Raw genomic sequence first — 52,487 nt, 5'->3', positions numbered from 1 at the left:
TTTGGCCCACTCTGCAGACCCAAGGTCAAAGGTCACTGGCCTCCACAGCCCTTGATGGAGCACCTCGACAACCCCAGAGCAGTGCTGAGATAGCCTGGGGGGGTGAGATATGGCTGGAGGGATGAAGAGATGCAGAATCAATATGAGAGTGAAATACAGATGACTGTTTATATTTCCCCATGTAGTGTAGCCACATGTACAGTACATGTTATACAGCATAATACACACACATACCCAGACACATTGAATGGCCTAGCTGTTTGTTGGCCTATCGGTTGCTGTGCTCTTTGCAGACGTTCAGCAGAGCAGCCACATCCTGTGAGTCATGTCCTGTGGAAATGTCACTGGGTGGTGAATTCGAAGGGGGACACTGAAGTCGACCAACCTGATTCTAGAAACACCACTGGACCAAATACTCACAGTAGTTTCAAACCAATGGACACAGGAGCCTTTGGTACTACATTTCACTCTTCAGTCTTCACTTTTTTCCCTGTTTAAAGGTGGTGGAATTGCACTTCATGTAACTCTGTGTTATGTGTCGAACTGCTTTGCTTTATCTTGGCCAGGTCGCAGTTGTAAATGAGAACTTGTTCTCAACTAGCCTACCTGGTTAAATAAAGGTTAAATCTTTTTTATTTGTTAGGTTCAACAAATAGAGAATGAAAACCAGGTTAGTGTAGTATGATTATAACTGAATAACTGATTGATAGTATTTTTCTTAAAAATCTGAATCCACTGGACCATTTGATATCCTCTATGACACGAATGACAATTGACCCATTATTTTCTTATTTTAATTGTATGTTTGTGTGTTAGAGAGAGCATGTTTGTGTGGGATGTTCCTCCCATCATCATCACGCATCATCATCACCCTCAGAACAATGAAAATATCCTCTCACTATGGCTTAATTGCTGGTGACCTGTATCATTATAGTAAAAAAAAAAAAAGCCTTTGCCTCATCTCATTTCGATCTCAGTATAATGGCTTGTGAGCAATCAAGTTCTCTGCAGGATTGTTGCTTGAGGTTGTGTCTCCTCCCTCTAAGAAGCACACAGACACCTTACCCATTCATCCCTCTATTTTAGCACCTAGCAATTTGACTGGATGGGCACGAGGGATTGGAATTTGGGGTTTAGGAAGGAATGGGGGGGTGGTATTCAGAGAGTAAGATCGATGTAGATTGCAGTGGCCTCCAGACCAAATAAAGCTTGATTGGAGGCTCGGGTTCTGAGGATCTTTTTAGCATAATACCAACCATTTAAATAAAATTGGAACTCACTTAGATTGGATGTCTTCTGCTCATCAGTCTCTCTCGACCCAGAGAAGTTCCCCGGAACAGAGTGGTCTTTATTTAGAAAGGCTGAAATATGACAAACAACAAACTAAAATAAAATAAATGATAAATTATTGTAGTTATGCATAGATGGGAATATTCATGCAGCTGTCCAATCAGTTATTTCAGCCTACTTTGTGTTGTCAATGCTATATGAAGCCCAGGGCACGCAGCAGTACATTACAAAAAAGTTATTGAATTTGGCTCTAATCAGAATAATCTTTTCCATTTTGTAAACTGTCTGTTGGTGGTATTTCAAGGTGGCTACACAATAGTTCAATTAGAAGGATATAATATGGAGTCCTTAAATCACTATATTTACACTGGTTTTCATAACAGCTATTATCAACTGCCTCAATTGGTTAATTTAGTTGTTAGATGGGTATTCAATTAATAACATCTGTGGCTCATTGTTGAATTAATCAATGCAGATCATGCATCATCTTTGTGAAGCGAAATAATATTTTGTTCATGCTTTAACCCATGTCACAGCTCTCCTCAGAAAGCAATGCATTTTGAACTATCACTTTGTTTATGTATCACTCTGTGACAAATTAGTGATTCATACAAAAACAATTACGCTTCAGCCAATCATTGTTTACTATGGTTGGTTGATTTCAATTCCCTGCACTTTTATGTTGCGTCAAGCAGTCTTTGAATTTTAGCTAGCTAGTGTTCGATGAATCGTATTGGCTGTTGCAGTAAACACCTTACATTGGGAAGTAAAGTAATCCTCTGTAAGATTATGCAGCATTTAGCCTACACCTAATTGGCATCACTACGGTCAGACCCTTTATGTATGAATATTTTATTATTTGCTTGAACACACCAACACGTGCTGTCAACAAGTAGAATGAAACGCCATGCACTTGTTTATTCAGACATGAATAAGAAGCAAACAGAAATTAATTAAAAAATATGGTGATGTAGAAGCATAATAAAAAAGCAAATGTGACTCCACTGCCAACTATTTTGATGTGCATATCTTTAGTATTATCAAACATCTCATACAAACAATTCTAAAATACATTTGATGCTGTGTTTGATGTACATAGAGTACAACCGTCATACTTTCCATCAAAAGAGCCGCTGAAGATAATAGAACTGAATACAATCTAAGCAGAAATATTAGATTAAACTGTGTTACCTTGAGAGAGGACCAGAACTGGCAGAAGTATTGCCGTCCTGAACAGTTCCATCTCCCAGAAAACAGTCAGGCCGGGGTCCTTTGAGCATACTCCTCAACAGAAACAACTTTGTTCTTTTAATATTAATAACAATCAAATGAGAAATAATGCACGTTACTGATCTTATCATGAATCAAGCAGTGTGCTATATGTCAGAACTTGTGTACTCACTCTATTTCTGTTTGCACTGCTGCAACTTGTGGTTTCCATGAGCATCGTCTTTGACACAATATCAAATAGGCTTCTGTCTGTAGAGCACACTACTTTCTCAGACACATAGACTGGCTGTGAGATACACCCACTGTGTTAAACACAACTACAAGATGTTCAATTGTTGGCTAACACCCTCAACAACTAATTTTAACCTCCCAACACAACACTCAAAAAAGGTTGAATAAACAAACAAACCCAAATTCATATGCAATTTAAAAGAGGCTTACCCAAATTACTATTATCTCCTTATGTTGATAAAGAGGTGCATGTAAAATGAATCGGACCCAAATAACTCTGTTTTAGGATTCATGAGAACACAATAATACATGGCGTCAGACCGAGGCTCTGCATCTGTCCTCGTGCTCCTAGACCTTAGTGCTGCTTTTGATACCATTGATCACCACATTCTTTTGGAGAGATTGGAAACCCAAATTGGTCTACGCGGACAAGTTCTGGCCTGGTTTAGATCTTATCTGTCGGAAAGATATCAGTTTGTCTCTGTGGATGGTTTGTCTTATGACAAATCAACTGTAAATTTCGGTGTTCCTCAAGGTTCCGTTTTAGGACCACTATTGTTTTCACTATATATTTTACCTCTTGGTGATGTCATTCGGAAACATAATGTTAACTTTCACTGCTATGCGGACGATACACAGCTGTACATTTCAATGAAACATGGTGAGGCGCCAAAATTGCACTCCCTGGAAGCCTGAGTTTCAGACATAAGGAAATGGATGGCGGCAAATATTTTACTTTTAAACTCGGACAAAACAGAGACGCTAGTTCTAGGTCCCAAGAAACAAAGAGATCTTCTGTTGGATCTGACAATTAATCTTGATGGTTGTACAGTCATCTCAAATAAAACTGTTAAGGACCTCGGCGTTACTCTGGACCCTGATCTCTCTTTTGACGAACATATCAAGAATATTTCAAGGACAGCTTTTTTCCATCTTCGTAACATTGCAAAAATCTGAAACTTTCTGTCCAAAAATGATGCAGAAAAATGTATCCATGCTTTTGTCACTTCTAGATTAGACTACTGCAATGCTCTACTTTCCGGCTACCCAGATAAAGCACTAAATAAACTATAGTTAGTGCTAAACACGGCTGCTAGAATCTTGACTAGAACCAAAACATTTGATCATAGTACTCCAGTGCTAGCCATTGGCTTCCCGTTAAGGCTAGGGCTGATTTCAAGCTTTTACTGCTAATCTACAAAGCATTACATGGACCTGCTCCTACCTATCTTTCTGATTTGGTTCTGCCATACATACCTACACGTACGCTACTGTCACAAGACGCAGGCCTCCTTATTGACCCTAGAATTTCTAAGCAAACAGCTGGAGGCAGGGCTTTCTCCTATTGAGCTCCATTTTTATGGAATGGTCTGCCTATCCATGTGAGAGATGCAGATTTGGTCTCGACCTTTTAGTCTTTACTGAAGACTGCTCTCTTCAGTAGGTCCTATGATTAAGTGTAGTCTGGCCCAGGGGTGTGAAGGTGAACGGAAAGGCACTGGAGCGACGAACCACCCTTGCTGTCTCTGCCTGGCCAGTTCCCCTCTCTCCACTGGGATTCTCTGCCTCTAACGCTATTATGGGGGCTGAGTCACTGGCTTACTGGTGCTCTTCCATGCCGTCCCTAGGAGAGGTGCGTCACTTGAGTGGGTTGAGTCACTGACGTGATCTTCCTGTCCGGGTTGGCGCCCCCCTCGGGTTCGTGCCGTGGGGGTGGTCTTCGTGGGCTATACTCGGCCTTGTCTCAGGGTAGTAGGTTGGTGGTTGAAGATATCCCTCTAGTGGTGTGGGGGCTGTGCTTTGGCAAAGTGGGTGGGTTATATCCTGCCTGTTTGGCCCTGTCCGGGTGTATCGTCGGACAGGGCCACAGCGTCTCCCGACCCCTCCTGTCTCAGCCTCCAGTATTTATGCTGCAATAGTTTAAGTGTCAGGGGGCTAGGGTCAGTCTGTTATATCTGGAGTATTTCTCCTGTCTCATCCGGTGTCCTGTGTGAATTTAAGTATGCTCCCTCTAATTCTCTCTCATTTTCTCTCTTTCTCACTCTCTTTCTTTCTCTCTCTCTTCTCTAGGAGGACCTGAGCCCTAGGACCATGCCTCAGGACTACCTGGCCTGATGACTCCTTGCTGTTCCCAGTCCACCTGGTCATGCTGCTGCTCCAGATTCAACTGTTCTGCCTGCGGCTATGGAACTCTGACCTGTTAACTGGACGTGCTACCTTGTCCCGGACCTGCTGCTTTGGACTCTCTCTCTACCGCACCTGCTGTCTCTAACTCTGAATGATCGGCTATGAAAAGCCAACTGACATTTACTCCTGAGGTGCTGACCTGTTGCATCCTCTACAACCACTGTGATTATTATTATCTGTCCCTGCTGATCATCTATGAACATTTGAACATCTTGGCCATGTTCTGTTATAATCTCCACAAGGGCACAGCCAGAAGAGGACTGGTCACCCCTCAGAGCCTGGATCCTCTCTAGGTTTCTTCCTAGGTTCTGGCCTTTCTAGGGAGTTTTTCCTAGCCACCATGCTTTTAAATCTGCATTGCTTGCTGTTTGGGGTTTCAGGCTGGGTTTCTGTACAGCACTTTGTGACATCGGCTGATGTAAAAAGGGCTATATAAATACATTTGATTGATTGACTTGAAAAGCTTTATATGCCAGAACATTTTTGAGAGAAGCTGTAGCCGCTGGCAATACTAAAACTGCATTATTACTGTCTAAATGAAACATTGATCGAAGCGAAGAGATTTTCATCAGTGTTTTACATGGGCTGGAGAAGAATTTAAACACTGTTTGTGTGATTGTGAACAAAGACGAACTCCAATACCATTCAGCTGGTAAATTATAGGCCCAGAGTGGGGGAAGGCATGGAAGGTCTGCCTAGCTGCCTCGACAGTCTGAGCAAATAAAGGAGTTGAGTAGAAGCTGTCCCCATACACAGTAATGGAATCTATTTAAGGCTATTTTATGATAGCACTTCACAAACATCTTGAACTTCAGTAAGCGAGGCCACCATTGTTACCAATAAAGACTACCTCAAACAAGTAAAAGTTTCCCTTTATGTGAGGCAACTGAACTTAACTTAAATGGAAAAGGCCTTGGCTGTACCATAACCTTGAATATAATTGAGTACCCATATACCAAAGGTCATCAAGGTCATTTCATTTGAAATGATTTCTCCTGTCCTTGAAGACACCTCACAAACCTGAGGGCCAGGCAGGAAGTTACTGTGGAACCTTCCTCATCCACACAGCCCAGGCCTATTCCAGTGAATCTAATTAACACTATTGAATCTGCCAGTGCAGGCCTGGCTCTATGGTTGCAGCCTGGAGGCAGGTTTAGGGACGTAAATACAAACTGCCTTTAGCCACCACAGCAGAGCTCCCAAGAGTCACCCTAGTCAACCTCCCTATTCATTTAACTCTTTAGAGAAAGTGAATCACGCTTCACACACCTTGACCCTGTTTCACCCTGACACCCTTTAGAATTGTGTTTCTATTCAGTTGGCTTCTCATTTAATTTGATTCATCATATAGCGCCACAGAAGACCGTGGGCTTCTTAATGCTCTCCATTGAGTCTGAAAGTTTGTTGGAAAACGTACACTACTCAATGAGAGGTGACTTCGCTTTCCTTTCCTGGGGATTGACTGAATACAATAACTTCCTACTATATCAACCATAACAAATACAGTAAACATACAGATGTGGCATCTTAATTTGATCACCCTGTTGCAGGAGAACCTTCCTGCATTGCAGGAAATGTAAAACGTGTAGTGTATTTGAGGTTTAAAAAGGCAGAAGTTTGTAATTTCCACTTTGAAATTTGAGACTTGATTTTCCCCTAGGAAAAATGTATCAACCCCTATACATTTTTTAATGAGTTATAATCCACATAATAATTCTAATTTCCTGTTGCTGCAGGATTATTTTCAATGATGACCCTCACTTCTGTCATCTTCTTTCTTTCATCTCCTCTCTGACCCCCACATCTCATTCCTTTGTATCTTTTGGGGCAGCTTTTATTTAGCTTAATACATGACTGACAACATCTAAACCGCCGATGGCAAAGTAAATAAAGGATTGTCAGGATGTGACAGATGGGTGACTTGCCCAGAGTTCTTCTGGGGGCGGAGTAGACTTTTTAAGTCATGTGTCAATCACGTCTCTCCTAAATGACAGCTCTGCAGACATGCCTGTGAAATGATGGGAACAAATATATAATCAACTGAGTATCCTAATGACTGATACAACAACCGTATAGCGTTGTTTTAGTTAGGTAAGCTGAGGACAATGAAAATCCTTAGTGTTTCATAGCGTTAATTATTACTTGAGTTAAACTTATATCTTCAATTTGTATTACAGTACCTTTTATTGTTATCCCTGCAGAATATTTCCAAATGATGCCATGAAGGTCAGTTCCCATGACTAAATGCCTCTTCCTTTTTATATGATAATACAATTCCTACCTACCTTTCCAGTCTGGTGACTTGATCGCCTCCCACCGCCCTCAGGGCCTTGCATAAAGCAATGCCGACCCGTCATTAGCATAATGTGGTCACAATCAGACAATGGGCAATGGAGATTTACCTGTCACAGAGTTGGGCTTGAGCTGTTCTCATCTTATTAAAATGATCACTGTTCGTCCCAATGAAATTGGTACTATGGTCACTTTGTCGCTTTTATTACAATTATTATTACTGTTCCTGCCATTCCTATTGATTAATGAAAGAAACAGTGTTTCAGCTTCAGAGTGATCATTTAGACGAACTCATATTAATCAAAATTAACAAAACCCCAAACAGGTTGAATATTGCATTCTGCATTCAAAATAGTACAGCATTATGAAATCAAATGTTTTGACAAGTTAATTATTTATGTTCCAATTACAATTAGCCTCTCACCCCCCATTTAATCTGACTTTTGGTGTCCCTTTGTAAACTTAGGAACCCTATTCAATCACATCATTGTATTAATAAAAACAACTCTTGCACTGGCAGAATTGTTTTGTTCCCAAAACTAAACAATGTTTTCAAGAAACTCAAATGCATAAAGGTTAGAACTCTTTGGTTGTCTATTCTGTTGTGCTACAGGACAGCTATCTGCTAGGAAGTAAAGGAATCGTGTGTAGCTGTGATGTCTACCTTCTCCCGTTTTTGATGGGGAAACAATTTCTGAGTGAATATCTGGGAAAAGTATGCTTCACAAAATGCCAGTAACCCAGCAGGCAGATACACGGAGATGCCATTAATATAAATCCTCAACTCTTTCATCTGACAGAGGCACATCTCGATTGAAATTAAATTGATCATTTTGGACACAGACTGAATACCAAGCATGTTGGTTTGGTAGTGCAGCAAATATGTTGCCAAGTAATACGAGAATGTGAACAAAATAATTATCAACGAGATTCAGCAAAATTGAATACATTAAATAGAATCGAAAAAACAAATGAAAGGAGTTGATTACACTCTCAGAGAAAAAGTCAGTAACTCTCTCTTCCATTCATTCATGTTTTGATTTGTTTTGTAAAGAATTAGTTTCACAGAGAACTTGTGATTTTTGGTAACTTGTCTTTTTGACTCAATCTTTATTTTTTGAAGTTTTACATAGATTATATGCTTTATTTAAGTAATGTCTTTCACAACTCAAACATTAATTTTACAGACATATCTCACTTTTTGAACTAGCCCCAGCATTTGCAGAGGGGTAGTACTTATCAGAAAACAGTAGAGATTGGAGCCAACGTCATGCTTGAATAACCAACAAAAGTTTTAGAGAAATGTCCAAGCTCTGTCTACACTCTGAATACGTCTAGATCATTTACCAGACTTTCAAACTGAGGTCAAAATGTATTTTCAGTTTGATCTTAATTCTTCCCTTTTTCGGACATATGCAGTCTGTTTTGTGAGGACTGTGTTTTGCAAACTAGAAATCTGGGTTAAAGGATAGGAAGAAAGAGAGCAAGGTAATAAGATGGTCAAGATACTCTGGAGATGGTGTAGAGCATCCTAACCATCAACATGACAGTCTGATACAGCAACTTGAATGTGAGGAGTAAAAACAAGCTGGCCACAATTGTCAGCCAGCTAAATCATCGGTCAACCAAAAGGAAGGCACGGACTGTTGTTAGTGACCCATCCCACCCTCTATACACCCTCAGTTCAAGAGGCTTCCCTCTCACATTCTGATGTTATATTGTACTGCAGAGAGCAGATACGTCTGTCTTTCCCCTCAGCTTTGGGGAGCACCAGTCAAAACTCTGACATCTCCCCCCCCATCCCGGCCCTGAAACTATTTCCCCCTGGCATCACTATGTGATGTTGCAGTACTGCTTAAGTAGTTTTTTAGGATTTCTGTACTTTACCTTACTATTTATATATTTTTTTACTTCACTACATTCCTAAGGAAAATATGTACTTTTTACTACTATACATTTTCTCTGACACCCAAAAGTACTCGTTACATTTCGAATGCTCAGGCAAGACAGCAATATGGTGCACCTATCAATATAACGGGTTGTCATCCCTACTGCCTCTGATCTGGCGGGCTCACTAAACACAAATAATGCATTTGTAAATTATGTCTGAGTGTTCGCCTGGCTGTCCATAGAATATAAATAAAATAAAAATCTTAATATAAGGAATTTGATGTATAGCATTTACTTTATACTTTTCTCAAGTATGAAAATATAGTACTTTTTCCACCACTGTACTTAAGTACATTTAAAACCAGATACTTTTAGACTTTTACTTAAGTAGTATTTTACTGGGTGACTTTCACTTTTAATTGAGTAATTTTCTATTAAGGTATTGTATCTTTACTCAAGTATGACAATTGAGTACTTTTCCCACCACAGTCTGTAAAGACAGTTTATTGGATGTTGCTGTGAATTGATGGGGATAGTAATTGACAGTGGCAGTTTGAATTGATGGTGGAGATGAATTGAAGACTTAACTGAAATGATAGTAGTGGTGGGTGTATGGGAGAAGGTAAAGACAGATATAAGAGTGGTATTTATGTTGACACATCTTCTGTTCCCGTTCATCCCGTCATTTCTCAGGCTGTGTGGAACTATGTCCTAGGCCTGTTTCCTGTGTGTGGGTGGGTGGGTGTCTTGGAGAGTAAGTGCCCACAGTCATTAGGATTGAAGAGACAGTAGACATGTTTCCTTTTATTTAAACAATTCTGTGAAAAAGCTACGCTTTCAGGATTTCATTCATAAAAAGATAAAATATTTGATATTTGTAAAAAATTTACTTCTAAAGAAAAGTAGAAGCACTAAGCCTATAAATATTGATATTTTCAGAATGGAAGACTCCAGGGGAAATAAATCAAAAGTATAGCATTTAACTGCAGCACCAGTTCCACCAAACCCATCTTCATTTGTGTACGGTTTTGTTGAAAAACTTTGGATAGTGCTAAAACAATGCCATCTTTATGCACGTTCGCTATTAGTCTTTTGGGGTGGGGTTTTAAACCACGCTATAAAGTGCCCGGTTAAAGTGCTTAAAAGTGACTCAAATGACTAAGACAAGAATGAACTGAGATTATAATTGTATTTTTCATTGGCCTGGGCGGCCCCTCACAGGAGCCAGGGATGGAGCTGGATCTGCTCCATGGTTGGTCGGTCCGCTGCCTTAGTGCTCAGGCACCAGCGAATCAGCTGACGGCACTCTGGTGGAGAGGAAGTAACAACAGGTATATGATTAGACAGAGGATAACTCCATAATCATCTATTGTAGTATGAGGTTACATCATCTACCCCTTTATGGAAACCTCTTCCCCTACTTCATCCAACCCTCCTTCCCTCATCCCTCTATCTCTGACCGGGGGACAGTCCCTTGGTGAAGCGCACGCGGCCCTTGATGGTCTCTCGGATGGTGCTGAAGGGCAGGAAGCCACATATCAGGTTGTAGAGGGTGATGCCCACCGACCAGACAGTAGCTGGACCTGCCAGGTACTGTCTATGTAGGAACCACTCTGGAGGAGTGTACTCCAGGGTGCCTGAGAGGGGGCGGACAGACACAGGAAATGTATTATTCAGTAGCCTTTTTGAAAGCATACTGAGAGCGTAGGCTGCATGCTGAAATCAACAATAGGGCTAAGTGGAGTTTCCGTCATATTGCTTCCACTCTCACTGAGCAATTCTTAGTGATCTGCTCTCTCAACCACCACATTCCCTCCCTTACACTCTCTAAGGTCTCTAACCTGCAAAGTCCTTGTAGGCTGTATTCTTCAGCAGGTCTCCACAGCCAAAGTCGAACAGCTTGATGTGCTGCGAGTCAGTCTGGATCAGCAGGTTCTCTGGCTTGATGTCCCGGTGCAGGACCCCTCGCTCGCTGCAGTGGTTCAGCGCCCTCAACAGCTGCACCATCACCTGGCGCGCTAAGCCCTCGCTCATGGTGCCTCCCCGGTCCTGGCAGAAGGCGATAAGGTCCTGGCAGGGCTCGGGGCGCTCCAGCACCATGATGTAGCGCGATGGCTGGTCAAACCACTCCAGCAGCTGCATGATGTAGGGACACTGTGGCGCCACGTTCACCTGCTTCATCAACGCCACCTCCAGGGGTAGGGGCCCTTCTTGCCCAGGCTGTGTGTGCGTGTGTGTGTGCGTGTGCACGCGTGCAAAGGAGGAAGGGGAGAGTGAACTCCTGTTAGCAATTGCAGTTAGGCTAGCATTAGTAGAGATAACTGATATAACCCCTACAGTAAAATCAACCAGTAGGCTAACACTCACAATGTCCAGCTCCTCCTCAGCTTGGGCCTTGGACACATACTTGATGGCTACCTGTGGGACATGAATAGCAACAACAGTCTAAGTACAGCTGTTACATGTAAAACATTTGTTGTTATAACATTCTCAGTGCTTTCATGAGAATAATACAAAATGAACTCCTACAGGAGACAGCTGAGGTTGGTCAGGTATGATGAAGGGCTTACAGAAGTAAATGACAAGGTGAAGATATATGAAAGTTATTAAAGGAAAAGCAGTTACACCATCATAAAAAGCCATTATGAAGGAATGTTGTCAGGCTGCTTAGCTGCACTGTGCAATTAAAGCAGACATGAGTTATTTTCCCTTATAAACTGGGTGGTTCCAGCCCTGAATGCTGATTGGTTGACAGCTGTGGTATATGAGACCGTATACCATGGCTATGACAAAAAAAGTATTTCTACTGCTCTAATTACTTTAGAAACAAATTTATAATAGCAATAAGGCACCTCGGGGGTTTGTGGTATATGACCAATATACCACGGCTAATGGCTGTATCCATGCACGACGCATCGCGGAGTGCCTAAGAACAACCCTTAGCTGTGGTATATTGGCCATGTACCACACCCCCTCGTGCCTTATTGCTTAATTTTTTGCTTAAATCCATCCACCTGACAGGTGTGACATATCAAGAAGCTGATTAAAGAGCATGATCATTACACAGATGGTTCTTGTACGGGGCACAATAAAACGGCACTCTTAAATGTGCAGTTTTGACACACAACACAATGCCACAGATCTCAAAAGTTAGAGGGAGCGCTCAATTTGCAGGAATGTCCACCAGTGCTGTTTTCAGATAATTGAATGTTAATTTCTCTAACATACGCTGCCTCCAACGCTGCCTGGGAAGGCATAGGCCCACCCACTTGGGAGCCAGGCCCACCCACGGCTGCGCCCCTGCCCAGTTATGTGAAATACATAGATTAGAGCCTAATGAATGTACTTCAATTGACTGATTTCTTCATATGAACTGTAACTCATTGAGATACTTGCCTGTTGCATTTATATATTTGTTCAGTATAATTACAGGCTTGTTTAATGACTGGGTCATTCTTCCTAATTGGCAAGGGAGCAGCGCAAGATCTCACTAAATGAAAAGAAAGTTGAGATTTTCTATTGAAAAGGAAAGTTTAGTGAGGTTGGGTAACTCATTTCCTACACTGCCACTTTTAGGAAAGGAGAGAGGCTAAATCTGGAGGATAGATGGAGCGAAAGACAGAGAGGGGGGTGAGCAATTATATTGACTGACAGCCCACAGGGAAATAAAATGTACTGTAACAGGAGGACCTAGGTGAGAATAGGCCTGTCAATTCAATGGCCCAAGGCATGTATTACCGCAGAGCAGTCTCAAATGGTGAGTCACAGCTCAGTCCAATTTGGGTTATAGCTTAACACTGGGCCCTGGGTTTGTTCCTGTTTCAGGTCACATTGACTTTGGGTGGCCATGTCACAGTACAGCAGAGAACCACTGCTCCAGAGGAATATTTAGTCTCCATTCTCTCACCAAGAAAATATCTCAGACTACCATTGCAACTGTATGAGAAGACCAGCCTCAGTTGAATCTTGCCCCCTGGTGGGCCAGGGAAGGTGAGTGTGTGCTTGATCCATGACACTGGACAAGAGTTATGGGAGTTTAGGTGTAAGATGGAATCGAAAGCAGCCTCTTTGTTTTAAATACCCTTGGCTGCTTAAATAAGCTACAGTAGCTTCATGCAAAAGCACTGCTTGATTTGGACTGAAATATGTGCCGGTACTCATTTTGGGTGCCGTTACTGTTTACATTTAGGTGCCGGAGCAACACAATACATTTGAGCTAATATTCTATAAAAGGAAAAGGAGTTTAAGCAGTAGAAAATGTGAGGAGCCAGTACTCAGCTCCAATGAGCTCCTGCCCAAGTCAAGCACTGTGCAAAAGGAACACAAATCAGTCCACTGCCATAGAGAGCCGACAATCAAAAGCTATAGCATCGATGAGACAGAATGTCTCAAACGATAAGAATATAAGAATTTGCAAGGGAGTGAGGCTGTCTATGATGATTAGATCCCTTGAGTGCGTGAGTAGGAGGACTCTGCGAGTGTGTGAGATTGAGAATGTGAGAGTAGAAACATATATAAGACTACCAGTCTGTTTCTGCTTTCAACAATTTATCAGTTCTTTGTTGCTTTGCCAAACAAGCAGGACAACAACAAGTTGGCTGAGGCAGAAACAGACTGGGTAAGCAGACTGGCTTAAGATTTTGTATGACACTAAAACAATATTAAGTGTCACACAGACAACATGTGTTTTCACAGGAAAGGGAAGAGTTGTGTGTTGTCTCACCGGCATGCCGTCTGATTTGCGGGTCCCTGCATAGACAGAGCCATAGCCCCCTTTCCCCAGCAACGGCCCCTTTACATACAGCTTTTCCAGCCGGGCTGAAACGAAACAAAGCTGTGAAAATGAATTCCCTCCTGATGGAACCGGAAATGATTTCTGAATCTGTTTGGTGGTCACTTTTACCTTTGCGGTGGCGTTTAGTGGCTTTAGGGCGGGAAGTGGAGGGGCAGTCATCCTTTGCCCCCACCAGGCACAGTGGCCAGGGGCCTTGAGTCTGGTTCAGGGCTGGACCATGGCCTACAGGCTCCATCCAACCCCCCCTGCCTGGGGCCCAGGCCCTGGAGGTCACAGCGTTGCATCTCTGGCTAACATTCCCTGTACGCCGGCACAGGACCTTGGGTGCATGGGGAGCCGGCACAGCAAATATCTCCTGGAAAGCCTTTGGCTCCTTGGACCCGCTACATTCTAAGTCGGGGGAAGCAGTTTTGGCGTTGTGGAACCCAGACCTTTTCCTCTTCCGCCTGCCGCCTCCATTCAGACCCCAACCCTGGTCAGAGCTGTTGGGGACTATAGGGAGAACATAATAATAATAATAAACTGATAATAACAACAAGGTCAATGTAGTTTGATTATAACATTTCTTCTGTCATTTCCATCCCTTCTCCTTCCATATACCCATTTACAATATAGCCTAAATGTATTTATCTAGCCTACTTTACAAGACTAGGCACCCAGGCTACTTTTTATTTTCGTTTACCTGGAGAGAGAACTTCCTGGGAGCTACGAGTCATCATGGTTGAATTCTATCCTCTTAAATCAGCCATGATTTTAGGTAGGCTGAAACGGATATCAAACCAGATATTTGCGTCTGACAGATTGTCACATGGCCTTAAAAAACACTATTGCTCTGACGTAATGTACAGAGACAATTATGACGTGCCATGATGTAAAACAAAGAGTCGTGCGCGCCAGGTGGCCCACACCTATTGCAAGCAATGACCGCCTGTTTTACGAGTTCAATTGTGCCTGTACATGAAAATCCAAAAGAGGGCGCTGTTAGATCTTTCAAAATCGCCTTAAATTGTTGCTTTTACCCAAGATTTCTGAGATGACCCATTCCTCCATTCCATGGGTTAGAAACGAAGAGAAAGGTTCAAAGCCAAGATAAAAGCAGCCCGACCTTGCATTTTGTGACGCCATATGCTAACAATATCACATATATTTTTTTATAAATGTAGAAATCTTCACACCCCTACAACTGTTTTTGAAATCTTGGTCCATGGAGAGAGACCCACATACTGTGCAGGCTTTTGTTTTAACCCATACCAACTGATGAAACTATAGCTGATCAACAACAAAACCTTGACAAATTTAATCAGCTACAAAAAGCCTAATATGACCTAACACTATACAGTCAAACTTTTCATCATCATTAGGCCTACTTGATCTCACATTTTGGTAAAAAAATAATATAATTTGTAAATTCAGTGTTTTTGAGGAAAAATGCCCCTAAGCTCTCTGAATCCACAACAAATAAGTTAGGTATGGATTTTGTTGTCAATATCCATACCTTTTAAGCTCTGCATAAACACCCAATGTGAAAACATTTTAGAAAATTGGTCAAATATCAATTTGCACTTTGTTGGCGATGACCCTCAGACAAGATTGAAAGAAAGCAGTGGAGAGAGATTAAAAACAGCTCTGTGTGTGTTTGTGTGTGTGTTTATGGACAAAGGCACCTGTGATTTGCTCTCTCCAAACACAGTTCAAACCGTTTCCACCCTCCAAGAATCTAAATATAAAGTGAGGAGGTAAAACTGCTATGTTGTTCTTAGTAATAAGTGGTTATCATACACTATATATACAAAAGTATGTGGAAACCCCTTCAAATTAGTGGATTTGGCTATTTCAGCCACACCCGTTGCTGACAGGTGTATAAAATCGAGCACACAGCCATGCAATCACCATAGACAAACATTGGCAGTAGAATGGCCTTACTAAAGAGCTCAGTGATAATCAACGGATGCCACCTTTCCAACAAGTCAGTTCGTCAAATTTCTGCCCTGCTAGAGCTGCTCCGGTCAACTGTAAGTGCTGTTATTGTGAAGTGGGAACGACTAGGAGCAATAACGGCTCAGCCGCGAAGTGGTAGGCCACACAAGCTCACAGAACGGGACTGCCGAGTGCTGAAGTGGGTACAAATTGTCTGTCCTCGGTTGTAACACTCACTACCAACTTCCAAACTGCATCTGGAAGCAACGTCAGCACAATAACTGTTAGTTGGGAGCTTCATGAAATGGGTTTCCATGGCCGAGCAGCCGCACCCAATGCATAGTGCCAACTGTAAAGTTTGGTGGATGAGGAATAATGTCTGGGGCTGTGTTTCATGGTTTGGGCTAGGCCTTTTAGTTCCAGTAAAGGGAAATGTTAAAGCTACAGCATACAATAGCATTCTACACAATTCTGTGCTTCCAACTTTGTGGCAACAGTTTGGGGAAGGCCCTTTCCTGTTTCAGCATGACAATGCCCCCATGCCAAATGTCCAGTCTTTTCCAATGTCAAAGAGGTTGGTTAAGGCCATTAAGGCCAGATGGACAAGGCCACAGTTTTTGGAATGATACTCAGCCCTGGCTTGGATATCAGACTCAGGGTTTTCCCCTAACTAAATCTATTTTCTACCTCCACGGGGTTTCTGGTTTGAACAGGAAAGCCACTTGAACCACTCGAGGGCCGGGTGGATGTCAACAGGCTGATTTGCATGAGGCACAAGGTTGTAATTTGCTATAATTGGAGAAAGTTATAGAAGACGTGCCTATATAATCTAATGAGACATTTCATTAATGAGTCAATTATTGGTTTGAATAGTTTTGTAACACATTCATATACTACCTACTACATTGACAAGCAATTTACAAATGCACTTTTACCACAACAAACCATTATCATCTCCCTCTAAAACAGCTAGACTGCAGACAGGACTGCTAAGTCTGGCTGTTTACTTAGAAAAAATATTCTGTGACTCATTTCCCACCACAACCAAAACCACTTTGAGACCTCAGGTATACTGTTCAATATTGCCTCGGACCGAATGCCCAAGGAGGGAGTAGGTGTGTGATTTCGTAACCAAATATCCTATGAGTGTCATTGAATACACAACATGATTAAACCTCCTCCAGTACGCCCACAACCAGTACGGAATGAAACAGGGAGGGACCTACCTGAATTTGTCCAATAGAAACTGTTTGGACTAATGATTACACCCCTGATGTTCTCCTCCGTTGATCATGAATCCTTTGACAATGAGATTGACGTGGTCGCACCATACACAAACACAGATTCCTTCAGTCAGAAGGGCCTGTAGAAGGCCTGGGCCCAGAACTTGGCCCAAACTCATTTGACATGTTGTAGCAGATCCAGGAAGACAACAATGTATGTCCATTTCTCGTGCTTTTGTCAAAAATGTGTCCTTCATACACACTGTACAAGGCCAATATACTGTATAGCCATTATACATGAGGCCAAAGCTTTGTTACATTGGTGGCAGAAGTGGAATCGTGACCATGACAACCATCACTCCTGAAGTCCTATGAAGGACTAGTTAGTGAGTCAGTGTTGACATGCTTTTCAATAGGGGAGGGTTGTGTAACAACTCTGCAACCCACCACCCAATGGATCCTGCTCCAGACCAGGTTCACAACCCTTTTGAGTCCCTACAGTACTATACTGTAGGTCAGGTCTCCATGATGATACTGATTGGTGTATCACAAAGCACACACCCCTGCCTCACAACTCTCCATATACCGTTATCCCTGTACTACAGATCACATACCTCAGTAAGCACCCACAATGACTCACATGGGTTACATGGCAAGTTGGTGATTAACACCCAGATAGATGATGTAGGGTTTCTACAGAACTACAGAAGGGACTTTGGCGCAACAACAATTTCTCACTTTCACCAACTGTTGCTGTGATGTTCTGTGTCGAGTGGTCAGAATAACAAGACCAGATTAAACAATCACTTAGTCAAAAAATAACATTCCACTGTCTCTCTTCTTCGCAATAGCTAAGTCAAGACTCTCTCTCTCTCTCTTTAGTCGTCTTGTTACTGTTGCTCACTGGAGCTAGTTGACAAGGACGGGCGAAGGGTGATTGTCGGTGGTGTGCTTCACACATCTTTGCACTCGTTAACAAGACATCCATTTAATCAAATTTGATCTGTTTGACGGAGACAAAGTAACTCTTTGAAAGTGGAAGTTTAACTTTGAATTACATTGATTTTTGATTTACTGTATTTCTATAGAAATTACAGTTCCCCAATTATCTGCAACAGCTTCACTCTTGCTGATCCTGGCTTTACAGTCATTTGCTTCATACTGAGGTGGACAGACATACATTATTTGCCAGTTACCTGTCAAGTCAGATCAGTGTGATGGACAGAAAACAGGGAATTAAATCTATGCAAGATGTTTGAAAACAGCAGAGGCATCATTTAAAATGTGTGGGGATGGTTGTACTGTTGTAGGTAAAGTACAACATTCTCTTGCCATTGTACCTCTTATGTTCAGTTAGCTATGATTCATCATTGTGAAGCACTGCTGATTACACAATCATAGTCACTATTACTATTATGTTTATTAATGGTCAAAACATTCTTTTACAAGTTCGTTCCATTGTATTTCTGTCAGTAAAGAACATCGTTAAGATCATAATTGCATAGCTGAAGCTTTTCTGACAGCTTTTTGTATTGTTTTCTAGGCCTCTGTTTTTTGAAATGTATCTGACATATTATTGAAGTGACTTTTGTGGGACCCCAACTTCCCCATGTATGTTCATGCATTTCCTATCACAAAAATAAATGAGGAAGTTGCCCGTTGGGGTCTCACAATAAAAGTCACTTCTAAAGTAAAGCATTTCCTATTACAGCCATCACTATTCAAACAATGCACCTCTGTTTCCGATGCAGGGTAGTTCATCACATACCCCACCATGGAGAGACAAGGCAGGCTAACTGAGCACAGGTGTTTAGTTGTTACAACAGTAAGGCTATTGATACATGTGGAGTGAAACAATGTGGCTTTGTAGAATGAAACATGGAACACATACAGCTGCTTTTAAAAACTGCTTTTCCACCTCTATTCATTTGAATCAGTTTCTCATACAAAGCAGTACGAATAAGGTACTCTCAGATAGAAAATGAAAATGAGTTTTAAATATCGCATTTTGTTGCGCCCCTATGTCAAAAAGAAAGTAGAAAAGGAGAACGCCAGGAGAAGGCATTCCAACATCCCCCAGCTCAAAACCGCTGCAATAGAGGATGTATATCATGTGTGGCATAAACTGTCTAACACACCAGCCTTCTGCGGTAATGTCAATTTCTATTCTCAGTAGGAACACTGTCCCTAGTAGAAGACTGCGACAGTAGGCTACATGCGTCCAGTTTAAGCGTCTGCCAGTAGAAAGTGCCCTGCAGCTTTCGAAGTTACAGCATCAGGACCAGCAATCGCTCCCATCTGTAAGAGAGCAGTCACACACAAGCAGTTCTCACTTTTACACCGAACACCCCACTCAACAGTTGTCTGTGCATTTATTGCATGTTGTTCACAGACAAAGTCCCCGCTGATCACACCACCCAACCGGACCTGAGCAAGTACATCTTGCTTTCTTAGTGGCGTGTTAAACTGTCACATCCCACTGGCAGCTAGCTTAATCGATACCTCTTTTCTCTTCCTCCACCCAGTCTTTGGTTGTCGACCTTCCAGTCTTTAGAGTCCGGATGGACATCAGTGCAGATGGCTCCCAGTCTGATTGTCTGTTGTTTCCTCAGCTTGATGTCGTAGGTTTTAAGCAATCAATACTGCTTTTCTGAAGATGTTGTACACAATTTTTTGTTGCCATGCTGGGGCTGAATCCCCCCCCAGCTTGGACTATTAGGTTTAGTTTGGTCCCAGTCAATATCCTTGACATCATTTGAGTAAGAAAAATCTTAAGATGTATAACTACCACAAGTTTATACTGGCCTGAAAAGGGGGCTATCTATAACACCATATGCAACATTATTACAAAAATCTAAAGTATCAACGTACAAATACTAAACCTTCCTATTTTCTCAATGGGATTTCAAAAAAATTATTTGCTGTGAAGTCTCAGTAAAAAATCAATAGCACTTAAACTTATCCAAACAGAAGTCAAAGTTGCAACAACGGGGTCATAATCCAGGCCAGGTTGCAGCCCTCTGCGGTTTCCATGGGAACTGTACAGTGGAGATTAGCCAGGGGCTGTAGTGAGCAGGACTTGGGCTGGATGGTGTATCAGAGGGACTTGGGCTGGATGGTGTATCAGAGGGACTTGGGCTGGATGGTGTATCAGAGGGACTTGGGCTGGATGGTGTATCAGAGGGACTTGGGCTGGATGGTGTATCAGAGGGACTTGGGCTGGATGGTGTATCAGAGGGATTTGGGCTGGATGGTGTATCAGAGGGACTTGGGCTGGATGGTGTATCAGAGGGACTTGGGCTGGATGGTGTATCAGAGGGACTTGGGCTGGATGGTGTATCAGAGGGATTTGGGCTGGATGGTGTATCAGAGGGATTTGGAGGCATTTAACAAACTTCAACGTGAACATTTTGATAGACCTGTACCTGCGGGGAGATGGACAGTAAAATATTCCTATTCCAGATCTTTTCAAACGTTTTTTGCACTTGTTGGACAAGTTAAGCTTCATACATCATTTATTGTTTCAGGGAATGGGATTGGTAAATGTGACAAACAACCATCCCTATAATCTTAACATAAAGTCAAATAAAGTTAAGACACCACAGGCTCAGTTGAGGGCCTCTTGATAATTCATCAGAAACGGATGAATGTAAGATGTCGAACAGATAAATGAAAGGACAGCTATGAACATGGCATCTTCAGAATGAGTAAAATAGCCTTCAGAAATGCTTGGTGCAGAGCCTGGCAGGATTCCTCAACATTGTGTAAGAATTGGTTACAGTTGTACAATGCGGAGACACAAGGAATTCTGCGATGCTTGGAATAGAAAGCAGTGACTAATTAAATTCTACTACATAACTAAAAGTGACTTGATCACAAATGTTAAGATATGCATAAGGAAAACAAAATAAGTCTGAGAATTTTCTGGGCTTCCCATTGAGTCACTGGACAAACAGAGCTTGAAAACTGCACTGACAGAGCAGTTTGGCTGCTGGATTATGGCATGATTGTTACGAGCACTACAGGCCATGTGACTATCAGGCAGCCTATGAGGTCATGGGGCAGTCAGTTCTCAGCTCCCCGAGAAGACTGTCGCCACCACCTAGCAAGCTCCCTCTAAACACCATGGTAAATAGTCATTCCCCTCTGAAGCCATGAGGACTTTTTCCAACAAGCCAAATAAGAGACAGATTTTAGGCAATATGGTATTTATATATTTCAATTCAGAGAAAATTAGTATCCAATGATGATATGCTGTATTACATTCAGGTTTAAGCCCTTAAAACTTTTAAAACGAGAATTTAAATGGCAACAGAAAAAAAATATTCTTAAAGACAACAAAAAACACCACCCGAGAGCAATGGAGAGAACTTAAATTCCATGAGACTTGAGGTTAACAAACCAAACCAGATAAGCAGGCAAAGAAAACAAACTCAAAAAAGTATGGTATGCGCCCTTTCAGAAATCTCACATTGTTCCTTCAGTTCTGTGTTCAGACATAATTTTTGCTTAACGGGTGTACAATGTTAATTCTCAGGTTGTGTAGGTACCCCTAGCTCACTCTCCTGAGGTGATGTCAGACAGGAAATCCAGTCCTGTCAGTCTATGGTCTCAGCGGCAATGTAGCTCTTGTTTACGACCTCTCTCTAGAGAAAGGGAGTAAAGTGCAGGTGTTGAATCCGGTCCATACATGAAGGTGAGACGAGCACAAGAGACCTGAAACAGCGGCATTTGTATAACTACATAACTATACTGTACAAAACAAACCCCAAACACTATACAAATATACAAAATCAACAGAAGTCATTTCAAAATATTCCTTAAGTGAGGTGAAAGATGAAAAAAAAGTGTTGATTAAGGAAACTACAGATTATGGTAGGATTTGCATTAATATAGATGTGCCCAATATCTGTTTGTTGTTTGAGTATGATGATAAACCTTCAATAGAGTGAGGGATGTAGTATTTTGAGCATCTGCAACAATACAACCTGATAATCAGAGACAATGGGGTAGGAGATTTGTCTCATGTCTTATTGCTTGCCAAAGAGATGGACTTTTATAGGGCTCTACAGTTACTTCTTAGAGAAGCTAAAAAAAAAAGAAAAAAAGGAAAGAAATGATCCCTTTTGTCAGTTCTGTCACTCAAATACACACATCTCAGGATAAACGTTCCATATTACACTGAGACTGCAAATTAGTTCAAGTCTTTGCCACCTGTGAGCCTGACTGCTTAGGTGTAAAAACAAGTTGCTTTAAAAAAGGAGAGAAAGGATTCCCATGGAAACACAGGAAGATAAACTGTGCCCAGACTGAAAGTGATTGAATTAGATCTGTCTGTCCCAGAGTGTAAAACCTGAAATGGTTAGTGCATTTCCCATTCGCTTCACAGCGTGAAAAAGTGATGGTGGTTGCGGGTAGGTCATTATTAGTCCTCCAACAAGCCGTTCACATGTCAGTGTCAGCTGACACAGAATGGCCATACCTTATAGGGAAGCTCAGTTGGAAGAGGGACACGGGGGGGGGGAAGGGGGGGGGGACAGTCTTGGTTCCTCAGAGAAGTCGATGGTAGACACTTCCTGTAGAGTTCCTGTACGTTATGCAATGATTTCCCGTTCTCTGTTCAGGCAAGTTCAGTTCAGCTTTATTTTCTGACAGGTCAGGATACCCTGGAACTTTGAGGGCAGGTTAGGAAGCAGTCACATACTGAGGAGACCACAGTAAGACAATGGGCTGATTTCCTGATCATCACAGGTCGAGTTTCTGCTCTCACAGCACTCTAGAGGCACTCAGTGGAGACTCCAGCCAGAAACTTGCCAAATACTCTAGACGAACCAAAACCTAACACAAAACTATCTCCAACACTGGACAGTACTCTATAAAGCTTCTCCCTACAGCCATTCAGCTTAGGGTTATACCGACAGAACACAGCCTCAAAACAGAAGTTACAGTACTAGGGTCTACTCTGATGCAATATCTCATTAAAACAGGCCTGCCCAGACAACTCACTTAATCAGAAGGCACTGTGTGAAAATTAAGGTCTGTGTGAGGTACATTTTTGGGATGATTGAATATTTGCATTTCAAATACATGCTATTACAAGCTAAGCTGTGTAGAAAAACTCTTCAACTTCAAAACTGAACGTTGGCCACCACTGTATGCTAAGACATACACACCTAGAGGAGCTTCACCATACAATCATAAAGCTTTAGCTGATTTGTCATAAGCAAATAACTACAAAAGAGAGATCAACAGATCAGGCTGTTTATGTTTCTGGCTTTGATACTGTAATCCTTTGAGAGGTTAGTGAAGGAGGGGTTATTTAGGCTAGAAAATACTGAAGCAGCTATAAACCTAGAAAAAAAAGCACCTATAGGTATTTTACCTGAAATATTTAAATGGGTAGGTTGACCATGTGAAGTGTGACTGAATGCTAATCTCTTCTCCCTGCAGAAATATCCGCATTGAGGCATGTACCTCTTAAGGTTCATCTGTTAAAAAATAAAAAAGGGAAATGAAATCAAGAATATAATAGAAGAGGATGACATTAGCAGAGAGGACAATGAGAGGTGCTACATTACTCCTAGCATCATTCTCTCCTGTCGTGAGGTCCACTGTTTAATGGAGAACAAAGAGGATGACTGTGGAGCACGCCATACAGGAAGCAGCCATACTACAAATAGTGTGTGGGATATTTTTACCGAACTTACTACAATTCCCATCAGGCATTTCACTATATTATCGTTAAAAAGCATTTATTTCAGCTAGAAGAAAAATATTACTTTTCTTCAAAACACTGCTGTGCGGAGAAAAAAATGATAATTATAAGTGGAATATTGCTAATTGATTACTAAAAGGGGAAGATGGAAGGCTGTCAGGAGGGCCTTCCTCAGTCACTGCTGTCCTCCTCATCTTCGTCGTCCGACACGTTGTTGTACTTCGACCCTGACCGGCTGTAGGAGTCCGAGCGTGGGTCTAAGCCCGTCCCCCCTCCTGCGGAGGCCAGCTGCAGGTAACAGAACTCACACACACGCACCGGCTTGGACGACTGGCTGGGCAGCAGGAATTTCTTGTCAGAGCATGGGCCGCAAACCACATAGCCGCACTTGCGGCAATGGTGGCGGCGGCTGAGGGGCGTGAACTTGATCTTCTGGCAGCGCATGCAGAGGGTGGCCTCCGAGTCTGGTATCCAGACGGCTGCGTGCTCGCCAGTCGGCGCCTTGCCGCTCTTCTCCAACAGGTCACCCACGCACTTGCTGATGTGGCTCATCCACTCTGACTTCTCGGTAGCGGTGGCGGCGTAGACAGCGAAGGACTTGGTGGGTGTCTTGATGAGCCAGCCGTTCCGCAGGTCGCCCTCATCAGCCACCGTGTTGATGGTGACGCTCTCCAGCGGGATGATGTGCTGCTTGTTGTACTTCTTCTTCTGGATGACAATGTTGCCGTACACCAGGATGTCGTTGAACAGGAAGAACTGGCGCGCCTTGGGCTTCTTGCGACACAGCTTGGTGAGCACACCCTCACCGATGAGTACGCGGCCCGGTATGACCAGTGGCTGGCCCGCTGCGCCGAAGCAACCCTCGACTACCTGGATCCGCTTGGAGTTGGCCTCGCTGTTCGCCAGCCGGTCCACCATCTTAGCCTCGCCTGGATCAAAAAGAGAGAGGAGGGAGAGAGAGAAAACTATTGTATTTTAATGTTTTGCAAATAGCCCTTCAAAGCTGTGATACAAAGATTGAAAGTGGGAAAAAAAGTGTCATCCAACTAATTGTATTTTAAGAATATGAAAAGCGATATAGGAAATATGTCAGGCAATACAGACGAATTTCAATTGACATTTCAACAAAAATGTCCATGGACTAGGCCTGAAGTCTCATTCACTTAGCTGCTTTATTAACTTAAAAGATAAGCTCACTCAAAAAGGAGGATTTTTTATTGGACATCCTACTCCAAAATACATTAACATGTAATTATGTTATCGTCCTTTAAAACGTTTCTGAAAATCGAGGACAGTTTCATTTTCTCTCTTGATCTCAATGACACCACCAGACCATTCTATATTAACCCAAAAAGTAATCTTAGCTAACAATTATCACATACAGCTATTATTAAGGTTGGCTAAAAGATAGTTAGAGTCCGCAACATTGTATTTGTCCCATTACGGCAACTGTGAGAGCATGGGCAGCGCCATTGATGCCATCTCCATTTTGAAGTAGTCAAATGTTCTTCCTATACTACTCCTATGAGTTGGTAAACAAAGTGAAAGGGTGCATACTGCCACCTGAAGTGTGCTGTTTGAACAGGTATACATTACTGACACCTGCAGTAATGGAATGTTTTCACACAAGTATAATTCACTGACTGATCCCTCCTGATGACCTGGATGGAATTATGTGATCCTTCCTTTACTCATGAGAAGTCCCACCCTGCTAACTACTTCAAAATGGTGAAAGTCCTCAATAGCGCTGCCCATGCTAAAACGGGCTCTTGGGCTCTCGAATCCTCTCTCTCTATGGGTTGGCTACACTTCCAGGATTTCAAGTTACCTTGGAGGTTCTCGGGCGAGCTGCTGAAAATCTGAGGAAGATATGCAACTTGTTGTAACTTGTCACTCTGATCTTAAAAGTGCGTCTCGGCAGAAATCTGTATTTTATTTGTATTTCTTTTTTCAGTGGCAGCACCGCTGCTAAATTAATATAGGGGAAACACTGCTTCAAGGAACACACACACAAACACACAGAGAAGCAAATGCTTAGTATTAATAACTCCCATCGTCCGCAAAAAAGAACCTGGACAGCCATTTTAATGAAGGTTGACAGCTGCAGAATAATGGTGTCCACAGAAGATGGGTGTTAAAATCAGAAAGAGTTTAATATGGGTCTTTAAGGGATGGTTCACTGAAATTACTTAATTATGCCCTGTAAGCAGTCGATGGAGAAGGTATGACAATCCATACTTTGGTTTAGTTTGTCTGGCACGGTTTCCAAATGATAACGTTTTAGCATTTTTGGCACAAATCCCATTCAAGTCATGGGACCGATAGCTTTTTCCCCCCACGCATCATATCCAAATCATCTGAAAGTATCTTGATTGTAAAGCTCAATAAAGTCACTTATTGATGCTATGAACATGAAGCACAAAAAATGCTAATATCAGTCCCATGACTTGGAAAATGTTGAAACAGAAACTAAACCAAAGCACCCTCCAAACTCGTCATCAAGCTCGAGACCCTGGGTCTCGACCCCGCCCTGTGCAACTGGGTCCTGGACTTCCTGACGGGCCGCCCCCAGGTGGTGAGGGTAGGTAACAACATCTCCACCCCGCTGATCCTCAACACTGGGGCCCCACAAGGGTGCGTTCTGAGCCCTCTCCTGTACTCCCTGTTCACCCACGACTGCATGGCCATGCACGCCTCCAACTCAATCATCAAGTTTGCAGACGACACTACAGTGGTAGGCTTGATTACCAACAACGACGAGACGGCCTACAGGGAGGAGGTGAGGGCCCTCGGAGTGTGGTGTCAGGAAAATAACCTCACACTCAACGTCAACAAAACAAAGGAGATGATTGTGGACTTCAGGAAACAGCAGAGGGAGCACCCCCCTATCCACATCGACGGGACAGTAGTGGAGAAGGTGGAAAGTTAAGTTCCTCGGTGTACACATCACGGACAAACTGAAATGGTCCACCCACACAGACAGCGTTGTGAAGAAGGCGCAGCAGCGCCTCTTCAACCTCAGGAGGCTGAAGAAATTCGGCTTGTCACCAAAAGCACTCACAAACTTCTACAGATGCACAATCGAGAGCATCCTGTCGGGCTGTATCACCGCCTGGTACGGCAACTGCTCCGCCCACAACCGTAAGGCTCTCCAGAGGGTAGTGAGGTCTGCACAACGCATCACCGGGGGCAAACTACCTGCCCTCCAGGACACCTACACCACCCGATGTCACAGGAAGGCCATAAAGATCATCAAGGACAACAACCACCCGAGCCACTGCCTGTTCACCCCGCTATCATCCAGAAGGCGAGGTCAGTACAGGTGCATCAAAGCAGGGACCGAGAGACTGAAAAACAGCTTCTATCTCAAGGCCATCAGACTGTTAAACAGCCACCACTAACATTTAGTGGCCGCTGCCAACATACTGACTCAACTCCAGCCACTTTAATAATGGGAATTGATGGAAATTATGTAAAAATGTATCACTAGCCACTTTAAACAATGCCATTTAATATAATGTTTAAATACCCTACATTACTCATCTCATATGTTTATGTATATACTGTACTCTATATCATCTACTGCATCTTGCCATCTTTATGTAATACATGTATCACTAGCCACTTTAAACTATGCCACTTTATGTTTACATATCCTACATTACTCATCTCATATGTAGACTGTACACTATACCATCTACTGCATCTTGCCTATGCCGTTCTGTACCATCACTCATTCATATATCTTTATGTACATATTATTTATCCCTTTACACTTGTGTGTATAAGGTAGTAGTTGTGGAATTGTTAGGTTAGATTACTTGTTGGTTATTACTGCATTGTCGCTACACTCGCATTAACATCTGCTAACCATGTGTATGTGACAAATAAAATTTGATTTGATTTCATACCTTGTCTATAGACCGCTTACAGAGTAAGGAAACCAATATGTCATTTGGGTGAACTATCCCTTTAATGTACCAGTAGAGAATTTCACTGTGACATTATATTCTAACAGGTTCTGATGCACCAGTAGAGAATTGCACTGTGACATTATATTCTAACAGGTTCTGACGTACCAGTAGAAAAACCAAGCTGCTCCTATCTAACTTTCCTAACGATGACAATCTCTGTTACTCGCTTGCCTCCTTAACCTCGCTCTCTGCCCAGAAGACACCATCTGTCTTTCCCAATCTAATTCCCTCACTCTCTCTATCCTTAGGGAACTTCCATCTGCAGCTTCACAGAACCATGGCATGAAACCAGAAAGCCCCTTTTGCCCAGGAACACTAAGGTAAACTGCCTAAATGACTACCGACCCGTAGCATTCATGTCTGTAGCCATGAAGTGCTTTGAAAGGCTGGTCATGGCTCACATTAACACCATTATCCCAGAAACCCTAGACCCACTCCAATTTGCATACCGCCTCAGATCCACAGATGATGCAATCTCTATTGCACTCCACAGTGCTCTTTCCCACCTGGACAAAAGGAACACCTACATGAGAATGCTATTCATTGTAGTGGAGCATGTTGAGAGCTTCAAGTTCCTTAATGTCCACATTACCAACAAACTTCCATGGTCCAAACACACCAAGACAGTCGTGAAGAGGGCACGACAAAGCCTATTCCCCCTCAGGAGACTGAAAAGATTTGGCATGAGTCCTCAGATCCTAAAAAAGTTATACAGCTGCACCATCGAGAGCATCCTGACGGGTTGCATCACTGCCTGGTATGTCAACTGCTCAGCCTCCGACCGCAAGGCACTACAGAGGGTAGTGCGTATGGCTCAGTACATCACCGAGGTCAAGCTTCCTGCAATCCAGGACCTCTATACCAGGCAGGGTCAGAGGAAGGCCCTAAAAATTGTCAAAGACTCCAGCTACCCTAGTCATAGATGTCCTCTCTGCTACCGCACGGCACGCAGTACCAGAGCGCCAAGTCTAGGTCTAAAAGACTTCTTAACAGCTTCTACCCCCAAGCCATAAGAACAGCTAGTCAAAAGTCTACCCCCCGCTACTCTATGGTTATTATCTATGCATAGTCACTTTAACTCTACCTACATGTACATATTACCTCAATTAACCTGTGCCTCCGCACATTGACTCTGTACCGGTACCCCCTGTATGTAGCCTCGCTACTGTTATTTTATACCTCTCTTTTTTTGTTGGTTAAGGGCTTGTAAATAAGCATTTCACTGTAAGGTCTACACCTGTTGTATTCGGCGCAAGTTACAAATAAAATACTACCCTCATCTCTCCCACTCTTTGGAGTGAATCCAAAACTAGCAAAGCAAACACAGAAGTTTATCTGCTTTGACCCAACTTCCAGCAAAGGCACTGAGCAGGAGCTTGTAATTGTACATTCATATAGGTCAAAGGTAATTGATGAGAAAGACGATGGGCTGTGTTTGCCCTGTGGGCCTGGGGATGGTACCCTGCAAAAGGGACAGACTTCAGTTGTTTGAACTGGTGATGCACATGCGTCTGATGCATACGATACTATAGGCACATTGAGTGATCAAAAATAATCTCAAATAAAGCCTACAGATTACATACAAAGTCTACTCAACTAGGCCATCTCTTGATGTTGATACCGAGACAAATTCAAACTTAGGTACACACCTCTGGCAGATCTCTAATATGGAGTGGATCATAGCAACGCAATGCCACTCCAGGCCTGGCCCCACTGTTGCTGCTCTGGGATTGTGCTAATTAGCAGCAGAAGCTAACACTAACATAAGCACTGGGACCAGGCTACAGGCAGGGAGGGCACACAGGCTCACAGTTATCTGTGCATTAGCCACCTAGCCCAGAGAGCTAACACTATTGACGACAGGTGATATGGAGCCATGGAGTATAGGGCCTTGTGTGCCCCTGCCTGGAGTGGATATTGTTTAGAGACATATTAACCCTGTTAGTGAGGCCTCTGCCTACTGCCATGACGACAGGCTTCAGCTGCAGTCAAGAGGAAGATGAGATCTAGAGCCGGGCCTGAGAAAAAAAAGAAGAAAAAAAAGAGATGAAGGATTGTGTCAGGGAAATGAATCATAGGGAGTTAGGTTAAGAGGAAGATACAAGGCTGCTTGGTCTCTTCATTGGTACTTAATGCCCAACAGAAAGAGAGAAGGCCTAAACCTTTCAACACGTCCGATTACAACAGATGATCTTGATCACGTTACATTGTCAAAAAATGTTTCAATACTTTGCGGTGGTGAGGCTGCATGGAGGCATCGATTCAAACACCTACATGTAAATGGCAAAGGCATACGAAGACACTGACATTCAGCATTTAGGCGTGACGTTCTGCGCCCACCAGGTTAGGCGTGGTCGTTTTCATCTGAAGGGCCCAACATGTTGGGACAAAACCAACTGCCAATCCTGGTTGTGACCGTGTGAACTACTGTGACTCACCTCTGCTTTGCAAAGTTAAACACAGAGTAGAGGGAGGCCTATGCCATTTCAGAGAAAAGTGCTTCAGAGTGAGGCTATAGATTTTGCATTAACTTTATACAGTAACAGGCCTAACGTGTCTTAGGCCTATAGTACATGTACTGCTTCAGTGGATTCAATAGATTTAGTTCCGAAGAAGCAGATTCCAGCTCTCACACAGCTCTCATCCAAAATAACAGCAGAATGACCTCAGTCTCACTTTCACACCGCCTCCTCTTCAGTGTGACACGCAGTAAACAGATGGGGAAGACAGAAAAACATCTCATGTCCTTTCAGCTTAGCTCAGGTCATACACCACCTTCAGCTCAACGGGTCAACCAGTGCACTGCCTGAAAGAGTAAGCACATGCTGACTGAATTAATTTAGACCTTTTAATACTATGCATGTGCTTGTGCGTGCATGTACTTCTGCTGTCAAATAGGTTAGGGTACACAGGGTCCACTACCTAGTATCGAGTAATCTCAGAAATCCATAACTAAAATCCCACGCAATTGCATCAGATGCTTGATTAAGTTCTGGGGGCAGACTTGCTAGAAAAGATACTAGAACGAGGAGGGGAAGCAGAGCTGTAGCTCCACCCCCTCTCCTTGCAGGCTACAGGCAAGTTTATGGGCCAAATGTCCCCTCCCCTCTGAAATGTTAAAGATGTGCACACCTGTGAAATCGTGATTTGTCCAAATGATACGTGACAAAAGAAAATATGTACTGGAACAGGGTAATTAGTCATCGAATCAAACACATGCGTATGTCCACAAAAGATTTAGTACTGTTATTAATAATGACAGATAAAAAAGACTTGATTTCAAGAGTAATAACAACAAAAAACAAAAACTTTGCAAAAGAACTACCAAGCCAAAACACATACAGGATAACCACCTCCTCACACAAATCTGGACTCCGGTCAGATACCACGCAACAGGTAGCAACAACAACACTTGGGAGTGTTTTAGTTGGTCATTTGCTGATTGGTTGCTCTTGTGCCTCTTGTCTCTGAGTGGACGTACAGGTTGCCAAGTTGACAGGTGGGAGAAGGTTGCCAGGTAGCAGAGGGTAGCAAGGTGGTGAATACACCTCTATCCCAGCACCAGGTATACTATGGGCTTCCCCATCACCAGCTGGTCCTTTCAGAACCTCATAAGCTTTCCCTCCGCCATCAGCGACACCAGATCTCGGACAGGTTGGGAAAAAGGACAACCTTTTACAGCGCACTACTCATAGTTTTGGATGCTGGAGTAACAGGACGAAAGACTTAATTTTGAATGGCAGGGTTAGCTGACGCCGACACTTGTTGCTATAGCCTACCTCAGGTTACGGGAGAAGCAGTAGCTAAAGATAAACCCATGATTAATAGATTACGAGCTCTGTCCTCGCTCTTTCAGGTTTATTTTTCTAGCCATTTTGCCCAGAATCAGATTGAAGTTGTGAAAATACACCCAACATTATGCAGACATGAAAATAGGACTACTTCAGAAAGTCAACACTCATGATGTTAGTTCTTCTTCTCCCCACAACATTTTCTATGTTAGGTTTATATGAGTTTGTGGGGAGGGCCCAATGAACACAGTTGCCACCCTACATCTTTCTGAGGCAACATGAAGGCCAATAATGCTAAAATTTTCCATAGGTAGGAGGGCATCCAAGCTACACATGGTGTAATGGTCATTATAAACTAATGGTATAGGAGGAGACACTGCCAATAAACAGCAGCTTTAAAAAGGCCTGGCTCTCATAATGAATGGTTCTTTGCCCTTTCCTTCCTGTAACGTTGAACAGAAGAGGCACTGCATGCAAAACAGTCTTCTTTCAGTCTCAAATTGGGAGACAGTGCATCTAAAAATAATCCAAGGTTTCCCCAGATGGGTCGCCATTGCAAAACAATTGTCTTCATGAAGCAGATGGAGGGAGGCAGCAGGGGACATTGAACCTTTCTCCTCAGTGCTGGGCTCCAACATTACTTAGCCTAACTAACTAACTTTCAATACTCTTTGAGGACCACTGAGTCTGAAATATACCGGCCCACGTCTCATGAACTCTGGCAAGACAGAAGTGACTCAGATACCAAGAGAATGAAAGTGTCAGAAGGAAGAAAAGGAGAAAGAGGAATTTGTATGCTCTAACCCAAACAGAAACCTCCAAAACAAGAAAATCGATTAAGATGGTTCGGTTGTTGACAAGGATGCTGCTGCTTTTGCATATGAGAGGTCAGACAGGCAGAAACTGCTTCGCCAATAGAAATCCCCGATCACGCTAGTAGGCGACGTCATGGCAACGTTGGCTAGCTAAGCTCATGCGTAGAAACACGTCAGCGGGTCTAACGGTCGTCTGGTGCACAACTGCACATGTCCAGGCCGTCAAAGCAAAGGCACTCCTTCGATATAAAGTTGTTTTTGACGAAAATGAAAACGTGTTCGTTTGTCACTTTAACGAGGTTGGCGTAATAACACGTTCAACTACTTATTAAGACTTCTCAAACCCCGGCCTGCTTAGTCCATTTCGCAAACGTTCCTGGAAGCCTCACAATGTTGCGCCTCTGGGTTTAGAAACAATTGTGGCGTGGTAGCTTAATTAACAACATCACTGTTGGGGGGGCTCATGTTTTTGGTGTATGCACAGTTTGTTTGCCACAGCCTCCTCCTACAGAGGAAGTAATTACCTTGCACACATTCATCTTAAGAGAAGAGCATCAAGTTATTTTTACACCTTTCACCAAAACACGAATTCATGACCTTAAAGCAGAAACCAGCAGTTAAAACAATAATAAAGCGACCTCCTCACCAGTTTCAGTAAAAAGTTAAGGGATGGGGCTTGAGAAATGTAACCACTCTCAAATTCATAGAGCTATGGATGCAAGGATTCACCATCCATGATGTTAAAATTATAGTTTTAACCATGATATAGGGTTTGCATTTACTTTGTTGACAAAGATTGGGAGTAAAACATGTTTATATTTGGGGTTATGATGCAGCACGACAGTTGAACTTAGGTCATAAGGCATTTATAAATTATATTCTTCAAGACTCAAATGGGTACATATAATTAATTTACACTGACTGTACAAAACATTAAGAACACCTGCTTTTTCCATGACAGACTGACCAGGTGAATCCAGTTGAAATCTATGATCCCTGATTGATGTCACTTCAAAATCTGTGTAGATGAAGGGGAAGAGATGGGTTAAAGGATTTTTATGCCTTCAGACAATTGAGACGTGAATTGTGTATGTGCCATTCAGAGGGTGAATAGGCAAGACAAAAGTTTGAAGTGCCTTTGAACGGAGTATGGTAGTAGGTGCCAGGTGCACCGGTTTGTGTCACGAACTGCAACACAGCTGGGTTTTCCAATAGTTTCCTGTGTGTATCAAGAATGGTTCACCACCAAAAGGACATCAAGCCAACTTGACAACTGTGGAAAATATTGGTGTCAACACAGCATAGCATCCCTGCGGAACGCTTTCGACACCTTGTAGAATACATGTTCTGAGGGCAAAATTGAGGCTGCTCTGAGGGCAAAAAAAAAGTGGGGGGGTGCAACTCAATATTAGGAAGGTGTTCTTAATGTTTTGTACACTCAGTGTATAAGTCTCAAATGGATGTAGAAACTGCTGATTGCCCCTTTAATTGAAGGAAGCATTGCATTGGATGAAAGACGGAGGATAGCATAATTCAACCAGACAGGAAGAGAAGATCCGCCTCAAGCATTTCAGCTATTAAAGTGAAAGTATGACTGCCAAGCTCATGATTCACTACACCTTAGACCATGTAGCACAGGTTGTATGAGGATAAGCACACCCTCACTGTATATGTGACACATTTTACTTCACCACCACTAGCAGGTGTTTATGTAAGCTGACGTACAGTACAGCTATAGGCCTATGCCTCCTCAATGAGAATGAATGTCACCAGTGACCAGACACCTCCAAAAGAATTTGGGCTACTACTTCACTACACCCAACTCTCTGCTCTTCCTTCTCCTCCAATCCAAATCTCCTCATATCGTGCTGAGGTGATTCTACTAGCATCACTGCTTTTTGGTAACAGTAGTAGACTAAATTTCACAGAGTTGTTCCATTTGGTATCTAATTCTGCTCATTTTAAGGATGGCAGGAAGTCCAAGAACCACGAGCTGATGCCCGCTCCACAGCCAGCCCCAATCACCAAGGGCAGAACTTACCAGACAGCCAGAAAAAATATGTTGAGTCCTTGGGACTGACAAGTACCGCTGCACTGTAGTGTAGCACAGTACACCGAACTTTCAGTACTTTTTCAATAATAGAACATGAAAAACAGTTTGTTACTTTCGGTACTTCTGTCATTGTCAAATGTGCCTCACATCGTCTACTGATTGAGAGAGGATCAAGTATGTCTATCAGGGCAGCCGATGTCCCCTTATAACGGGAGAGCACCGTGCCTGCTCCACTTACTCTTTGCTAGCCTGGCCTGAGGAACCACTGCACTCATTAGCATTACAGGCTAGAACACTTGCAAGAAGATACCAGTAGCTTCTGAGTGGCACAGCGGTCTTAGGCACTGCATCTCAGTGCTAGAGGCATCACTACAGACCCTGGTTCAATTCCAGGCTGTATAACATCCGGCCATGATTGGGAGTCCCATAGGGCGGCGCACAATTGGCCCAGCGTCGTCCGGGTTAGGGTTTGGCCCGGGGTAGGTCATCATTGTAAATAAGAATTTGTTCTTAACTGACTTGCCTAGTTTAATAAATACAAATTATAGGCCAACTTTCCTTGCTAGCTGAAGCAAATATCAATTCACTTCCCTAGTAACATGCTTCTGATAATATGTAAACGTTAAGGCAAAATATTGCTGATTTCAAAGCTGATTGACACCAAAAACTTTACATTTTCATCGTCTCCCCCGATTCACATATCATCTTTTCTCTAGCCTCGAACTGACTGTGTGTGAATGAAGTCAAGGGTCTTAAGAGACTGCGCACACTTTTATACAAATAAAAAGCAGCAAATGTTGATCAGTATAATAAAATAAGTAAAATGTTTTTCATCTGTAGCCGCATGGAAATCAGCCAAAACAAGCTCAATAACTCATTGCATTAAATATGAATATTGAATATGCATTAACCTGTACCGTGGATAGGCCTAGGTTACATCTTGATTTACCCAGTCTATCAATAGACTAAAGCCCTCAAATTCAACTCTGGACCTTGAAGCCAGTTCCATTGCTTTTCCCCCCTCTAACCAGGGACTGATTTAGACCTGGGACACCAGGTGTGTGCAATTAATGATCAAGTATAACAGAAAGCCAGCAGGCTCTGGACCTCGTAGGGTAAGAGCTGAATACCCCTGGGAATAGAGATTTACTAGGGATCTAAACACGCATTGGTCCCCGGTTCAAATGTTTAAGATATGACTACATCGGTTGGAGGGACCCCAAACCAACCGGTCAGAAGATCCATTAAAACGTTGATCATATGCTGTTACTTTCTTCTTAACTTCCGAAAATACCTCATCTTGTGACAACTGATGTCTCCTCTCCTTCAGTGTCGAGCATGTAACTGTGTTGATAATCATTGATCAACAAGTCATTTTGCATGCCGAACAACCAGAGCTGGGGCAGTAAACCGAAAATGATCGACGCCGACCATACCAATCACTTATCGCAGGCATTTCGCTGATATCGTTCATTACGATAAGTAGCCTATACTAGAGAAATGTGAGGTTTACCAATATAGGTGATCGCTAATGGAACAATTGATGGCTGCAACCATAAAACTAGTAGCTGTAGTTTAAAGTTAGAAAAATAACAACTTGTGCACATTCATGTTTGAACTGTATTGTTGTATTTATCGCATCAATACAGGCAATTTATGTCATTATGGATTACCAACAACCCCAGGCAATATCAATAGATTAATCAAACTGTGTACACTGCGTCCCGCGAGGCCACACGTCGCCTCCCGCATTCAAATGTTTGTAAAATGGCTTGTGCAATATTAGGCTTTATTAGTTGATTGTCAACCAATGTAATTTGCTAGGTTATTGTTATCAAATGCGCTGTTGAAAATTGTGTTTTACCGGAATAAAGTAGCCTAAGCTACCACCTGAGATAGTCAGCAGGTTGGCTATAGCCAGATGAGTTATAGCCAACCTGCTGCCTATAGCCAACCTGCTGATTGGGGCTTAGGCTACATTAGATTTGATTTTGATTGTTCAGGTTCACCATCAGCAACAGTTTTGATAGTTTTCTTTAAACAAAATCAGTGTATATGGTCATTTTTAGATATGATATTATAAACTTTATCCTGTATAAGCGATGTTTGCAATAATTTTTGCTACCCGCACTGCATGGGCAAAGCGGGGGGAGATATATATAGATTTTAAGTTATCAAAAAAGGTCTAAACCATTCAATTGAGACAGGGCTGAAATCCAAAGTTGTGCTATATATTCATTGGCTATGTCATAGCTAATTTGTAACGATGAATATTGATACATTACTAGGTCAAACACTTTGAATTTGCAAAAATGACAAATTAATTAGTGGGTGATGGGGATTTCAGATCTAAAGTTTAGGGACAAAAAGCAAACATTATCCCCATTGGGGTGGTAGATGCCGAGTCATCCTTATGGCTCAGCTCAGGTGCCGACATAAACCATAGACACAGTGAAAGGTCAGCTCAGACAGATTCAGCTTAAAGGCACCCAGCTCAAACTCCATTAGCTGCAGATTAGAATTTAGAATGGAAAAACAAATGTGCTTATATAACAAATGTTAGTGAATCGTATCGTTCCTCTAATCAAACCAAATCGCTCCGAATCATTTAAAACCCCAAAAGTTGCACATCCCTAAGATTTACCATTCAAATAAATGATTACCTTTAGGTAGATAGTTATTTTTAACCAAAACTCAAATTGTAATGCAATGATATTGATCTCAAAAGATCTGTCTGGTTCAAGTGACATTATGTGACTTTGGCTGATATGCCTTCTTTATTTGTTGTGGTATCGAGTATCGAAGTAAAAAAATGCTGGTATCGTGACAACACTACCGCACTGTGTTATCATCAGCTTACAACAAACAACTTCAGCCTTGCAGAGGACACTCCTGGCTTACCATGAGCACAGCATGTCTACACAGAGGATTACATGATCTTAATATGAGATAAGGGGGTTGTAAATATGTTGTGTCAAGTGGCCGTTTATGTGATATTTAAACAGGTGTGCAGTGCAGCCACATTGACCTGTTGAATAGGACAGGGTTAAGTTAAGGTCAAACCCCTCACTGCAAATATAGGGAGGGTTGGTGACCTTTCAAAACAAGCCACTGGACCTAATAGCCTCTGATGATATAGTGGCATGATGGCATTCTCACTTCACATTTAGGGTACTACAGTCGATATGGTACCCTTCCCCAGATCTGTGCCTCGACTCAATCCTGTCTCGGAGCTCTACGGACAATTTCTTCGACCTTGATTTTTGCTCTGACATGTACTGTCAACTGTGGGACCTTGTATAGACAGGTGTGTGCACGCCTTCCCAAATCATGTCCAATTAATTGAATTTACCACAGGTAGACTCCAATCAAGTTGTATAAACATCTCAAGAATGATCAATGGAAACAGGATGCACCTGAGCTCAATTTTGAGTCTCATTGCAAAGGGTGTCAATACTTATGTAAATAAGATTTGTTTTCTATTTTTAAAACATTTCCAAAAATTACTTAAAACCTGTTTCGCTGTCATTAAGATTGATGAGTAAAAATGTACATAATCCATTTTAGAATAAGGTTGTAATTTAACAAAATCTGGAAAAGGGGAAGGGGTCTGAATAGTTTCTGAATGCACTGTATTTGTGAAATCCCAATAGAGAATGCCAACTAAATGCTAAAAAGCGCATTGTAAACATTTTGTACAGTTTCTGACCTAAAAAAGTAACTCAAAAATACTACTCACTCATTTTTCTGCACGCACAAAACTAATATTTGCCAGCAAGGCTCTTGATCCAGGACGGGATTCTCTGCTGTTACCAAGCGAATGCTTGATTTAGGAATACGCTAACCACTTAGCTAGATAGCTAACTAGCTACTAAATTTGCACACCAAATGCACAACTGCAGACATTTAGCGCATTTTAGATTTAACATACGTTATAAAATATATCTAGCTGGCAAACATTTAGTTGTGAATTCCATACTGTAATTAGATCCCCTGGCGCATGCTGCACAACAGTGAGTGACTCACAAAGCTCCGGTCTCTCGTCGTTTTCTTGTAAACAAACACCATGTGACACGTGACTGGGGACTACCGTAAACTTCATAAGAATGTGACAGACAAACTGAAGAACGCAATGTTCTTTATCTCCTATAGTATTGCACAAGTTGACTGCAGGTATTTACTTAAAAAGTTTCTACAAATATTCAAATGTATCCCGTGGCTTTTCCAAATACGCCGGTATATACTGCCCAAGCCTAATTCATGACATGCACAATTGCTTGGGACTGTTGTGAATGTGCTCTCTAAACCAGAGCAAGAGGGCAGTCTAACCAAAGCATGTTCAATGCACTGTATTTACAGAATACCCTTATCAATCCAATAGCAAAAAGGTTTAATTTGAATTTCAGCTAACCTTTGTTATGGGACCTCTACCTTCAGGTGAAGGTGTGGAGTGGGACATTCCACTGTGTAAATTATTACAGTGAAGCCACCTGTAGATAGGCTAGATTATAACCTTGCGCAGGTGAGAGCTAAAAAAAAAAAAGAAGGACAATAAGCACTGGTTCTCGAGGGACAAAAAAATATATATATATACTCTTAAAATGGCAAATAATTATTCAGCTACTACTCTCTACTGAAAACCTTGGAGGGAAAGCTTTAGTCATTGCCATAACTTGCTGACTCAAAAGCTAGTAAAAAAAAAACATTAAGCAGAAAGGATGTTAACTTTGACTAGAGGAGGGGAATCCATCCCCCAGTGTTGTGGGGCTAGGCTATATAAAACCTCTGAATCAATTTAATGGAGCAGGCAATGGACCAAATCATTGAAAGATTGACTAAGTGACTGACTCAAATGAACTTGGCAAAAACCATTGAGGTCACCACCCATTGACTTCAGCTGCCTCTCAGGCCAAAAGTTGACACGCTATATACAGTTGAAGTCGGGAAGTTTACATACACCTTAGCCAAATACATTTAAACTCAGTTTCACAATTCCTGACATTTAATCCTAGTAAAAATGCCCTGTCTTAGGTCAGTTAGGATCACCACTTTATTTTAAGAATGTGAAATGTCAGAATAATAGTAGAGAAAATGATTTCAGCTTTTATTTATTTCATCACATCACATATACACTCAATTAGTATTTGGTAGCATTGCCTTTAAATTGTTTAACTTGGGTTAAACGTTTTGGTTAGCCTTCCACAAGCTTCACACAATAAGTTGGGTGAATTTTGGCCCATTAATCCTGACAGAGCTGGTGTAACCGAGTCAGGTTTGTAGGCCTCCTTGCTCGCACACACTTTTTCAGTTCTGCCCACACATTTTCTATGGGATTGAGGTCAGGGCTTTGTGATGGCCACTCCAATACCTTGACTTTGTTGTCCTTAAGCCATTTTGCCACAACTTTGGAAGTATGCTTGGGGTCATTGTCCATTTGGAAGACCCATTTGCAACCAAGCTTCAACTTCCTGACTGATGTCTTGAGATGTTGCTTCAATATATCTACATAAATGTTCCCTTCCTCATGATGCCTTCTATTTTGTGAAGTGCACCAGTCCCTCCTGCAGCAAAGCACCCCCACAACATGATGCTGCCACCCCCGTGCTTCACGGCTGCGATGGTGTTCTTCGGCTTGCGAGCATCCCCCTTTTTCCTCTAAATATAACGATGGTCATTATGGCCAAACAGTTCTATTTTTGTTTCATCAGACCAGAGGAGATTTCTCCAAAAAGTACCATCTTTGTCCCCATGTGCAGTTGCAAACCGTAGTCTGGCTTTTTAATGGCGGTTTTGGAGCAGTGGCGTCTTCCTTGCTGAGTGCCCTTTCAGGTTATGTCGATATAGGACTGGTTTTACTGTGGATATAGATACTTTTGTACCCGTTTCCTCCAGCATCTTCACAAGGTCCTTTCTGTTGTTCTGGGATTGATTTGCACTTTTCGCACCAAAGTACATTCATCTCTAGGAGACAGAATGCGTCTCCTTCCTGAATGATATGACGGCTGTGCAGTCCCATGGTGTTTATACTTGCGTACTATTGTTTGTACAGATGAACGTGGTACCTTCAGGTGTTTGGAAATTGCTCCAAGGATGAACCAAACATGTGGAGGTCTACAATGTTTTTCTGAGGTCTTGGCTGATTTCTTTTGATTTTCCCATGATGTCAAGCAAAGAGGCACAGAGTTTGAAGGTAGGCCTTGAAATACATCCACAGGTACACCTCCAATTGACTCAAATGATTTCAATTAGCCTATCAGAAGCTTCTAAAGCCATGACATAATTCTGGAATTTTCCAAGCTGTTTAAAGGCACAGTCAACTTAGTGTATGTAAACTTCTGACCCACTAGAATTGTGATACAGTGAACTATAAGTGAAATAATCTGTCTGTAAACAATTGTTGGAAACATTACTTGTGTCATGCACAAAGTAGATGTCCTAACCGACTTGCCAAAACTATAGTTTAACAAGAAATTTGTGGAATGGTTGAAAAGCGAGTTTTAATGACTCCAACCAAAGTGTATGTATACTTCCGACTTCAACTGTATGATCCAAGTACCTTTATGTCTCACCATAATTTTTTAGGCGATGCCTATAGGCTGACAACAGAATTTCCACCACTACAATTTGTTGAGCGTGGGAGCTTTAGTAAGTCTATGCATTAGCTCAGCCTCAGACCGCTCACAGGGTTGTAAAATCACCATGGAGATCAAGAGTCCGACTGACACGCCTCTTTCCAACCGAGTTGTAGTAGAGGTCAAAGGGCACTGTGTCATGTGGTTGATCCTTAAGCTCTCTGCTTCTATGTGGAGAAGTTGTTGTTACTCATACCACTCACTCAGAAAGCTATGATCGCTCCCTCAGCAGCAGGCAACAGCATTCACTACAGATTCATGTTTAACTTGAAAAAAGGGTAGCTGAGCTCCATATGGGGTTTGAGTATTAACACATGCTATTTTCTGATGACATGTGAATTGGCTGCTCTTCCAAACTCTTTCCAGGTTTTTGGTAGCGCTCGTTAAGCTCAACCATAGGAACAGAACCAGCGAGAGTGAGGAGTTTGGCTACACAGGAATGCACCATAACAACATCTGTTACACTCGTTCAGATGTGCTCATTCGTTCATCATATTCACTTCTGGGACATTTTAATACAAAAGGTAGCAGAGAATGGTAAAACAGTTGAGTGGTACGGCTTGGAGTTAGCCACTTTGAATAAAACTGTCTTCTAATAGTAATAAAAAACTAGGCTACTCATGGCCCATCTTGCTAACTGTTTGCTTACCTCCCATTTCGATGAAAGTGAAGTTCTAACAAGTGAAATCCTCTCACAGAAGTGAAGCTCTCAAGTTAAATCCTCTCACAGAGACATACAAAGACAATAAATCAGAAGTAAAAGGCATTGCAAAAGTGAGTCTGAATTGTGCCTTTTCAAAAACGACAGGTGGGAGGCAGGCACAACAAATGCAGAAGTGAAACGCTTACATAATGTGAAGAACCCTCCTGTTGGGACAGGAAACTATTTACCAATACATTATAGGCCTTTCTGTGACAGAACTACTTCCCGGTGAGAAAGATGAGCACAATTGACATACACTACACTGCACCAATCACTTTAGCAAGCTAAACAATATTTGTGAGCTGCTAAAGCGACTGCAACCTATTTGTTTCAGAGTGGGAAGTATTCTAGTGTATTTAATCTGCATCCATTTATAAACAGTGTCATATTGGATTAAATTGGATTACAGGAACCAGAGCAACATCCTGTACCGGTGTGGCAGAGCAGCTAGTTGCCTGAGGCTGGGAGGAGTCCTCCCGGGCAAGTCGATTGCATTTAGCCTCACCTAGGCCTAGCTCGTAGAAAACTTGTTTAACACTGTTAAGCTAAAAAAAACAAGGGACAAAACCGCTGTCAAAAGACTACTTGTAGGTGCTTCTTTGCAGATGCACATTTCATGCTTTGCCTCTGACCATGTGAAACTACGAGGGGAAAAATATGACAGCACCTGTATTCAATAGGCAATAGCCTATTGGCACACTTGCACAACCTTGTCCTTTTGCTACTCTACAGTAAAGTGAGCAGTATCAGGCACTGGGTAGTCGTGTGTGTGTGTGTAAAAGCAACAGCTAGATTGCTCGATACCTCTAATTTTAACATAATTGTACAACGCTGATGCTCTGACCAGGTTAAAAACTAGCTAGCTAATGTCGTAATCACAATTTCTTAATCATGGTCGTAGTGACTGAAAGAGTTGCATATTTTAGCCTTAGCACTACACACCAGATTCAAATCCTCAAGGCTTGATGAGTTAATCATTTGATTCAGATGTGTAGTGCTAAAGCAAAAATATGCCATAAGCAGACGCATTTAGCCAAAGCGACTTGCAGTACGCATGCATACATTTACGTAAGGTTGGTCCCGGGAATCGAACCCACTATTCTGCCGTTGGAGGTGCCATGCTCTAAAAACTGAGCAAGAAAAAAAACTAAAAAGGTGCATCCCTTTGGCTCCTCAGGACGAGGATAAAGTACATTTAATGATAGTTGAGCCGTCATTGTGATGGTGTTCTGCATTCAAGTTTCTACAAGTTTAAAATGGTGATTGTTATTTGTCATGATAGCTAGTTGGGTAGCTAGCTAAGTGAGTTGAATCTATTTATAGCCATTGTAAGCTCTCTAGCTACTTAAACACTGGATGTGGTGATAAACAACAAAACACCTAGCTATCTAAATTCTGTCTAATTAACTAGCCCAATAATGGACTAAAGGAGCCTAGCGTTAATCTCTATTGCATTCCACAGTGCCCTCTGCCACCTGGACAAGAGGAACACCTATGTGAGAACGCTGTTTATTGACTAAAGCTTAGCGTTCCAACACCATAGTGCCCTCCAAGCTCATCACTGAGCTCAGGACCCTGGGACCGAACACATCCCTCTGGATCCTGGACTTCCTGGCGGGCCGACCCCAGGTGGTGAGTATAGGCAATAACACATCCACCACGCTGGCCTTCAACACGGGGGCCCCTCGGGGGTGTGTGCTTAGTCCCCTCCTGTAGCCACACACAACACCATCATTAAGTTTACTGACGACAACGGTGGCAGGCCTGATCACAGACACCCCTTAGGCTCCTCAGGACACAGTGGTAGGCAGTGTGGTGCCAGGACAACAACCTCTCCCTAAAAGTCAGCAAGACAAAGTAGCTGATCGTGGACTACAGGAAATGGAGGGCCGACGGTGGAACCGGTCGAGAGCTTCAAGTTCCTGTGTCCACATCACTAAGGAATTATCATGGTCCAAACAGTCGTGAAGAAGGCACGACCACGCCTCGTCCCCCTCAGGAGGCTGAAAAGATTTGGCATTAGGTCCATGATGATACCAGTACCGCAAAACTCGTTAGTATTGTGGCAAGGAAACCAAACACAAAGCAGACTCAACTTCTTTAGGAAAACAGACCTAATGTTGGAAACAAACAGTCATCCAGAGCCACATTTATTTATACTGAACCAAAATATAAACACAACATGTAAAGTGTTGTTCCCATGTTCCATGAGCTGAAATAAAAACATCCCAGGACCTCCACGTCCGGCTCCTTCCACGACGAGATCGTCTGAGACCCGGACAGCTGATGAAACTGAGGAGTATTTCTGACTGTAATAAAGCCCTTTGAGGGAAAAACACATTCTGAATGGCTGCGCCCCTGCCCAGTCACATGAAATCCATAGATTAGGGCCTAATGATTTTATTTCAATTAACTGATTTCTTTATATCAACTGTAACTTAGTTAAATCATTGCATATTGCATTTATATTTTTGTTCAGTATATTTTCCAAGATATAGCACACAATATTTGATGTACAAATAGTTTGGTTTGCTTCGCGTTTTCATTTTTGACATTGAAAAAAATATTGTGGTACTGGTATCGCCACAGCCCTATTTGGCATGGGCCCTCAGAGTTCTACAGCTGCACCATTGAAAAGATCTTGAATGGTTGCACCACTTGGTATGGCACCTGCTTGGCATCCAAGTGCAAGGTGTTAATGGTTATACGTACGGCCCAGTACATCACTGGGGACAAGCTCCCTGCCATCCAGGACCTCTATACCAGGCAGTGTCAGCGGAAGTCCCTAAAACATTGTCAAAGACTCGAGCCACCCAGGTCATAGACTGTTCGCTCTGCTACTGCACAGCAAGCAACACCGATGCACCTAGTCTGGAACCAAAAGGACCCTGAACTGCTTCTACCCCCAAGCCATAAGACTGCTAAATAGTTAACCAAATGGCTACCCGGACTATCTGCATTGGCCCTTTTTGCACCAACTCTTTTGACTCATATACGCTGCTGCTACTGTTAATTATCTATCCAGTTGTATAGTAAATTTACACATACCTATATGTACACATCTACCTCAATTACCTCGTACCCCTGCACATCGACTCGGTACCCCATGTATATAGCTTAGTTATCATTACTCATTATGTATTTATTCCTCGTGTTTAAATTTTTCAATTATTTATCAATCTCTCTCTGCATTGTTGGGAAGGGCCCTTAAGAAAGCATTGATTCTATTGCAGTACGGTTCTAGAAACAGAAATCCCTCTACTTACATCTCCCAACAAAAAAATTCACAAATTAAAAATACACACTTACTGTACAATGTTTTAACCGGTTAACACAGTTACACCCGACAGTATTTTTCAGTGACAAGATGTTTGTTACACACAGGTGTCAGTGATGCAGATAGCTAATTAGCACAGGTTGTTAGTCCACTCTGTCTCCCATAAACTAGTGATGTTACGTTTAATACCGGTGCGCGGAGGCAATCGCTAAACAGTTTATTTTGAAGCAGTGTGCAGATGCTTTATCAAAGGCACGTGATCAATGACGTCCGAAGCTTCTTTTCATCTAACAAATTATTATTTGTATTTAACTAGGCAAATCAGTTAAGAACAAATTCTTATTTACAATGACGGTCTACCGGGGAACAGTGGGTTAACTGCCTTGTTCAGGGGCAGAACGACAGATTTTTACCTTGTCAGCTCAGGGATTGACCAAGCAACCTTTTGGTTACTGGCCCAACGCTCTAACCATTAGGCTACCTGGCGCCAAACACCTGATTGTTTTGGGAGAAGACACTAAGGCTACACTGTGCACGTACTATAGTGTGTGGGATGTCATCTATAATAATTTGGCTGTGCTAAATTGTTTTGACTACCAGGTGCCACTAGTGTACACAGTGTCGATCAAAGCCTCGAGTAATGAACCTATTTGACACAATTGGCTGGAAATGTGCAACGCTTCTGGAAGCTTTGTTTCCCCATCACTACTGAAATCAAGCGGTGTAACATGGAAATATGTCTCTGTGGGAACCATAACCCTATAAAAGGTGTGTGTAATTTAACCTTTGTAGAAAATTATTTCTCTATGATATGCAGTGGTGTTCAGTATTTAAGTAAAAAATACTTTAAAGTACTACGTTAGTTTTTGGGGGTATCTGTACTTTACGGTTTATATTTTTGACAACTTTTACTAAACTACATTCCTGAATAACATGTACCTTTTACTCCATACATGTTCCCTGACAACCAAAAGTACTCGTTACACTTTGACAAGAAAATGGTCCAATTGAGACATTTATCAAGAGAACATCCGTATTCATCCCTACTGTCTCTGATCTGATATTTTGGCAATTCCAATTACTTTTGATAGCTACTTAAGTATATTTAAAACCAAATACTTTGACTTTTACTCAAGTAGTATTTTACTGGGTGACTCATTTTAATTGACTCATTTTCTATTAAGGTATATTTACGTTTACTCAAGTAAGACAATTGAGTACTTTTTCCCACCTGCTGATATGAAAGATACGTTCCTTATGTTTTCAAAACCCTACCGCAAACGATGCGTTAACGTTTTAGAACAAGGGTCGGGGCTCATAAACAAAACACCCTCAGTCAGACGATACTATCGTCAATGGGCGCTAAAGTAGGTAGTTAGCTAACGACGTCTATGGTGTACTGGTTAACTAGCTAACATAGTATCGCTAGATCAACTTAGTTAGTTGCTAGCTACGCTCATTAGCCACAATGTTAATGCAAAGGCTAGCTAAATCCTCCATTCGGTCCCGTTTCCAACTTACTAGCGAACTTAGCTGCTGTGGTGTTAGCGCAGTGCAGTGGACAAGTGGTGAGTTAACGTTAGCTAGCTACAGTAGCTGTGACTATGGCTAAGAATATAACACAAATAGTGAGATATCATTCCAACAAAGCACATACCCGACTTTAACTTCGGCCAGCAATTTACAAGTAACTTGTAGCTTCGTTTTAATGAAATTCCACACTTGTCAGTCGCCCTCTACCTTGCTGTCCGCGGGTAGCGGCTCACTCGTTGCCTTGAAAGTAATAACAATATGGCTACAGGGAGTAGTGACGTCACTTGACTTGTTCAAAAAATATGGGAGTGAGTGCTGGACTGGGACGTGCAGTCATAAACAGGACGGGTCGGTGGATATTGTGGCTCACTGGCGTACAATGGTTTTTGGTCTTTATTTTTCTTATCCATCATTTGTTTCAGGATTGGTCAACAGGCCCTGTTGTGAAGTAGGCAGGGTACTCCACTAGTAAACTGGGATCCAACAATAGTAGAGAAGATAACTGCATGGACTCCCTACTGAGTAAATACTTATGTCATGTTCCACTGCTTAGATGTTTCTGACTCCTGTCAGATCTTACAATGCATGATAGGTATTTATCAGCTAACCACATATAGGTTGTGTTCCCCTGCTCATATGTTGCACGCATCAACCAATGGTTGCGTGTCACTTCATTGACTGACAGATTGCTATAACATATAATGTGGTTGGCTAATACTTAAAATACACTATATATACAAAAGTATGTGGACCCCCCTTCAAATTACTGGATTCGGCTATTTCAGCCACACCTGTTGCTGACAGGTGTATAACGTCGAGCACACAGCCATGCAATCTACATAGACAAACATTGGCAGTAGAATGGCCTTACTAAAGAGCTCAGTGACTTTAAACGTGGCACTGTCATAGAATGTCACCTTTCCAACAAGCCAGTTCGTCAAATTTCTGCCCTGCTAGAGCTGCCCTGGTCAACTGTAAGTGATGGTATTGCGAGATAGAAATGTCTAGGAGCAACATGGCTCAGTCGCGAAGTGGTAGACCACACAAGCTCACAGAACGGGACCGCCTCGTGCTGAAGTGCGTAGCACGCAAAAAATCTTCTGTCCTCTGTTGCAACACTCACTACCAAGTTCCAAACTGCCTCTGGAAGCAACGTCAGCACAAGAACTGTTCATCAGGAGCTTCATGAAATGGGTTTCCATGGACGAGCGGCCGCACACAAGCCTAAGATCACCATGCGCAATGCCAAGCGTCGGCTGGAGTTGTGTAAAGCTCGCCGCCATTGGACTCTGGCGCAGTGGAAACTGAAGTGATATATCAAGCTTCACCATCTGGCAGTCCGAATCTGGGTTTGGCGGATACCAGGAGAACGCTACCTCCCCAAATGCATAGAGCCAACTGTAAAGTTCGGTGGAGGAGAAATAATGGTCTGGGGCTGTTTTTCATGGTTTGGGCTAGGCCCCTTAGTTTCAGTGAAGGGAAATCTTAACGCTACAGCATACAATTACATTCTTGACGATTCTGTGCTTCCAACTTTGTGACAACAGTTTGGGGAAGGCCCTTTACTTTTTCAGCGTAACAATTACCCCGTGCACAAAGCGAGGTCCATACAGAAATCGTTTGCTGAGATCGATGTGGAAGAACTTGACTGGCCAGAACTTGCTCTTGTGGCTGAATGGAAGCAAGTCCCTGCAGCAATGTTACAACATCTAGTGGAAAGCCTTCCCATAAGAGTGGACGCTGTTATAACTCCATATTAATGCCCATGATTTTGGAATGAGATGTTCAACGAGCAGGGGTCCACATACTTTTGATCATGTAGTGTACCTATCCATGCATTGTAAGATTTGGCATGCATCACCAACACCTGGTCAGAGGAACCAACACCTGGTCAGAGGAACGCGTCCCAGATATTATAGCAATGTTTCAGTCGATGGCACGCAACCGTTATTTTTTTGCTTTGGACGCATTGATGTCGGAAGTCTGAGATTTCCGAGTTCCCAGTTGTTTTTGAACGCAGCATTAAGTCAGGAACGGACTACCATACATCACTTTCCCATCAAGCCCATCTGCTTTCTCTTCTATACTGAACAAAAATATGCAAGAATTTCAAAGATTTTACTGAGTTACAGTTCATATAAGGAAATAAGTCAATTTAAATCAATTCATTAGGCTCTAATCTATGGAATTCACATGACTGGGCAGGGGTGCAACCATGGGTTGGCCTGGGAGGGCATTGGCCCACCCACTTGGCAGCCAGGCCCACACACTGGGGAGCCAGGCCCAGCCAATCAGAATGAGTTTTTCCCCACAAAAGGGCTTTATTACAGACAGAAATACTCCTCAGTGTACTGCGGTTGTGAGGCCGGTTTGACGTACTGTTGAAAATCTCTAAAACGACATTGGAGGCGGCTTATGGTAGAGAAATGAACATTCAATTATCCGGCAACAGCGCTGGTGGAGTCAGCATGCCAATTGAGCTCTCCCTCAAAACTTGAGACATCTGTGGCATTGTGTTGTGTGACAAAACTGCACATTTTAGAGTGGTATTTTATTGTCCCCCGCACAAGGTGCACCTGTATAATGATCATGCTTAATCATGTTTAATCAACTTCTTGATATGCCACACCTGTCAGGTGGCTGGATTATCTTGGAAAAGGAGAAATTCTCACTAACGGATATAAACTAATTTGTGCACAAAATTTGAGAGAAATAAGCTTTTTGTGCATATGGACATTTCTGTGATTCTTCATTTCAGCTCATGAAACACGGGACCAATACTTTACATGTTGCATTTGTATTTTTGTGTAGTTAAGAGGATCAGGAGAATGCCACATCCTTGCTCCTCTCTAAACTTTATCCTCTAATGCCTAGATCTTTAAATATGGAACACACTCTTAATAGAGGTGAATATAGCCTGGAGGATCATGTAAGCATGGACAACCATCTAGTACACACAGACATAGCACTTGTTGGTCAGGGATATCCAAGAACACTCAGAAAACATGTTCCAGTACATGTTCCTGTACAATTCATTGTACATCTAATTCAGTGCACCTGAATGTTTCACACTTTTATGAGGAGCATATTCCTTGGTCTCTAGCAGCTGATTCTGACCCAGGCTAGGAGTTAGAGCATAGGGCCAGGCTAGGAGTTAGAGCACAATGATAATGCACTGATTATTATCTGAACTACATTGACTGATCATGAACACACACAACAGGTTAAATTGTAGTCCAAAAACCTGGTGTGTAGAGACTAGTCTGTTCAATTGAAGTGTGTACTCTGGTGACTACAAGGAAAAGACTCCTCTGGGCAAGTTCCAAAAACCGAATTGAGAGCAAAGGGAGAAATAAACATTCGTATCAGCTCGAGTGGCCTCAAGGAGATTTAGTTAAATCCCAGCTTCATACTCTAGACCCGTCAAACTTAACTCTGGACCTCGAAGCCAGTTATAATGCATTCTTTCATTGTTCCCCTCTAATAAGGGACTGATTTAGACCTGGGACACCGGGTGTCTGCAATTAATTATCAGGTAGAACAGAAAACCAGAAGGAAGTGAATACCTTTTCTCTAGACTCTTTCTCTCCAGGTAGATACTAATGGACATTTAAGGAATTTACACAAAGTACCTTTTTTTTACCAAAGCCATGTTTTTGTGTTTTCTAAATCCCGTGCATTTCTTTTTATCTCATCTCCGTGATAAGTGATAAGACTTCTCAAGTTTTCCCTTTTTGACGTTCCACATCCGTTTTGAGGCCCTGTTGTTGTTCAACAGTGGTAGGTTTTCTCCTATCACTGTTGAATTGCGATAAAGGCAATATTGAGTGTTGCATCTGGTGAGATGGGCATGATGCCAACTGCATGTCTTCCTCTGTTTATGGAGCTTTGCAGAGCTGGGACCTGAGTCACACGTGGTGACCCTGGATTAGGGAATATTACCACTACACTACACCCACTATGGCATGAGATTATTATTTTGTTTTTCTTTGTGTCTACTTCTGCCCGATCAAAGCTAAAGCCGAACAGAGCTAAAGCCCAAACAAAGAAAAAGCCGAAAATCCATGTTACAGACTGCTTAGACAATCACGTTTAATCTGTGCAGTATTGTATGATTTTAGTCAACCAAACCACACCAACATCTGTCCTTCTACTGGTTTTCATCTAGCAGGGTCAGACCTAGTAGGCTTTAGGGAGATGGATGGGTAGACAAAATCAGTTTGCCGCTGTTGGAGAACTAGGGCCATTAATCTGATGACCCCAACACCACAGGGCAGTGATAGTGGAGTTTTATGACAAATAGGGGTTTTAACAGTCCTGTATAAATTCCCAACCTGGTCACTCACACCATGACAACCAACTGATACTTTCCTCCTCATCTCTCCACTGGATACGATATACAGTTGAAGTCAGAAGTTTACATACACTTAGGTTGGAGTCATTAAAACTTGTTTTTCAACCACTCCACACATTTCAAACTCTAGTTTTGGCAAGTCGGTTAGGACATCTACTTTGTGCATGACACGTCATTTTTCCAACAATTGTTTACAAACAGATTATTTCACTTATAATTCACTGTATCACAATTCCAGTGGGTCAGAAGTTTACATACACTAAGTTGACTGTGCCTTTAAACAGCTTGGAAAATTCCATAAAATGATGGCATGGCTTTAGAAGCTTCTGATAGGCTAATTGACATAATTTGAGTCAATTGGAGGTGTACCTGTGGATGTATTTCAAGGCCTACCTTCAAACTCAGTGCCTCTTTGCTTGACATCATGGGAAAATGAAAGGAAATCAGCCAAGACCTCAGAAAAACATTGTAGACCTCCACAAGTCTGGTTCATCCTTGGGAGCAATTTCCAAAAGCCTGAAGGTACCACGTTCATCTGTACAAACAATAGTACGCAAGTATAAGCACCATGGGACCACGCAGCCGTCATACCACTCAGGAAGAAGTGGTAGAACAGCAAAGGACCTTGTGAAGATGCTGGAGGAAACAGGTACAAAAGTATCTATATCCACAGTAAAACGAGTCCTATATCGACATAACCTGAAAGGGCGCTCAGCAAGGAAGAAGCCACTGCTCCAAAACCGCCATAAAAAAGACAGACTACGGTTTGCAACTGCACATGGGGACAAAGATCGTACTTTTTGGAGAAATGTCCTCTGGTCTGATGAAACAAAAATAGAACTGTTTGGCCATAATGACCATCGTTATGTTTGAAGGAAAAAGGGGGATGCTCGCAAGCCGAAGATCACCATCCCAACCATGAAGCATGGGGTGGCAGCATCAAGTTGTGGGGTTGCATTGCTGCAGGAGGGACTGGTGCACTTCACAAAATAGATGGCATCATGAGGTAGGAAAATTATGTGGAAATATTGAAGCAACATCTCAAGACATCAGTCAGGAAGTTTTTTTTTTCTTCTTTTTTTTGCTATCTGGACAGTGAAACAGCACCTCTCTGTCTCAGTATGTGTAGACCATGTATCTGATGCTGTCTGGACAGTGAAACAACACCTCTCTGTCTCAGTATGTGTAGACCATGTATCTGATGCTGTCTGGACAGTGAAACAACACCTCTCTGTCTCAGTATGTGTAGACCATGTATCTGATGCTGTCTGGACAGTGAAACAATGCCCGTCTGTCTCAGTATGTGTAGCCTATAGAATGTTATACAGTGCCTTCGGAAAGCATCCAGACCCCTTGACCTCCTCCACACCTTTCTACGCCACAGCCCCACTCCAAAATGGACCCCCCCCAAAATTCCCCCTCATCAATCTACACACAATACCCCACAATGACAAAGCAAAAAGAGTTTTAAAAAATTATAAAATGAAATATTACATTTACATAGGTATTCAGACCCTTTACTCAGTACTTTGTTGAAGCACCTTTGACAGTGATTACAGCCTCAATTCTGCTTGGGTCAGTCAGG

At 42.4% G+C, this 52,487-nt stretch overlaps 1 protein-coding gene across 3 annotated transcripts; it reads right to left on the bottom strand.

Annotated features, from left to right (window-relative positions):
* Positions 1–21,246: 21,246 nt before the first annotated feature.
* plekhf2 (pleckstrin homology domain containing, family F (with FYVE domain) member 2) lies at positions 21,247–46,798 on the bottom strand. 3 transcript variants are annotated; one of them, XM_038994400.1, is made up of 2 exons: positions 46,673–46,798; positions 21,247–24,699 (listed from the first exon to the last, which is right to left on the bottom strand). In XM_038994400.1, exon 2 carries the CDS (start codon positions 24,686–24,688, stop codon positions 23,942–23,944), a length of 747 nt encoding a protein of 248 aa, XP_038850328.1. In that variant the 5' UTR covers positions 24,689–24,699; positions 46,673–46,798; the 3' UTR covers positions 21,247–23,941. The 3 variants fall into 3 exon arrangements, with proteins under 3 accessions (XP_038850328.1, XP_038850326.1, XP_038850327.1); XM_038994398.1 differs by lacking the exon at positions 46,673–46,798 and adding an exon at positions 38,143–38,446 and having other exon boundaries at positions 21,247–24,735; XM_038994399.1 differs by lacking the exon at positions 46,673–46,798 and adding an exon at positions 38,143–38,446.
* Positions 46,799–52,487: the final 5,689 nt, after the last annotated feature.

Source organism: Salvelinus namaycush, chromosome 5, assembly GCF_016432855.1.
Source record: "Salvelinus namaycush isolate Seneca chromosome 5, SaNama_1.0, whole genome shotgun sequence".
NCBI lineage: Eukaryota > Metazoa > Chordata > Actinopteri > Salmoniformes > Salmonidae > Salvelinus > Salvelinus namaycush.
This window is presented reverse-complemented; position numbering and strand designations above follow the sequence as displayed.